We start from the raw sequence: 72,089 nt of genomic DNA on the forward strand, positions 1-72,089 counted from the left end.
ATTATTTTGCGATTTTCATGTTACGGATCAATTTAGTGAATATTTTCCTCCTCTATGTCTAAATGTCTTTCATGCCGATCAGAAATATCAAAATGAAATACGACGGTATTGACAACTCTCGACGTATAGTCAATTGGTGGCGCTCTAAAGTCCGAAGTCACGCTGTAGTTGTATTTATTTTTATTGGGTAAAATGTTTTGTATTTTGGAAAAGGTAGACGTGTTTAAACATCTACCGTTTTATAGTCGGCTAGTGAATAAAGTTGGGGCGGTTCGACCTATTCGCTGAACTGACGACACAGCATGCAGCACTCAATAATACGCCCTGCTTTACTCGAGTTGCTTTCATTCTGGTGGGTGGATGGAGGGAGGGAGGGAGGGAGGTAGGTAGGTGTGTGTGTGTGTGTGTGTGTGTGTGTGTGTGTGTGTGTGTGTGTCAAAAACCGCCGGGCTCATTGGTATTTGGTAGGGATATTTCTTTCAGCATCTAGGAAAATCTTGTATCACCAGGAGATTTAAACTAAATGCCTTCCGTAAGGGCATGCAAGGCATAGCTATCATAGATGATATTCAAATAGGGGTACATATACAGGGGTGCATTACGTATGATAGCTGTAGGTCAGTTTACAACTGATTTGGTGATAAAATATCACCTCAGTAACTTTACTCAACTTTGAAATCTAGTAAAAAAAAAGCCCTTCTACACTTGACATGTGTTCAGCAAATTTTGGAGTTTCCTGCAAGGGTTAATAGGATAACCTTCAGTGATGACATCATTTGTATCCCAATTTCCTTGTCTAGACAGTCTTTGAAATTGTCAAGAAAGGCAGAAATAAGTCTTTAGCTTCTGAAATAGGGAAACCAATATTAACCCAAACATATGGCATTCAAGTACTTTGGCACTGTACATCAATGTACTCTATTTAAATTGGCGTCTTTAGTTGTTTCACAAGTTAATGAAGCTACGTCTGTTTAAAGTCACTTGGTGGTGATCGATAGCCATAAAACATGTATTGACAGATTATTGTTTCAAATTATCTTTCAGAAATGTTTGAGCCAAAAGACAAATAAGCTCATAATTTGACAAGGTACATAATATCAATGCAAATATTACAAACAAGCAGAGACATTTCGAAAATTATTCAGTGATGGTGTATTTATTTCTTACCATTAGAAAAAGTACACCTGTATATAATGTAACGATCATCGCCATTTCCGAAGGTAGAGTATGTCGTTAAGGCACTTTCGATAAAACTGCCCCGAGGGATCGGTGTAATTCTCACCAATCTCCAATCTTTATTTCGTAATTGTGGTTTTCTTTATACCTGACTCCAATAGAACAAAGATCCTTATGTACACTATGACAAATAGAGTCGAAGTTCTTGGGATCACAAAAAGTAAGCTTACTGCTTACTTACTACTTACTACACTAAGTGTTCATATCAAAATATATCAAATACATTTCATCAAACTATGTTAGAGGTTAACTGACATGTGTGTATACACCGTTTGTTTGGTAGACTTTTAAGCCATTAAGCATGACAAAATAGACGCAGCCTGAGTGATTTTGTGTGTTAATTATTTTTAGACGCCACCTGAGCAATTTTGGCTGTAATTATTGTAAATCAATGAGTTTCATAATTGAGTGATGTAGTTCTTGCTATAATGAAGGCACCGCTTCTCGAAGTCCGTAGGCTATGAATCGTTGTACACTGTTTTTGTAAACGATTGCTCATAACCACGGCCATAAAATCAGTGAGTGAGTGAGTGAGTGAGTGAGTGAGTGAGTGAACGATACTTTAGATTAAAGTGATGCTAAACATCAAAGAGAATATCTCTTACTACCAAACTAGAATGCCTATCGAGTTTCCGTAGGCGGCACGATGTCTTTTTTACATCTCACATAAGGTTTTGTAGACAAATTACACAAAAACAAAATAAAGACGCTGATAGCGCGTAAGCATAAACAATGACACAGTTTATCAAACTGTCAACATAAATCAACATCACTGTCAGAGGAAACAAGGAAAACTGAAACACAGTGAACAGAAATACACGTGACATCTAATTTGCGTGCGCGCTATCACTGTGTATATTTTGTTTGTGTAATTCGTAATAAAAAGGTTGTGCCAGATGTAAAAAAATACAACAAACAAACAAACAAACAAAATGTGCCTTCGATTTGAAAGTCTATAGTCTCTAGGGTTTCATAGTAAAATATACATTCAAATATAAATAATAAACTTCACTTATTACAAGTAATTTATCTCTATACCGTTAATATGTTAATAAAGTTCGTATACCCTAAAACAGAGCTGTAGTCAAACTAAGCTTATATTAAACATTGCACATATTAGCAGCTTGAAAAACAAACAAAGTTAACATTTTACTGTGAAAGTCAAGTATGCTATTTGGAATCTGATTGCACTTATATTGTGGTAAATAGTAAAAACCCGATGACGTAATTTGTATACGCAATACAAAATATCGAGGAAATTCCGAATATACAATCAACTGTTCTAACAAAAGGCAGAAAACAATTGTAATATCATTGAAGGCAAACATTACACCAGATAAGTTTAATCGATGTTTTAGCTAAGTAATTTCACTTAAAATCTTATAAACCCAACCCGTGTCATTTACTAGGTTTATACCGTCGTAAGACAGTTTAATTATTCTTTTTGACTTCGCCAACATTGCACTTTTCACGTTTAGCTTTTCTTATCAAACGATATAGTTTGTCATCATAAACTTTTTCATATCAAGACTTGGTTTTCTTTGAAAATAAAAAGTGCCTGATATATTCTGGGTTATATCAACAATCATATTTCAAGAATTATGATATCTAACATTCGATCTTAGTCACACCAGAGAAAACTGAGTTTACATTCAGTAAATTCTTTTTTTGCTTTCTGTCAAATTCATCTTTGTGTTGTTAAGGTTTCATCTTCTTACATAGTAAATATGCTATCTCCTTCGTTTAAGACATGGTTCCTTTAACCAGTGATGAAAACATGCTGTCCTTTTTACTAAGTAGATTCTGTGGTGTATCATATTCTGCAACTCTACCATCACTTAACACCAGTACCATGTCAGAATCCATTATGGTTGTTATACGATGCTGTTATATAAAGAGATGAAGAAAGAAAGAAAGAAAGAAAGAAAGAAAGAAAGAAAGAAAGAAAGAAAGAAAGAAAGAAAGAAAGAAAGAAAGAAAGAAAGAAAGAAAGAAAGAAAGAAAGAAAGAAAGAAAGAAAGAAAGAAAGAAAAGTGAACGTGTTACCTGAAAAATGTTGTGACACTACAGGCACATGCATGAGGCTGGCCAATTCTATAAGTAAAATTGACTTTTTTGCAATAAAATTGTTACCTAAAATCCAACTTGGGAAAGAAGACTAACTGTTTACATAACTGTGTGTTGCTGTAAACTGGACGCCGGCATTTCTTCAAGTTGCAGTAATTAAATGCTTATAAATATCTTCAATACGGTAATTAAAATGAACGTGTACAAGCAATGAATGATTCTGGTAGTGGATAAGAATCTCCGGCGTGCTTCTGTATATAGTCAATCAAATGTACATGAAGATATGACTTTGAATTGATGTATTCTATATAATGTACTTCAGGCAAATTAATATCTAATCATGTAATTATACTTACGGCGATGGTAATCACTGTGGTGCCTGCAAATGCCGTCTGTATGACTGTCTTAAGAATACCGTCCTGTATGACAAAATTAAATATTTTCTAATTATGTCAATCATAACACATGCCAAATCAGTACACGTGACAAACAACACATCACACATGGCGTATGCTTCCAAGGAAGCTGAGGAAGTCAGATAATGTGTAAATAAAAAGGTCGTCCTGTCACTAGAGGTCCGTGCCAGGGGTTATAATCGAAAGTTGAACAACTTGTGGGATAGCGCCGTATAAAAGAATAACATTATTATTATTATTGTTATTATTATTTTCACATCACTTGTCCAAACACATTAATAGTTCAACACGTTATTTGTCATAGCATGTTTATGGCATCTGTCGCATTATAATTATCTCAAAGTAAAGATATCAAAAGATATCAATAAATAACCATAGCAATGCTTCAATCAGAATATTACGTAATGGTGTGTCCAAGCTGTTACTGTGGGTAAGAAAATGTAATTTCCGACAACATTACTGCAGGCTACGTATTATCCAAAAACTATCGTACCGTTTTCATGTCAATTGATGCCGTGGCTTCATCCATAATAAGAATTCTAGTATTTCTTAAGAACGCCCTAGCCAAACAAAATAACTGTCTTTGTCCAACACTGAAGTTGTCACCTTCTTCAGAAACTTGTGCATCTTTAAAACAAAGAGAGAATGATTTAAAATGAAGTATTGGAAGAAGCCGTTATATTGCAGGTATAACTGATAAAGGTAGTGACCAGCATAACTGCATTTGAAAACCATATTTATCGAAGAATGCATTTATAATTATTTTAGTTTATAGTACAACACAGTTGTATCGCAATATGCCTTGTAAGCTTATGTCATAGCTAAATGGCCATAAATTCTGCAAAAATTACACTATATCGTTATTCAAAAGCGAGGTTGAATCACTAATGAGTGACATGTCATCTTTCTTGAATATGACTATCATGAAAATGAAATTAAGAAGCCTTAGCAATTGAACATTTTCAGCATGCACATCTTATTCGACTGATGAGTGATTTCAGTGACAAAAAGATGGACACCTTCAGTTTTCCTCTTAAAAAACACACAAGGCACAACATCGTTTACACACTGCAGACACTAGTATATTTTATGATTATTGAATTCCGAGAATAAACTGTTCTTTGAGATTACATACCTAACTGTCCGTTCAGATCAAATACAGTTGTTTTCATTTGAGCGATTTCCAATGCTTCCCACAATTCGTCATCAGTTCGTACTCCATATGGGTCCAGATTGTATCTAGTATAAGTGTTACAATTAATAGAAACAGGATTAACATTATAGAAAATATGCTGGAAATACAGATATGTTATTTATGACTGTAAACGACGACTTAGTTACAAGGTACAAAAGTAAACTTTCTCATTAAACGTTAGCTGTTTTCAAAAACACGATACTACATATATGGACTGAAATGTAGATTTTGGGGTTTGCAATTGCACATTCAAAGCAAAGAAACGTCCTGTATATATTGAATCAGAGACCACTGTAATAGTTCTGGTAAGCCAGAGTATAATTATTCTACTGTGAAGGTGCGAAGGGTATGTCTCTTAAGCGCCGCCGTAAATAGGCTAGTGGTTTTACGACGATGACTGTAGTGTTCTAAGATGGAATATAAGAATTGGAAATGAACTTCTTAATCTTAATTTATCGGCTACTTAAATGTAAGGGGTATCGTTAACCGTACTCTATTGAACACGTCTCACAACACGCTGTGTAGTACAATGTAGTCGTACCTTATAGTACCCCTGAAAAGTACTGGATCTTGTGGTATTATTGAAAGTCGATTTCGAACCTTTAGCAAAGGTATATGGGCTATGTTGATGTCGTCAATATAAATAGAACCTGCAAATGGATAATTATTGTAACAATATGATAATAGCCGTCGTGAAGCACCACAGAATTTTGCAATCACACTTTCGAATTTAGCATTTCAAAATGGAATCCCAACTAACAGGTGTAAGCTTACTTTCAAAGATAAAAAGTATCGTAACTTAGTGAAAGCTAAAGCAAATGTTCCATGCTGTATAATACAATTCAAGGCACAAAGGTACACTGTAATTACCACATTTGCCCTTTATAGAAATACCATTAATGTACGAGGTTCTGAGATGATAAATGTGTGAGATTATGAAGTTGTGTACGAAATGTTTGTACACTATCCTTCCATATCTTAATGATAACCTTCCATGGAAATATCTGCAGCCACCAATTGCCGATTCATTGCTCTTCTAAAACATACAGTACATATACACATAATATATACCTTTATATGTATCAATCATCCTGAACACAGCGAGGGTAAGCGAGGATTTACCACTTCCGGTTCGTCCGCAAATCCCAATCTGAAAACAATATTGCATTTTTACCCAACTTATTAAGAGAATTTATGTGAAGGATAAATACTTAATCAATATTTCAGAATGAGGTTACACTGCAGTGTAGCCAGCTTTATGATTTATTAATTATCTTTCCTCACTGGAAAAAACACGGTTTGGTTTTTTTCTGTTGTGTTATTAAAAGTAAAATCAATTACATCAAGGAAGCATCATCGTACCGAAGATCCTCATTCAAAAAAGAGTTAGTTTGATCTTGTAACCTGGTGTTTGAAATGGCATCACATTCAATTTGAAGCAAACGGCTATACGACAAAAGACTTCACATAATTTTATCAGGCTCGCTAAGAGACGGCGAGTAACAATATAAGACTTAAGTTAGCCTTCACGCCATTTAGTTGACTGATGACATATCTCATAACTGTTACTATAATAGGGATACACGGTTAAATCTACAATTCCTACGACACTATGCGATCCTAATGCACTACACAATCGCACCTTATGTATTGTATGCTGCTGAAGAAAGAAATCGTAGTCTCACTATCCACTTCCAAATATGGGCATATTGGTATGACAGAACGAAACCTCTGCCAAATAAAGGCATATTGGACTGGAAATAAATTTCTGCCAAATAAGGAAATATCTGTACGAGAAAGAAATCTTTGCCAAATAAGGACATATTTATACGAGAGGGACAAACCATTATTTTACCAATATATACCTTGTCAGAGTTATATACATCTGCAGAACAAAGTCTGAATGATAACCAAAATAACATGCTTACCTTCTGTCCACCTTGGAAATGGATATTGATATCTTGAAGAACTGGATCTAAATCTTCAGCGTATCGTACTGAGATATTTTCTATTTTAATGTCACCTTCATTTGGCCAGTCTGATGGTGGTGTATATGTTCCTGACAAAGTAATCGAAATGAAGTCCATTAATCTTATCATAAGTATTATCTTTTATCATTCTTCAAATTGGTATCATTTCTTGAAAAGAATTGAAAAAAAACTTAACATAACTATGCAACCATATATTACGCTATACAAGTTCTGAAACCTATTTTGTGATGTATTGTTATGTTTGTCCTACGACAAAAAGTTTTATGTTGGCAATACTTGACCATAGAACGTTTTCGCGATCACGACACCAAGGAAAGGTACACACAGGAATGGTGTGTATACTGTTGAAGATATATCTATTCATGGCATATCAAATTTATCTTGAGGTATAACAATACTTTTGTTGTGATTCATACCTCGATATTCTTCACCCTCCACCTGAGTATAGTATTCAACACGTTCTACAGCATTCATTTGTATCTCCATCTCACCAAGTTGTACAACTAAAGTTGCCATGTAACCATACATCTGGATTACAAAAGTGGAATGCAACGATTAATCAAAAACAAACTTTCAAAACACATACATTTGTAGAATCATTCATGTTGATTTTCCTCACGTCGAATACAAATTCAGTCCTACATCCAAACTTCACATTTCTAATGGTTTTATGTTTTGTCACATTCACCACAATTACATTTTAAACGTACTGATATCAATTTTCATCGAGCATGATTTTATGTATATTACTAGTCTACATCATATATGTATATATTATTAATAGTAAATTCACAACTCTACTTACGGAGTATGCATAGGTCAGGGCGAGGCCAACTAAACTCGGTTCAATGTCACTGAGTACAAGGGTCAGAAGACTTGTTAATCCTGATATGAACACTATCACTCCACCAATGAAATGCTGTGAGGTAAGAACAGTCAAGTATATATGAATAAATTATGCTAATGAATATGATGTCGTTGATAAAAAGTACTAATATACGTCAATTCTGTTGCCAGGATGTACACTAATACTCCAGTGGTCGAAATCAAGTTGTTATGTAATTTTAATTTATATTTATCTTTAATTTATATTTATCAAACCACTATAATAATACAACAGCATCAAAAAATGAATACTGTATAAAGATAATATTACAAAAAATTACCTTAAAATCAATCGGTTAAAATCCTTGTGCAAGGTTTACTTTTTCTAACTACATTGGGTTTAATTAATGTGTTATATGATCACACAAATTGCACACATTGAACACATTAAAGTATTTTTGCCCAGTCCCCTCAATGATTTTTATCATTTCATAATTGTTTTTAATACATGTCGCTATGACGTGTCGAATAGGCATAAAATTCTGTAGCATATTGGGAGATTTTTATTCTATCACTTACCAGACGAACCTGCAACCACTTGTTACTAGTATGTATGTATACCTGAGATAAGTTGTTGACGTCAAGTCGATGAAGTAAACTCTTTTTGAATCTGTTTTCATCTCTGCTGCAATTTTGTGAACTGACACAGGATATTGAATTCTTAATCTAAAATACTAGTAAAGAAATTCTACATTGTTATTCTACATCATTGTAGCTATATTGTAGTAATATTGATATTATAATTCTTGCTTAACTTCTGAAAGAGAATTTCCAACTAACTAACCTGTATGCTCTGATGGTTGACAGTCCTCCAAGAGTTTCCGAAAAATGGGCGAAAACCGGTGAAGCAGCTATGCTGTCAAGACGTTTCAATTCTCTTCAATGACAAATAAAGGACTTTAGTATTAGAAAACATTCATGTTACAGTGAACCTGTCCATTGTCATGTACCTGAGAAATCTATTTTTTGACTGGATATTTTCCTCCCTAACTAGTGGAATAGTATTATACAGTAACCTAACAATTATAATTGAATAGTTGTTGTTTTTTTCGAGAGAGAAGCAAAGGTGCAATCGATAGCGCTATCTACATTTATTTTGGTATTTCCTGTATCCTAAGACTTGATGTCTTGTTACTGACACTTACCTTGAAGTGGATATGAAATATTTCATCACTGCGAAATAAGAAACCACAGCGGGGGCAACCACTGCAAGAAATATTGGTGTGACAACTGCATTGACGACTAAAGCCGTGAGACTTTGAAACGTGCAGTTCATTATCGTATTCATTGTCAACCATAACCTCTGAAAAAAAATTATGTACACAATCTGCATTAGTTTGGTCCAGAAGTTTAAGCTCCTTTTATACGGTAAAGAAACAAGCATAGTGTACCCATTTGATTCATTACACCATGTACAAAAAGTATGGAATATCTACTCTGGTCGTTTTACGCGTCTTTGTCACCACAACTGGTGTCTACGTCATTGGTTTTGCTGTTTTCTAAATCTGAGTCAGAATGCTCAAAATTGAGAGTACGTTCCCCAGTTCTTTTTATATTAATGGTGATGGTATAATTATATTATTCCACAATATTTTTCTTCATTCAGCCGAAAAATACGAGTGACCTATGGATTGACAAGGGCCCCTTAGGTCACTCGTATTTTGCCTGGCTGAACTAAGAAAACTATTGGGTAATAATATCTAATTACTACACATTTGTCAGTGACGAACGTTATAGAAAGTTTGAGACTGTCAGTTTGTCACATAAACTTAGAAAGCAAAATTGGCTAGTTCAAAAGGTAAGCTTGTTTCATTCAAATATCAATTAGAGAACTCAATTTCCTCTTTGAAATTATTCCCAATATTTTTTGACGTGACTATTAACGTATATCATGAGTTGCGGTAGAGTAGTGGTTCAAAGCACTTCAAAATGAACTAACCTGATCGATAATCTGTGTGTCATTCGATAATCGGTTCAGAACACGACCAATTGGTGTTGTGTCGAAGAATCTCATTGGAGCGTGGATTATATTACGTAGCAATGACATATGAAGACGTTTGGCAGCGAGTATGAAAAATATAATCTGACAAGTTGTAGCAACAATTGCTATGGCAACATAACTAAATGATAGTGCCGCATAACCTCGCAGGTAATAATCGAGTTCGTCGTCTTGTTCCTCCTATAAAGTTAACAAAGAAATAAAGTGATGAGTTTGTATGAAGTAGTTTCCCAACCAATCTTGTCCCCACTGAATTACACCAAACCTCAAAATTTACGCCTCCCTCAGTTGTAAGATCTTCATTCGGTATCTCACTATGGACTCCCGTCTGCCATAGAAAGATTTCTCGACTATAACTTATGTAAGCTTATTAATAAAGCAAGCACGTGACTTGTTGGCTACGCGTGTCCTTTCATGTTTGCTATACAGCTCACGTGACTATGACGAGGTATCCGATAGCAAAGTACACCGTGGTATGACATATCTATGACGAAAATACGGATGAAGACGTGTGTTCAGAATGCAGTCGATAACTTGTCAGTGGACAGACTGTGTAGTTACATGCGTGATGACCAGTATTCGAAATCACATACCAAGTCTTGTTACAGGCATGACTGCTTGAAGATGTTTCTGTCTGAGGGCTACTTGAAAGTTACTATATTACATCAAACCAGCTGTATCGTTCCAAACAGGTAGCTGAAATGATTCCCTTACATGTCATAATAGATTCTATAAAGACTACACTTTGGAAGAACCAGTGGATATACAATGTTGTCCAGAAAGCCCAAGCCATTATTATCTAATAATTTTATGTTGACTATAATAACGTTTACCAACTTACCTGAGTTGCATTACCAACATTCATACCAGTTTCCGACCACACGGACAACCAGAAATTGGTAAAGATATGAACAGTTCCCTGCACGATGAATATTACCAACAGCAGAAGAACCAATGGCAGCTTTATTGCCTTGCCGTAGGCGAGATAAACCCTCCAAGAAACAGACCCTTTCTCACGTTCTTCTCTCCGAATCAATTTACCGGTAGCGGCTGAGGATGCAAAACAAACGTTGCTGCACACTATAACACATTATGCAAACACAAATGGGGCCAGAAAGCCATGTCATACTAAAGGAATCAATTCATTCAGGTGTATATTGCACATGGGCAATTTTGTATGTATGATTCTGTATTAGCTGCGAAGATGTCCATGTGCTAAATAAACATTATGAACTTACCATTCTTCATTTTCTTTTCCTCTTTTTCTATATTTTTCACTTGTTTGATGAGACTTTGACGTTGCATTTCCAGTGTCTTGTCTTCGTCTGATTCACTGTCTATCTCCGATGCACTCAATTCTATCTTTTTCTTCAAGTCTGAGTATCCCGATGGATCTTGTTTCTGGATTTCCTGAAGATCTCCTTGAGAATAGATTCTACCATTGTCCATTACAATTACCTGAAAGATCAATCACTAAGTACTTGGGTATGCATTTTATTTGTATTTCACAGTTTGAACTGTTAGCTATACACTGTATAGTAGCAAAGTGCTGGAAGCAATCACATAGTTGCATAGTTGGTCTGACTCAAGTCTGTGAGTATATTCATTATGAATCTCACAAATGGACTTTAAATTACACACACACACACACACACACACACACACACACACACACACACATACACACACACACACACTGATAACTGTAAAAAAAACCATAATAAATGGTACATGACAGTGTGTGTGTGTGTGTGTGTGTGTGTGTGTGTGTGTGTGTGTGTTAATACATAATAAGACAAAGTGATAACAAAGAAACATTCATTACATAGATGCAACATACTATATAGAAATGATTCCTACCTTATCTGCATAGTCTAAATACTGTATTTGGTGCGTTACAAGTACTACTGTCCTGTTTTCCTTCTTCAAAAAATCCATTATTCCTTGTTCTAGAAGATGTGACCCTACATGGACATCCAGGGCTGATAAGGGGTCATCCTAGATAAAGAATACAATTCATAAAGTATCAATATAATAATGTCCAATGTACATGCAATGTATTTGTACAAAGCATCTGCTTGGTGTTTGGTTATTCAAAATTTGATGTGTAACATTTACAAGAGTCCGATTGTAAACATGCACAAAACTATATTTCCGAGACAGATCTCAAACACCGGACATAGAATTCTATCTCTGGTTGTAGGTGGCACTTTCATTTGAATGATTTTTGCCAAAAAATGCATTTCATGCTACCACTTACCATTAAAACAATATCTGCTTTACTGTACAAAGCCCTGGCAACACTGACTCGTTGTTTCTGTCCTCCACTGAGGTTGATACCCTTCTCACCAATCTCTGTCATGTCACCAGCTGGTAAGATATCAATGTCAGGTTGTAAAGCACATGCTTCTATCACTGTCTGGTACCTACACGTGCAAGAAATACGATTACTGTATATTGGCATTGTCGGTCAACAGCCAAGCTTTGCAAAGTTTACCATTTATACATAGCGTTCAAAGCTCTGCGGGTAGAGGAATTTTCATTCACAAGGCAACTGGATGGCAACGACGTATAAACCACCGCGAAGTAAGCATTTCTTCAGAAGAGGTGTACATCTGAGAAGTTTGACATTCACTGATCACTTGAATAAAGACCTCAAAGTAACGCAGGTAAGATGGAACAAGAACGAATTTTACTATACCTCGTCAGTTCAAATTCTTTGCCAAAAATAATGTTTTCTTTGAACCTTGCATTCTGTAGCCATGGTTTCTGGGGTACATAGGCTACTGAGCTTTTATTCCTGTTCACCAATGAAACAAATATATCAAGCAATCACACTGTATGATAAGTAATGCTATAACTGGTTAATATACCATTATAGCAACGGGCTGTATCAAGTCATCGAACTAAAGGGAAATTTCAAAATAACACGTTCATATAAACATTGTTAATGTTACAGTAAGAAAGTCGGTATTTTGGTTTAGGAAAGAAGACATTTTAGTCTCAGAGCTGTAAAATTAAAATGGCTATCTGTAAGACAGATGCCCGATGAACAGAACCAATGTCGCCATATATTTCATAGGTGAGTACATGTTTAATTTGGCATAATAATCATATTGTGGTGTGTTAATATGTTGTGATCAATTATCGACCTTGTAACGCGATTTAGTGTAGGCATAGTGGGAAGCGTGGAGTGTTCATGTATTGTATTGGAAGTACGTTTCAATCCCTTACCTATTAAACTGCAGAGTACCAGATATGATCGCCATTTCCCCTAATATCGCCGACATCAAAGACGACTTTCCACTTCCCACTAAACCAACTACCATGGTCAATTTTCCTTTGAAAGACAAAAGATGACAATCAATACATAGATCTACCGTAGATGATACTAGTATATATAATAGAATTCCAGCACGTTTCAAAGATATTAGCTAAACGTGACAAGCTTTATTATTATGATATATTATGTTATTCAGTCGGGGAAGAGTTTGCTGTTGTCAATCAAGCCTTCAAAGTAACATGCTGTCTCTCCAAACAATGTTGTCGCACTTTTTTAAAACTCTTGAAGATTGTATAAGGATTCGAGTTTCTTTCCATTCATGATTATGTATGATAAAACCATCGTCATGTATAATTATGAAAATACCCCAAAATTGGGAACTCCAATGAATTTACAGTTGGTGGAAATTAATACGGTTGTCATAAAACTGATCATGTGCTCTATTCTGTAGTTATATAGAATAAAGAGGGTGATAAATATGTTATTACCTGCCAAGATGTCTACGGTGATATCAGTCAATATAGGCACGGGTACATCAATATCCCATGAACAGTTACAGTCAACAATCTATGATAGCAAAGATATCGCACGACTTTATCGTCTGGCTCAACAAATATCTCGGTTGGTAATATTTTTGTTGAACCAGACAATAAAATGTTACACTGTTGGTGAGATGTTTTTAGACAATAAAATGTAGATGAGTTAGTAAGATTTTTGTCAATCCAGACGATGTCTTGTTTCAGGTCTCGTGATTTTAATTGTACTAACATTTTGAACATCTCCCAAAATTATTCACAGTCAATGATATTTCAGTATCATATTACAATCCTACAAATTATATATCATATTGTGAAGAAATTATGTGGTGTATGTTGCCAAGGTGATCGTGCATTTCATGAATGAAACTAGATAACTTCGATTCTCAAACGTAGTCTAAAATTACGAATATAAGTTAAACATTACAAGGCCCAACGTATGCCAAACATCTCCTGTAAATGTATAGGGGCTTTTACCCTTGTTTCAAGTGAATGGCTGTATGTTGATGAATGGAGAACGGGTAATGAGAAATATGGTAACTTGTTTATATGTACTATTAGCTAGCTGTAGTAGTCCAGGTGGCTTTTATGTTCATCTTTTTACTGTATGTTTAAACAAACACGAGGAACAAGTCATACTAATTGATCTTAAACATACATGACGTGGGTGTATTCGCTTCAAATACAGAAAGTTGTTCAAAGTACCTTCACAGCTACGTCATCCGGGATATGTGGAACATTTGACGATGACGTCATCAGTGAGCTTTCTACTTCATTATTAAACGTTCCATAACGATGATCTTTACGGTCTGGTATCAATCTATCAGTGTTTTTACTGGTCAAGTGACCGTACTCATCTTCATCATCTATCTATAGTACGGAGAGAATAACCAATATCAGAAATTATGTGAGCCCTTTGCTAGGTGCAAATTCAAGTCGGTCAGTAACATATTCCAATATTTATTCAAATATGCCATCGGTAGTTCGCTCTTTAGCATATTGAACACATATTGCCTGGCCTATATTCGGGCTATATATCACTCGTTCATTACCCCCTCGTGACTGTGAGATACCAGAATCACATGCTATTTCCCGAGGCCGAAGGCCGAGGGAAATAGCATGTGATTCTGGTATCTCACAGTCACGAGGGGGTAATGAACGAGTGATATATAGCCCGAATATAGGCCAGGCAATATGTGTTTTATAATATACCTCATGCTGTGAACTGGCGGTGGCAGACGACATCATCAGAAGCTGCCATTTTGACCTGCTGTGAACTCACGGTGGTCATGTGACCATGTAATAGTTGATGGAACTATTTCCCTAGGGAAATAGTCATTCTATTTTCCTATCACGTGACTGATTCTAGCGAATCATGGCACAGCATTATCACTAGGTACATAATGTATATTATATCCAAAATATTTATCCGAATCATAAATGCTTTAAACTAGGCACCCACTGGTTCCATGTCCAATAGGAAATCCATTTTGTACCAGCATGATGTACTATTACTCACGTTCTAAGGTTTTAGTCAAAAAATAACTCTTGATGGATCATTATCCACTGTATACAACTAATGATACTAACTGCTTCGTGGAACTAGGTTTGATAAAAAGAAGTCAACAAATCTCTTAGTCTGCTTTTCAAAACTTTATTTCATCAACGTTTCGACTACACAGGGTCTACAAGCATTAAAATGAACAAAATAGTCTGAGAATGAGTGATATTGTTCACAGTTCGTGTTGTTAGTCGAATGTAAATGTGACGTTAACAATTACTAAATTTACATAGTATATAGTACTGTCTTTGAGTACATTTCAAGGGAAATTGAAAATCTTCCCTATTACTGGTAACTTTCATACTTACCTCCATATCGTCGCCGTGGTCAGCATCGTCACCATAATTGTCTCCTTGTAAATCGTGAAATCCTTTACTAGGTGCAGGTCTTCCGTTGTCTAATACCTCTAACTCACCAGCAGCAAAGAATTTTTCGAGTCTATTGGTGGAAACTAGTGCGTTCACGAAAGCTGACGCGAACAGTGGTACCATGAACAAGGGCCAGTTGGTAAGTTGGGCGAACAGAGCTAGCGATGCAAATACCACGTCTGGAGTCAGAGGTGTGTCACTGGTTTTTGAATACACTGCAAAGGACTAGAGAAGGGAAAAAACGAACGTGTAAATGTACAAGTGATGTCATTCCATCCCTCCACCCACAAGTGATAACATTCCATCCCTCCACCCACCCCACTCACCCACCCACCCTACGATATATTAATATGAATTCGTACTTACAATAAACGTAACGATAACTGGCAGGGCTTGTGTTAACAAAACTGGAAGGAATCGAAAAGAAAACTTAATATTAATACGATTTGCAAAGTTTGCTAACATTAGGTTATAACATGGATATATATATCCATGTATATATATATACAGTCATGTATATATACAGATTGATACTCACCGAGTTATATATATATATATATATATATATATATATATATATATATATATATATATATATATATATATATATATATATATATATATATATAACTCGGTGAGTATCAATCTGCTAAGACAGTGCTCTATACCGCAGTGGCAGAGCGCAATAGTACAATATATATATATATATATATATATATATATATATATATATATATATATATATATATATATATATATATATATATATATATATATATATATTCAAACATTTATCAGTCACTTGGGGTAATAAGCACTATGTTAAGATGTTACTTACTTGTACATATAGTATGCGCACTGACTTTAAGGAGCTGTGTGATCTCATTGGCACGTACAACTTCTATAGCTGAACAGAACATTTCTTCCCAACCTTGTAATTTTAGTAATTTCATACCTTGTAATAATTCATTGGATTTTTTAAGACGTTCGTCAGAAAACCTCTGAAATTGAACAAAATTGCGTTTACCATTACTTAACTCATTAAAGAGTTTGTAAAATACTTGCTTTCGGACCAAAACCAAATATTTTACGAAAGTACAACGATACATCATTTGTTTCACAAGATACAAACACGATCGACAACGTTGTGTGTTATACTTCATACAGTAAATATATGTTTCATGTGATTATTCGTCTATATGTCAAATCTTTGTTGCGGTCTTTACTTTGTAACCCCTACTACCATCTTGTGTCTTTCAGTCCGTCGGAGGCGAACACTCAAACTCGTAAATCATATAGCCAAGTAAAAGCATGATTACAGAACTTCAAACTTTACCATTTCAAATATGGCATCTTTCTCCTCTAAATCTGTGAGATCTAACAGAATAATGAACATAGAGAAATTCCGACTCACCATTACACGCCTCTGTACCTTGGCCATGCTTTTAATGATCCGATATTGTATTGGTGTAGCAACTAGAAATATGGCACAACCAATAATTCCAGCCACGCCGAGTTCAAAATACAGTAATATTATAAGTACCACTATCTGTCAAAGACAAGTTATTGGGAATAACGATTACGTCATCATTATTACATCATCATTGATGATAATAAGAAACAGTGCACATGACTGTATAATTGATATAGAAGAATCAGTATGTTCTGAGTTTATATGCACAAAACTAACCGTACCCCCCCCCCCTTACACCCCAAAGAATATTATCCTTACCAGAAAGGTCAAAAGGAAATTGTTGTTGTTGAATAGATACATTTCACAAACAGATAAGGTCGATATTCAATGGCTGGTATTTGTCGCCATGGTGATGGGTGGTGACGTGGAGGCGGGGGAGTAAGTCTGTAACTTTGTATATTTTTTTTCAACATTTTCATGCCATTTCATGAAATTTTCAAACTTCATGAAAACGTTTAGGGGGGAGGGGTGGTACGGAAAAGCTGCGCAGGGTCGTGTTATAGGAACTTACACAATTACTATTTCTATTACTCTTTATTATTATAGGTTAATTCAGGTTTTGGAACTTTGATAATTGTTCCCATCTCATCACAGAGCTTAATCCTGTTATTCCCTATTTCTAGTTTTTGTATATAATAAATAGCCCCCTACCACCACCACCACCACCACCCCCCCACCACCACCCCCCCCCCCGTTAGAAAGAGGATTAAAATACAGTCTAAATTGTTTAGAAACGCATCAAAACAAGTTCAATATTTGACAAATTTTGCCAAGTCAATAACACCTTATGTTTCGACCTACCTGATATGGCATCGACAGGACAGATACAACCAGCATTGTGAACGTTTGTACAGATATTACATCTACCGACATATGATTAGTTATTTGTCCTATTGTCATCTGTCCGCTGGATAAACTCCACGATGAAAGATTTAACGACTTCTCATAGGTAAATGTCTGCAACACAAATAGTAATAAATGTCACATGACATAAAAAACATCAAATTTATATTATTATGAAGACGCATAAAAAGAAGTCACAGTAGGTGACAAGACTCCACTATCGAAGTGTTCAGCGGCACAAAGAAACCAAATGATTTATATCTTTTTATATAAAACTAACAATAACTGAAACGAAATGGCGTCAGACATTTTTTGTAAATATTGATTAAATATTGAAAAAAAAAACGGTCATCATATATTTCCTTTTCTGTTAAACTCTAACAAAGAGTTCGATATATTGCTACGTATATATTGTTTTTTCAACTATAGGCGCCAAATACTACCAAACCAGAGTGACTATAGAGTTTCAAATAGGTGGTACAATGTTGTTTGCGTCTCAAACAATTTTTGTTACAAATTACAAATAATAAAATACAGACACTGACAGCGCGCCAGCATATATAATGATACATTTTATCTCACTGTGAACATAAATCAATAGCACTAGTGCACTGTGGGATGTGTTCGCAAAATCAGTGCCTGTATATTGTTTGTATATTAACAAAAATGTCGTCTGGGATGTAAAAGACGTCGTGCCGCTTAATCGAAACTCTATAGTCTTTCTTGTTTGGTAGTATTTTGACAGTGCTGATAAACAAATGAGAGGAAATCATGAAATAAGAATACACCCAATCATCGCAGTTTCAACTACCCGTGTGTACCTATATATATATATATATATATATATATATATATATATATATATATATATATATATATATATATATATATATATATATATATATATATATATATATATATACCAATCCGTTCACCCACCTGTAAAGCTGCACGAAGTTGAACTGATTTCATCGTGGTAATATATGCACCTAAATTATAAATACACCGTTGTAGAAGAATGGTTATAAAGATAACAACCAGTAGCACGAAACCATTACTGAAGAACTCGAATACTGTAACCATTGGAGTCTCCTAAACATGCAGAAATAGATGGTATGGATAGATATTTATGGTGTAATCAAATCACCAACATACACGATTAAAGTCACACTACCACTAATCTAAACTCTATTATGGACTGAAATGCGCTTTTAAAAATAAATTCTAAAATATAAATAGGAAGACCGCATGTGACAGAGAAGGTCTAACTGGTTTTAGACACAATATCACATCAATTGCACTTTACTACCGAAAGGGTCCAAATTTAAGATTTGCCCTCCTTCTGTCATTATATTTTCTATGTATTCATTCATAGCTAAGTTGCAACATTGTCGTCCACGCTGAGCAAACTTCCCCAAATTTTCGAAAGTGCTGTGACCTTCTTCCTCTGTGGGTCCCCTGCTCTCACCGCCCATCAGCATATCCTGGACTAACAATATAAAAACGTAAGTGAGAGCGGTGGACCTACGGAAAAACATGAGAAATTTGCTCAGCGTGAACACATCAAGAATTTGTTCATATACCAGTGTAGAAACTTACATAGTCTTCACTGAGATAGCCATAGTAATAGTTAGTGGCGTAGGATACCGTCCAGCCTATGGACAGTGCTGGAATGAATCCAAACGTTGCACTAATAACACCCAAGACAGCTGCTAACAAAAGACTACATCCGTATGTAGCTTTATAGGTTCTCCACAAAGATACCTTGGTATTTCGTTCATCAGCTCGTTCCTATCGACAGTATGCAAATAAACAAATGAGAACAGAAGCAGACGAATCATCGACAATTATAATGATTATGCTAGGATGACGTAATGTTGTAGATTACATATGATACAATTTTGTACAATACAACACAGTGATTTGTTGTAATAATATGAAAAGTGCAATACGATACAATGATACAATTTACTACACTACAATATTTAACATGTCACTAGCTATATAGAATGATACAATACATTATTTTATGTTGCATTACATTACATTACATTACATTACATTACATTACATTACATTACATTACATTACATTACATTACATTACACCACATTATATTATTATACCCTATACTGACGATGCATCATATCATGTTTCAAAGTAAATATGTTGAAAGATCTCTTGATTTTATTACTAAATTTTCATAATTTTTATAAGGTTTTAACTTCGCCTATGTTTTATTTCTTGTAAACACTTAAAGCAAGCACCAGCCTTGTTTATTCAAACACAGTTTAATGGTTTATTGATCTGCAGTCCAGAACGTTTTTATGTGGAGGGAAACAGATGTGTTACAATATGTTATGCTGGATATAATTAGAATATCGTTGTAAATTTTATCAACATGGTAGATCGACACAGTCTATTTTTGACAAATCGTTAAATATGTAAGGGTATGTATTGTGGTTAATACAAACTACGATAAAAATCACATCATCTGAAAAAAGTGAGTTAGTCTAGCTCGTCCAAAATATTACTAACATTGCCACAGATGGGCGTCTCGCTTGACAAAGATCGTAACTAACATTTCGACATTTGATCGTTTGACTTGATTTTAAAGATGTTCCTAATATTTCGATAATTCATCGTCCTACTTGACAAAAAGTACATTTTCTTTGTGTGAGCTACCATTATCTTAGCTGAATGCTATAATATAAATTATTTGGTGATCTCACAACATAATTTCCCACAATACCGTTCGTATTCTTCAGATTTTTTTGAAATGTAGCTCAAGTTTGTGAAATTTCGAGACGGATGACGCTTTGTTTCAGGCGGTATGGTTATGATTGTGTAAGTGAGGCAAATAAATATGTTTAAGTTTTGGTTGTTGTAATGAAATATAGATTAACTCTACCATTCTCAGAGGGCCAGTCTGAGGGCATACTTCTCCACCATCACCCAACGAAAAATAATACAACGCCGCTTGTATAGTTGCCGTAAAAAGGTCTTTAGTTTTTTGCGACGATGAATCTCTACCTCAATCTTACCTTTTCTTTTTGATATGAAATTTGGAATTTTTTGTACTGAAATTTTGATTCAAACTCCTCTGGTAGGCAACCTAGGTCTGATATTTCTAACGGTCGTCTGTATCCCATGGCAAATAACCAGTTCATACACCAGTAAAATGTTTGAGATAACAGGTTAGTATATGCAAACATATAATGCATATTTTTCTTTTTGAGATCACATGGGTAAGGCTGTTCTTGGTACATACAACCAAACACCTACAGAAAGAATAAAACATACTTTGTGAATTATACAAATTAAATTGAAAAATCGTCATCTTTCATTTCTAAGTTCATTTCTTTCCAAAACTAGCGCGTACTTGACGGATTGGAACTGAAATGCCTAAAATAATGAAAAAAAAACTTCGCTTGCTGTCTGGAAATAGCGTATTTGCATTTGGAATAGGAGAGAACAATATTACATTAAATCATTTTTCATTTTTTACACACGGTATTTTAAAAGGCAAGCTACAGCATACTAGATAACGTATTATTTTGTACACATGATATTGCGTCAGTTTATTTCGTTATCGTATGTGCCATAATAAGGACATAGGCCTACCCGTTTACATCAGAATATCGTACAATTATACTATGCGCTTTACCTCAGACCACTATGGAGTATTTACAGATAGTGGACAGACAAACAGACAGACAGACAGACAGACAGACGTACATACGTACGTACAGACAGACAGACAGACAGACAGACAGACAGACAGACAGACAGACAGACAGACAGACAGACAGACAGACAGACAGACAGACAGACAGACAGACAGACAGACAGACAGGCAGAGTATGGGTCAGACGGTTACAATAATTGGGTGACCGGTTTGATTAAAGATATAGATCAGCTGTGATTTGTCAATGGTACCATTTATCATTATTTCTTTCGTGAAAAACTCAGTAAAGGTGTTATGTTGTGTCACTATCGGATGAGCAACCATTGACAACTATAACAATGGTGGGCAGTCCCAAATTGACTCAACTCCGATCGAAGTCTACGAGTTCGTGTTGGACCTTGGATAGGTTATTGAACAGAAAAGGTATTTAATGTTGATTGTGTTGCGATATGTGTCCCCAAAATTGTGTCACGATCGTTTAAACAAATCTGACCTGTCTGACCTGACGTGTTTAGTACACAACATAGGATGGTAGTTGGACGAATAGGTGAAGATAACAAGAGAACATATATGTCACCAATTGTCAGCTTTTAATTGTACGCCGCCACGTTTGCATAATTTTTATGTTCTTTTCGTATAACATTTTTGGATTAGGAAGCTCCTAAATTTAGGTGTGAAAATGTATGACAGAGCTTTAGAAACAAGTTGATCCAGGACAAAAGAATGATCCTATGTAATCGCATGATTTCACTGATAAGATAACACTAAGCTTATGCGAGAACCTAGGATTGAAGCCTTGGCCTTCAATACAAATTGGCAGATGAACAAAGCTGTAGGGTATCATTCAAAAAACTTACCTTGGTTCGTATCACATTGATTTCAATCACCAGACATAATCCATACAGTGCAATACTGACCATAATAATACCAAATCGTAGAATGTTTATATCAAATCCTATTTGTTCAATTAAAACTACAAGTCTTAAACTTTCTGTAGTAATGGATGACATCCAGCATAGAAATAACAACCACGACATTCCAGGTTTGTTCCAATATTCCATATGATGGTAATATACTAAACACATTATACCATTTGTGATGGCAAGTGTTTGGGGGATATATTGGTGGGGTTGTGTCACTGTGTTTCTGGATAGGTCTGTCATTATCCCCTCCCCAACGGCACACAGTAGTACTAGCCATAGTAGCATTGACAATATCCATTTACTGTAGTGACCCGGGAAGTGTATTATACTGTTGGAGTGGTAGCTACGTACACTCGTACAACATCCGAGGACAGCGAGTACGAATGAAGCCAGTATCAGAAAGACTCCATGAACGCACACACTGAGAGCATCGGCTTTGCATATACTCAGCTGATCGTAGTCCGATGAATTGTCTCCACAAAACCAATTCAGGTGGACGACTGACAAGTTCGCCATTATACGTATTACAGTAGACGAACAGTGTAATTTTTACCGTCTCTGATGTGGACGCCCAGCTAGGCTGCGGCTGTTGTTGTGACGAAGCATGTGATTTAAATTAAGGTCACTCTCACAAAACAAAACCTTTAACCTTCGAACCTTGAAACAGTGAAGCCATCTGCTGGATTCAGATTGAAATTCAGTTCCATAATTCAAATTTACTGGGTGGCACTGAATGTTCCACGAGTATAGCTGTTTCCTATAAGGGAATAGTATTATATACATAACCTTAAGCCTATTTGTTTACAGTACAAACCTACAAAACCATCGTTAAAACCGTCGACCATCAGCCATTTTTTTCTTCAATTTGTGTATTTATTATACTGATACTGAAAAACGACACGATTCGTAGATTTGTTGACGGGTCTTCCCGTGTGTTTCCCCGTAGACCCTCCACCGTGAAAGGTATATGATCCCCCCTCCCCAACAAAGTCAACATTTACAACGATCAGGAACGCAACATTCAAGATCCTCACTCCCTACAACTTATAGATACAGCAAAGACATTGAGACATTGGTAGTATTGTTATGTTTTATAACTCTGTGTTTTGTTTTCCAACACCTAGTCTGAAATATCCAGTCCCTTGTCCCTTGGTTGGAGCATATTACAGCAGAAGCAACGTCTGGATCTTGTACAATTAACTTACTGCCCGCCATGCAGGCGTAGTTGAAGGCACTGGGATGATATTAGGCACATATAGGTATGAGGCCATATATACACATATATATACTGTCGGTGTGATATGTAGTTTACATTTCATTTCACCAAGTTTAAACTGGTCACTATCTAGTGCATGCGATTTATAAGTAGCTGCCCCTCTGTCACATTTCAATGTCACATTTCAATCAACAAATTTGTAAGGTAATTCAGTCCCCGCTTTCTTTTATTTCATTCAATTCAACTGTTTCGATTGTTTAATTTCGAAAATACGGTGAAAGATATGAGAAATACAGTCTAGAATACGGCGGCGGCGGCGGCGGTGGCGGCGACGACGACGACGACGACGACGACGACGACGACGACGACGAAAGTTTTAACAATAACAACACTAATATAACAACGGGTCAATCGGCGAGTATAAACGCTTTCCCGATCTTTATCCCTAACCAACGCTAAGCTTAACTCCTTAGCTTCATATGAATTTGTCGATTGTGCATCCCACTGTTCAAATGTTCTACGTCATTGCAAGAAGAAAATAACCACATACAGACAGTAAAGTATACATGACTTCTATTGTAACTACAATGCCAGTAATAAAACATGAATTTTTCAGTTAGTGATTTCTCACTTTCGATTACCCTGATATTTTATAGTCTTTTTCTCAAATACTACACAACTGGTTTAGTGTAAAAAAAATGTTACACAGAATGTAAATGTCCCAAAAATTATCTCCAAAGTGTTACAATCAAAAGACAAAAATGTCTTATCAAAGTTGTAAATTGTATTGAATCAGGATATTGTGCGTTTAAGAAATCACCGGAAGTACAAACGTAAAATTAGCTCGCAATATATCCAAAACGTCCATGACATTATATTTATTATGTAATTACCAGTCATAACTATCAACACACCACGTGTTGATATGCAAAATGGTAGGCTGGAATAACGCGCGAGTCTCCCTGAACGGATTATCCCGGATGTATTGAGAATTACAAGACCCCGAATTTGTTTAAAATTAGAAGTCTTGGAAAATATACAAGACTACGCATTAGTCTGTAGGATATTGAAAGACGTCCCAGTTTTAATTTTGGAAATTGCTTGATTGCACCTCGAGTAAATCGCACAATGAAAAGAAAAGAAAAATAATTGCGCTTATATTTCATGCGTATTGTTTTCCAAATAGTAATCTGTATGACTGGCAAGGGTCTGGCTTTATCAATAAACTTACTGTTCTGTGCAAATGATTAGTTTCATGTACGTTACATTTGATCATATTAGTCAAAAACTTGGTTTAAAAAGGGTATAAAAGTAACATCTGTATTAAGTAAAGGTTACAAATATTTTAAACTTAAATGAAATTATTAATAGTACTAGAGAATTTTCTGTTCGCCACAATCACACAATTGTAGTCGACTATTCTCGCAAACAAGAGCTGTTATTTCTTCCGCGAAACTACCAGTCTTGGGGGTGCGTCTTGGATGGTGCCGTAAAAGAGGCTATGGTTTACGACAATGTCGTCGACCAAATTATGCAGCAATTTAAGATATTCTTTGAGTAGTTGCGAATGCAAAATAGTTTCTTCCTTTAAGACATGGTTCCTTTAACCAGTGATGAAAACATGCTGTCCTTTTTACTAAGTAGATTCTGTGGTGTATCATATTCTGCAACTCTACCATCACTTAACACCAGTACCATGTCAGAATCCATTATGGTTGTTATACGATGCTGTCATATAAAGATAAGATTGAAAGGTAAGCAAAGACTGTATATCAGAAAACAATCTAACAAAGTTGATCGTACAGTGTTAGCAACAGTTACAACGATTTCTGAAGTAGAAAAATATAAATAATGTGTATTAATATTATCATTTTATTCCTTTAACTTATAATCCACATTTCTATAGACTTTGTTTAGTTCATTGGACCAGCTTTTTCGTTTGTATTTTTCACACCCATGCCAGTGATTGGCAGTCTAAATGTATTCTCAGTTTGGTACAGTCTAACGCCTGAAAATGCGTCCAACGGTCTTATATATAAAAAAAATACATCATTACACTTACTGCAACTGTAATCACTGTAGTACCAGGGAATGCTGTCTGTATAACTGTCTTTAAAATACTGTCCTGCAAATGGAGTCACAAAAAGTTTGTTTTATATCGTATCACACTAAATTTTGTACTCAACATTGCATCCACCCACTATATATACATACATACAAACACATACACCGATATGCAGTCACTATGCACATCGTACCGTTTTCATGTCAATTGATGCCGTGGCTTCATCCATAATAAGAATTCTAGTATTTCTTAAGAACGCCCTAGCCAGACAAAATAACTGTCTTTGTCCAACACTGAAGTTGTCACCTTCTTCAGATACCTGAGCATCTGTAGAACAAAGGAATATGAGAAGAAATCAACGTATGTGTCACTATAAACTGAATGATACATGAAATGTTGGAATAAGTACAGTTGCTTTACACTTTACCAGAAGTTTTGAATACTTCTTCAAGTCTAAGACCTATTTATTTTCATTTGTATGCGTTCTAAAACATTATCAATTGATGCATACGAGGTTGGTACAGTGCATTTAAACGACCGAAAGAAAACGATAAGGCACATACTTATACCTATAACAGTTACTATCGGATAGTAGTTTTAATGTACTACAGTAATAAACGAAGTTGCAAACAGAGGATACCAAATTCTTTGAAGAAACATTTTTAGTATTCCTTAGTATCAGGTATATAACATTGTATATCTCCCCTTATCATAATATCATACAATATTATCGTTAAATCACAGGATGAATACATACCTAGTTGTCCGTTTAGATCAAGTACAGTGGTTTTCAACTGAGCTATTTCCAATGCTTCCCATAACTCGTCGTCACTCCGTACTCCTTCTGGGTCCATGTTGTACCTAGTGTATAAAGTACCAACCTGATTGAGAGGCGCTCACATTCAGAACAACAAAAATCGAAAACAAATGACAATATATGCAGAAAATGGCAGTAAATAAATCAGATTGATAAATTACACGACGTTGTTTTTACTAGATTGATATCGATATCAGCTTCACAGTACGATGTATATACTTTATCGATGTATAATAGATTGTTTTTATTGTATATTGACAAAGATTCTTTTCTGAAAAAATTAAAACATTACTTGGCCCTTTTCCGATTTACACGATATAAATGAAAAGGTTAAGATTTCGCAGAGTAAATGTCGACAAGTTATATTTAAACACTGAAGTTATTTATTGAATGTATTTCTCTTTTACATACGAGGATTCTTGGCATTCCTATGACCCTTTAACTTTGAACTTTTAAAGTGTTTAATTAATGATATTCACAGGTCAAAACGACTCTTGATATATATCGCATCCGCTAAAATCAAGTCTTACCTTATAGTTCCCCTGAAAAGTACAGGGTCCTGTGGTATGATTGATAGTCGACTACGAAGTTTAAGTAATGGGACATGAGCTATATTGACATTGTCAATATGAATATAACCTGCAAATGTAAAAAAAAAAATCCAAGCATAAGTTCTTTACTTCACATTTATGTAATATGATCTACCCATTTCCAAAGTCCTAGACGTATCAAATTATTGTAATGAAACTCCAGACATTGCGAAAACTGATTGGCCAAAAATGAAAAACTGATTTACAATAGATAGTATATATTCATTTTTCGCATATCATATATGTGTAAAGTATGTGATGGTTTGTCCTTCAGTGATTTTTAAGGTCAATCAATGTTGTGATAGTTTCATAGATATCCTTCCACGTGCCATCAACTTATTACAGACATGTAACACAACTTATACCTTTATAAGTGTCTATCATCCTAAACATTGCTAGAGTAAGTGACGATTTACCACTTCCAGTCCTTCCACAAATCCCAATCTGAAATTCAAACCAAATGAAAAAGAAGAGAAATTCTGACTTAAGCTATAAGTTTAAGTAGTATATGTGACTAGTGTATATGTGACTAGCAAATACACAATCATTTCACCGGTATCATCTTCAGCGAACCTAGAGTCTGTTTTAAGTCACTTCAATAGATCTGATATAAAATGCACCAAACGTTACAAATGATCAGAACATAACGCCAAACTATTCTTTTATGTTTAGTTTGACACCAACAAAACAATAAAGCAGAGCAAAATTTGTATAGCACAGTAACAATCTATAGCATACATACCCTTTGTCCACCTTGGAAATGAATGTTGATATCTTGAAGAACTGGATCTAAATCTTCAGCGTATCGTACTGAGATATTTTCTATCTTAATGTCACCTTCATTTGGCCAGTCTGATGGGGGTGTGTATGTTCCTTGAAAAGTAACAAGACATTTCTTTAGCAAAGGCTATATTTTGAAAATCCCCAATTCAAATAAAGCTAATTTATACATTATCATAAATAATAATAAATTTATCATCTTCATCATACACGTATCACTTTCTCAACTAATCTTTCTAAAGAGGCCGCTCGTAAGAATGGAGTGAAAACTCGAGATCCCCACCAAGCAATTGTACGTAGAAAATATTGGTACCCGTTCCTATATAGACTCCTTCGATACCCAGCATGCCACCTTTGTGTAGCTGCAAGACCGGCATTTATTGCAAATATATCCCCTATGTCATGATTGTTACTTTGAGCTTTAGCAAAATAGCTTACAACTTATAGCTTTTAGTATTGTCAAATAGAATTATCTTTGACCAATTGTGTAGTATGACACATACCTCGATACTCCTCACCCTCCACCTGAGTATAGTATTCAACACGTTCTACAGCATTCATTTGTATCTCCATCTCACCGAGTTGCATTACTAAAGTCGCCATATAACCATACATCTGGATTGGATAAGAATTCACAAATAATGAATTCCGTTATTAAATAATCACGTTGGCTTTTGGGTTCTTTCTAAAAAAAGTTCATCTTTGAATGTTTCCCAGCGTCAGTGATTAACATGAAAGTTTTAAAGGGTGGTTATAATCTTCATAATACAAATTAAGTTGCCAAGTCCTGTCTTTCTGTAGACCAAATGTTACCATATAAAGGGTGAAACTGCTGTAATACACAATTAAGTGAGCGTATGTTAAGAACAACGATAGTCTAATATATTACTTTTTTAATCCATGTCTGACTTCAAATGTATATACAAACACGATTCTATCTTTTATGTTGCAATAAGGTATGTATTACTATGATGGCGTTGGGAGATCTATAAAGGACAAATAGTACAAGTACAGTTGGCAATAACTTACTGAAAACGCATAGGTCAGTGACAGACCAACAAGGCTTGGTTCAATACCACTGAGTACTAGACTAAGAAGACTCGATAGTCCAGAAATTAATACTATCACTGCACCAATGAAATGCTGTGAAGAAAGAAAAGTGGCGTAAGGTGTATAAATAGCATACGAATAATCATGAACAAATATAGAGACCATTCCCACCTTTGTCAAGTAACGCCGTTTTCAACAATTGAAAACTTTATCTGTGATTTTAATACTGTGTTTACAATGAACTGGTTGAATGTGTTAACTGTAGTAGACATCAAAAGGCCAGTCATATATTGTTAATTAAACTTACCAGACGACATTGCAACCATTTGTTACTTGTATGTACGTATAACTGTGTTAGGTGATTACCATTCAGTCTTTCTAATATGATCTTCTTGAATCTGTTTTCATCCCTGTTTAGTAAAACGGAATCCAGTAATGAAATTTAATTTTAAATAGGTACAGAGATAAAGTCTTTTTTTAGTTATTACGTCATGTAATGTGCTTCACTGTACCACTTAGATGTAGACATTTGTATGACTATAAATAATGGAGCCGCTATTCCAAACCAACACCGTTTTGTATTAGACAAATCCAACAACATTCATAATATTGACAAGGCCTTATAGTCTAATTAGAGTTATTACTCGCCAATATGTTTCTTCTTTTGTTATCCCAAGAAAACTAACAAGTGACATATGAGGACTTGTCACTACGAGTCGATGACGAGTAGTACTATACCCCCTATGTCATACGTATTTTCAGTATGACGCAAGATATTGGTAATTTAGCATAAATCATACATATGCATGTCTCCTTTCAGAAATAATGGTGAAATATAATGGTAATTATGAAGGTTTCGACTCATATTTCGAGCACCACAGAACCAATGGTGTAGACGCTCTTTGTTATGATGTAGAAAGATCGGGAAGAAATCCTGCATTTTCTCTTCGAAGGCGTACAATTTTGGTAAAATGGTATTTCCAAATGTTATTTCAATATAGAATTGCAACTAACCTGTATGCTCGTATTGTTGATAGTCCTCCGAGAGTTTCCGAAAAATGAGCAAAGACTGGTGAAGCAGAAATACTATCGAGACGTTTCAATTCTCTGCAATGTAAATATAACGAATACATAAAATGAATAAATAGAATGAAAACAAATACAGCATTTGTCGTGTACAAACGAATTTTGGAATTCATTTGCAGAGGCCTATGCAGCCTATGTGATCATTTTGTGCGTTGGGCACATTCATATCATTCTGTTTTTGGGGCAACGGTAGCACCGAACCTGCGTCGAAGAAATACGTCTTCACTATTTGTCATTTGTGTATCTCCAGTAATTCTGCCACCAACTCGAGCAAATAACTTCTGTGATCATACAAAACAAATACACATTTAAATGACGATTGAAAAGTCAATTGTGCTAGCCTAAGGCCTAACAAAATCTAGACTCAAACTTTATAGTGACTTTAGTAGATCACGTGGAATTGGTACAACATTGTTGTCACGCTATAGTACAACATACCTTGTAATGTCAAAAGTGCTAGATCTAACATTATTCAAGACTTAGCTTATTTTGTAGTAAAATAAGTAGTGACTTGTACTGGTATAACCAAGTTTGTAGAACAAGTTACCTTGAAGTGGCTATGAAATATTTCATGACGAGGAAGAAGGCTGCCAGTGCAGGAGCAACCACAGCTAGGAATATAGGAGTTACAATAGCATTGACGACTAAAGCTGTCAAACTTTGGAGTGTACAATTCATCAACGTGTTTATGGTCATCCATAACCTCTGTTGGAAAATAGATGTTCATTAGAAGGGTTTGTATAATGGAAATTGCATTTCAACTTTGCAGAAAAGATTGTAGAATATGACACATGCTTTAAATATGACATAAGTAATATATAACAGACAATTTAGAGAAATCAATAGAAACCCCCATGAAAGAAATATGGATGCCAAATGCGATTACCTAACTATCCATAGAGAAACGGAGATAACCAATTCACAGCATGTTAATTGTACAAAGGGTCATTGCTAGCTTTCTGAACATGGTGTCTTACCTTCCTAGCTTTCTAAACTGGCCGTCTAACCTTGCTAGCTTTTCAAACTGGCTACTGTATCTTAAATCTGTCTTTCTAGCCTTCCTTGATATGTTTAGCTTACAATGTTTCAATGCGAGAGTTGGAGTGTAGGAAAACGAACGTACCTGGTCGATAATCTGTGTGTCATTCGATAATCTGTTCAGAACACGACCAATCGGTGTTGTGTCGAAGAATCTCATTGGAGCGTGCACAATATTACGTAGCAATGAGATATGAAGACGTTTGGCGGCGAATATAAAAAATATTATCTGACACGTTGTGGCGATAATTGCAATAAGAACGTAACTGAAAGACCAGGCTGCATAACCTCGAAGGTTATAATCAAGTTCATCATCTAATTCTTCCTGTAGATATAACAAAAATACAACACAGGAAAGGTAAACTTTTAGGACAACCTGGTAGGAATACATTTTTGCTTTAAATTACTATAAGTTGAGTGGCACTTTGGAGTTGGTGCGGAAATTGTAATTGGACGAGAGTCGAAGACTTAAATAAAAAAGTAAATAACTGACTGATACATCAATGTACATTGCTGACGAAGTGAGGAAATGTCAGCTTGTCGACCCCCTGTATGATTTATATTGTTGAATGAATAGTATAAAGCACACAACTGCACTGTCGATAAGTTCTCCCGTGCACAGAACTATGAAAGGTGACGTCACAGTTACTAGTATGAGTATTAGCCATAAGTCAAAGATCAACTTTTAAAACTGGAATACGTTTCCTCATGGTGGTGAATCACTGCCTCTTTTACGACACTGTCCACGACTCACCGTCATTTTTCTCGATTTCCCATGTGTCACAGACAAAATTAAGGTATGGTTTAAATTTGCTCAAATGGCATTTGCTCTACAACATAGTATAACGTAACTACCTTTAACAGAATTTCATTATTACAACTACTTATCATATCATAGAGAAAGTTACTTACCTGAGTTTTATTTTCAGTGTCCATACCAGCTTCAGACCACTGAGACAACCAGAAATTGGTAAAGATATGAATAGTACCTTGGACAAGGAACATAACCAACATCAAGAAAACCAAAGGGAGCTTCATTGCCTTGCCATAGGCAAGATAAACTCGCCAGGAAACGGAACCTCTCTCACGTTCTTCTCGTTTAATCAAGGTACCAGTTTCAGCTGAAAATGTGAAATATAAATATGCCAGATAATCAGTGATTCAAGGTCAAAGTTCATTGCGTGGTTAACATCATCTAAAAAACGATGAGCATTTCACATTTGATGAATACATAACTGTATATTTTATTGCATTTCTACACACAGGTAAGTATATCTCTTGGTGTAAAAGAAATACTAAAAAAACACAATATTAGGAAAGTATTTTACAGTGTTAAAGTTGTACCAATTCATCCCTTTACTTTACCAACATTCAGCTTGAGCTGGCATGTTATAAAAACTTACCATTCTTCATTTTCTTTTCCTCTTTTTCTATATTTTTCACTTGTTTGATGAGACTTTGACGTTGCATTTCCAGTGTCTTGTCTTCGTCTGATTCACTGTCTATCTCCGATGCACTCAATTCTATCTTTTTCTTCAAGTCTGAGTATCCCGATGGATCTTGTTTCTGGATTTCCTGAAGATCTCCTTGAGAACAGATTCTACCATTGTCCATTACAACAACCTTCAAGGGTAATATTAACATGGTTAGGAACTTGCATTGGTTAGGTTTACCAAACTCATGTTTGGAACAAATATGCAGGCATCGCATTTACTATACACTGCAGTAACTCTCCAGAGTCAGGAAATTGGTTTGGTATAACATGATTGTCGATGTATGAACAAAAAGACAGACAATGCATTTACAAAACGTACCCTTACCTTATTTGCATAGTCTAAATATTGTATTTGATGAGTTACAAGAACTACTGTCCTGTTTTCCTTCTTCAAGAAGTCCGCTATTCCTTGCTCCAGAAGATGTGAACCTACATGGACATCCAGGGCTGATAAAGGGTCATCCTAGATTGTTTTTAAAAATATGGATAAAGTTAGATAAGTGTGGTCATATCCATGACAATAATGCTGTTTGGACGCGGTTGCTTTAATCAAATCAGTCAACAATACTATTTAAAGACACGCGGACGCACACACGATCGGACGCATGCGTGCACGCACGTACGTACGTACGTACGTACGTACGGACGGACGGACAGACGGACAGATGGACGGACGGACGGACGGGACTCGATGCATAGGCCCCCTCAGACTTCGCCCATTGGGTGCTAAGAAAAAGAGTAGAACTTACTAACAGAACAATATCTGCTTTACTGTACAAAGCCCTGGCTACGCTGACTCGTTGTTTCTGTCCTCCACTGAGGTTGATACCCTTCTCACCAATCTCTGTCATGTCACCAGCTGGTAAGATATCAATGTCAGGTTGTAAAGCACATGCTTCTATCACTGTCTGGTACCTGTGTGCAAAAAGATACGAAATTACTTTTAAAAAATGATCTAGTTTATTCACATGTTATTATTAGCATAACGCTTGTGTGTTTCAAGTTATCCTGCCCGTCTGCAAGAAAAACTACTGGGATGTGAGGTACCTTCTGGTTGCATTTTTATAAAGAACTCCCTCACTACATCACTGCAATCATAGTTTTATAGACTGTCAGTTTCATAAACTAAAGATCCTTCATACTTATATTATATATTTATGATTTATAAATACACAGTTTTACTATAATACCTTGTGAGTTCAAAGTCTTTGCCAAAGATGACGTTTTCCTTTAATGTTGCGTTCTGTAACCATGGTTTCTGGGGTACATAGCAAATGGAGCTTCTATTCCTATGAGGAAATAAACAAGAACATGACAAGAATTTTTCAAGATTGAGAAATAAATAACCCGAGTTGGAGTGAGTCAAGTACTGGAATTCTTTGACAAGTCTGAATGTCATCATTTTTATGGGAAAATAAATCACAAAAAATGGCATTGACCTTGTTAACTATTTTGAGAATCGAGAGTAAAAATGTGGTCAACATTAAAATCACCAATATTCTGAGACTTGGTGCCTCCACCGAAGTACACTTTATAGATACGAAAACACACGGCATCTACAACACATATCAGCTTATATCTACTAGTTACATACACTCTTTGTCATAAAAGCTTAGCATTATTATGACAAAGAGTGTAATAAGTTGTTAGAATCTCTTCAAGTTTATTTTGGCACAATGCTTCACTTCGGAAAGTAATATTTTTATGAGAGTATACACTTAACTCATTTGATTTCTATAAATATTATTCCTTATAAAATGTTTATCTTACAAATTACGAACTTTGAAACCCTTACCTATTGAAATAGATCGAACCAGAGATGATTGTCATTTCACCCAATATGGCGGACAACAAAGACGACTTTCCACTTCCCACTATTCCAACTACCATTGTTAACTCTCCTTTGAAAAAAAGAAGGTAAACAGAACGATAGTCTTTGGAAAACGTAAAACTGAGTATTTACCTACTGTTATGATTAAACAATAAGATAGTATAACTATTCACACTTATGAAAATAAGAAAATAACAAAAGCGCACTCCGAAATCAAGTATCTGAGGGAATGCTTGCAAAATGACAACTTGAGGTTGTGTCACGGATGACAGAATACAAGTCAATATCATTTGCATTGAATTAAGGCGACGGCAATACTTCCGTTTTAGTCATTTATGGTGCTGATTACTTTATCACCCAATCATTTGAGTATTGTATATTTTATGTTTATAATGGAATAATAAAAGGATGGATTCAGTCTTTGGAAGAGACGGTCTGAGGCTAGGAGCTTCGATCTGCTCCGTGGCCACTTCCAAATGATCCAGGTTAACCATGAACATTGTGTGTAGTCTGAGCTAATTCCCTAAAAGTCCAAGTCGATCCCGTGTACAGAGTGGCGAGAGAGAGAGTAACATTGAAGGAGGGTTACGTTAACAGTAGAGGTAACACCCCATAATTTGTTACAGTTGCAATTAACATAATGGAAAAATCATATTTCTAATTTTATAGAAGTGAAACACACTTTTCCTTCATCAATGTACAAGATGATGTCTTTCATTAGTGCATGCCTCTAACTATTGATAAGATACATCTAAGTGTCATCATTGCACGTAAAGGACAAAAAGTACGATTTGAGCAGGTCTTGTGGTCACCCCATATCCAAACAGCATCATAATGGTCGCATATATTATTGCTTGGAAGAATTTAAAATAACGATAACTTTGTATCATTTTACCTGCCAGGATGTCCACATTGATGTCAGATAATGTAGGAATAGGTACATCTATATCCCAGGTACAGTTACAGTCTGTGATCTGAAACAGTGGTAAGAACGAATTAAAAGATACAATGTGAAATATGCTGCTGTACGGCAAAGACTCTACATGTTTATAATTTCCAAAGTGAATGTAAGGTATATAAGTTATTTTTAGAGGACACATGACATGATTCCAATTATACACGCCTTTATGTGTAACATCTACAATCGTAACCCACTTAGAGATTTAGTCAAAGACGTATATTCGAAAGTGATTGATACAATACGCTGCTTGTGAAGAGTTGGCAAACAAGCAGACTGTCAAATATCAAGAATCATCATTTGTACAGAGTTCATTTTCTAAATGTTATCATTCTTAGAAAGATATATTGCGACCCCCACCCCCACCCCACCGCCGTAACTAACTAACGTGTCAATCAACTGTGCTAAACTATTGTCTATCTATTCCATAACCCAAAACAACTGTTTGTTCTACCTTGACCGCTATGTCGTCCGGGATATCTGGGACATTGGTAGATGACGTTACAGTGTTGACAAATGAATTTTCTTCATCATTATTAAACGTTCCATAACGGTGATCTTTACGGTCTGGTATCAATCTATCAGTGTCTTTACTGTTCAATTCATGGTGCTCATCTTCAATGTCATCTATCTGAAAAAATTAAAATTTTTGGTTTTTATTCAGTCAATCAAAAATACAAAGAAACTATCTACAAAAATCAAAAGTAATAAGATAATATTAGGCGAGAAACTGTAACTCGTCCCCCCCCCCCATCGCATTCTTTGTCTTACTCTTTCTGTACAAGACTGTAATGACGTCATCGGTCTTGGCTTATCCGCCTCCCCAAATAAGGACATGGACCGTGCCCACAACGGCTGGTCTGTCAGTCTATTTCTACAAATGATACACGGTCAGGACCTCTGTTCTTTGACCTCTCACCTCGTCATCACCCCGGTTACCATCACCATGATAATCTTCCTGCACACAATTAAAACCTCTACTTGATGCAGGCCTTCCGTTTTGTAACTCTGCCAACTCGCTGGCAGCAAAGAAATGTTGAAGTCGCTTGGTTGAAACAAGTGCATTTACTAACGCTGACACAGCCGGAGGTACCATTAACAGAGGCTGGTTGGCGAGTTGTGTATACAGGGCTAGTGATGCAAAGACGATGTCTGGAGTCAGCGGTGTCTCACTGATCTTGGAATACACAGCAAACGACTAGGGAATAGAGAATATATAAAAGAGTGAACATTTAAAATCATAAAAATTAAGAAAAATAAATTTTACATTTGCATATTTTAGAGTTGTTCTTAAAATTCGTCATGTATATTTCCCATTGTAGTGCCTATATGTTATTTGCTCTGATACGATTACTATTTGGTACAACTGGTATAGACCGTTCGTCATGCAAGTAAAAAGCAGCTAGCCATCAAACAATAAGAATTTGTATTTCCTGGCCAATTTCAACTTTTTAGAAGAGTTGAGAAACAAATTTTGAGAAATTTGAAAAGTTCGTTAGAGACAACAATATGACATTGAACTTTCTGTTCATATATGGATGATTACAGAAAATTGGAAAATGCTAGTGGTGTAGAGAACCATGGAGACATACAAGGCCGAATACATAGACATACAGACGGAATGACTGATATGTTAGGATTTTAACTTACGATAAAAGTAACAATTACTGGCGTAGCTTGCGCCAACAAAGCTAGAAGAAAACGGGAGAGGGAATAAATAGTTATATATTAATAACAATACCATGTCAAAGGTCTTCGTTTAAAAAAAAAATTAAATTGAGGTATTCCCTGTGCTCGAGGGTAAAAAGTGCAAAAATACAAAATTCACAAAACTTCACATATAAAAAAGACAAAAGACAAAAAAAAATACAAAACATTAATGATGTGTGGTCTGTAAATCATTACAAAAATTCTCAAGATCTTTCCATTTACTTGAAAACGTATGTACTGAATTGTTATCATCATTGTGAAAGGTCATTTGGATGATGGGTTAATTATCATCAAAGATTACCTCCACAGAATGTAGAATTACAAATTCGAGATCGTTTTCGGTTTTCTTGAGACTATATATAGCTTGGCCTTTATATTTGATTTAGCCTGATGGAAGTACTAGTGTGCATGCATCGAAACGTCGCTCTATAAATTTTGAATTTGAGGTTGAAACTTTACATCCGTCAGTTCAAACATTGTATTCGTCATATGTATCCATTTAAAATTTATATCTATATTTTATTTCATATATATGTTGACATATTCTCAAGACATTAGACTTACTTGTACATATGGTATGCGCACTGACTTTAAGGAGCTGTGAGATCTCCTTGGCACGTACAACTTCTATAGCTGAACAGAACATTTCTTCCCAACCTTGTAATTTTAGTAATTTCATACCTTGTAATAATTCATTAGATTTCTTAAGACGTTCGTCAGAAAACCCCTGAAACAAAACAAAACAAAACAATCTAATTAAAGACTGTTAATCGTAGTATCTCACAGCTATTTCAAATATGACATCATGAACCTCCAATATTAACAATTTGGTCATGCTTTCGAAATCTTGCACCAAAAATTGAATTTTCGTTCTAACTTGCCGACATATTATATTAACTAAATTCAAAACACAATCGAGATTTTCTAAACGGTTAAATCTGATACAATCAAAAAGCAGTAACAGGCAGAAGTATTTTGAGAGATAAGGGTATGAGCTTCAGCCAGACTTTATCACCATACGTTTTTTTTTCACAAAATATGGAAGTTCTATCTCTTTTGTCAAATTGTGTCACAGTGACACATAATTCCATAAAGCTCTTTGCTTTGAAATCATTTTTCTTTATTGTCTACATAGTTCAACTCACCATTACACGTCTCTGTTCTTTTGACATGTGTTTGATAACTTTATATTGCACAGGTGTTGCTACTACGAACAAAGTACATCCAATAAGTGCAGCTACTCCAAGTTGAAAGTACAGTAATATTATGATTACTACGATCTGTAAGAAAGTAAGTATATTATTGTTCAGTATACCATAGGTGCTAATTGATAACACTCTCTGTAAAGTCTATCTCTTTCTGTCTGTCCATCTCTCTGTATCTGCCTTTGTCTGTCTGTCTTTGTCTATGACTCTGTCTGTCTGTCTGTGTGTGTGTCTGTCTGTCTGTGTCTGTGTCCGTCCCTCCCTCCCTCCCTCCCTCTTTCTCTCTCTCTCTCTCTCTCTCTCTCTCTCTCTCTCTCTCTCTCTCTCTCTCTCTCTCTCTCTCTCTCTCTCTCTCTCTCTCTCTCTCTCTCTCTCTCTCTCTCTCTCTCTCTCTCTCTCTCTCTCTCTCTCTCTCTCTCTCTCTCTCTCTCTCTGACACACACACACACTAACATTTACCTACCTGGTAAGGTATTGACACGATAGATGTAGTTAGCATTGTGAAGGTTTGTACAGCAATGGCGTCGACTGACATGTGGTTAGCAATCTGTCCAACTGTCATCTGCCCACTCGATAAACTCCAAGATGAAAGATGTAACGACTTTTCATACGTAAATGACTGAAAGATAGAAAGAAACAATTAATGGTGATTGCTTTATCTTGTATCATAAATTGCAAGTGTATCGAAACAAGTGATACAGGAGAAATGAAGTTGGCTTGGTGTTTCACTCATGAAAGTGTTTACATACAGCGACTACTCCAAATGCAAAAGAAACAATTATAGGGGTAGGGTGTAGAAGTAGACAAGTTACTCTGTTGATTCTCTGTGAGAAAGTAAACAATTGAAACCATGAATCACCAAGTCCATGTGTAATTCTAATATCAACAGAAGCCTGTTTCTACTGCACTGTAGATGAATAGCAATGTGTTCTCACTTTTCAATGTGATTAAAGTAAAGGAACCTGCTGTGTGTGTTTTGTCTCTGTGATTGTCTAGAATTCAATCAATTGCGCCTATATTTGTGTAAAAAAGGCATCATCTGATGATTGAAACCCCAAGGCAACTTCATTTTTCCTGTAACTGTATTACACTAAAAATGAACTCACCTGTAAAGCTGAACGGACTTGAATTGATTTCATTGTGGCAATATATGCACCAAAGTTATATGAAAACCGTTGTAGAATGATGGTGATAAAAATAACACCCAGTAGTACGAAACCATTATTGAAGAACTCGGTGACTGTTACCAGTGGAGTGTCCTAAAATACACGGGGAAAATATAGCAGTAAACATATCATTATGGTGTATGAAAACAAACAAAATAGAAATTTCTTGGACAAAATATCTTGTACATTAGTTACCATGTTAATGCTTGTTAACACTTACTTCTTCCTTTTCGCGAATCGTTATCCCAATGTTCCCAACCACTTACTCTGTCATTGATCCGTATTTACCAAATATGGCGCTACACATTCGACACACATTAGCCCAAGTTACAAAATATCAAATCTACTTACATAGACTTGGATAAACCCATAATAGTAGTCAGTGGCGTATGAGACAGTCCATCCAATAGCCAGGGCTGGAATGAATCCGAACGTAGCACTAAGATAGGCTAACACAGATCCTATCAGAATAGCACATCCGTACGTCGCTCTATAGGTCCTCCATAAAGATGCCTTTGTATTTTTGGCATCGGTTCGTTCCTGTTCGTACAATATAATGGTTAAACCAAATCAATGGTACTGATGCGACAAATATGAAATATATCATCGGAATATTATACGAACGTTGGACGTTTATGCATACCAATAACAGAATATTTAACCGTTGACGAGTGGTATGTATGCAAAGTTACCAGTATCGTATCTGTAATACTGTGGCTAGTATGATAGTTGTACTAAAGCTCAACCAACTACCTCAATGATAATTACAGAGCAGAATTAACAGTCATAACTTTTACATTCCATACTACTATAAAATCGAGACTTGTTAAAGCACGGATTGCGTTATCCCAGATAGATTTATAGTTTTCAAAAACTTTTATTCGCAAAGGCAATTTTCTAAAGCTTAGTCTGATTCATTGTAAATTCCACTTTTGTCTTACAAGTTATACTTGAATACTGCAGTATATGAGGGTGTTAGTATAAAGCTTAACATCCGTACAAGAAAATCAAGTACGTTCACTTCATGACACGCCCTCGTGATAAGTTAACATTTGCTAACCTTCTTTTGAGGTGAACACTTGGGTCATGGGTCAACAGGTAAATAAACTGAAGGTTTATTGTGTCAAATCAATGTTTTAATAGAAACAAACTGTCGCTTGTAATAAGGGTTCCACTCTGTATAGATCTATAAATAACGCAATACCTATATACTATCATGGTACCGTCCAGTCAAGGGTCTCCAAGAGGTTACGGTAGAACTACGAGATGGTGTTTCTCGGTTGAGTTACACAGTACAAAAAAATATACAAACCCTTTGAGAACGTAAATGCTTTTGATGTACGGTAGCTGTCTCGTTTAAACGTGTTATGGATTTACGGTCTGACACCAATAATAAAAGTACGATCTACCAGATGCAACGTGTTACGTACGTTGTGACATTTTTTCTAACATAGCAGTTGGTCCCTTGTGAGGCGTACGATCCGAGGTGTGGCAGGCATATATATAACTTTACTAAAAAAGACACTTTCTTCACAAATATACACCGAGATGATAATGTAGTCATCGTGTGAATAATATGGAAATCCTAATTCTGATACCAGTGAAGCGAATTGGGAATATCTTTGTTGGTAGATTACGGGAATGAAGGTTCATGGACACTGGGTTCATACTTACTAATGATGAGTCAAAATATTTCTATGAAGCAAATATCAAATTTGACAGCATACTTAGTGTATCTTGGCAATAACAAACAACCACTAAAAGTGCAAATGCGAGTGACTATGCATTGACTAAAATTAACCATGTTTTTTTATCTTCTTACACTTTTTAAAAATATTTTGCTGATACAAATGCGAAAACCTTGAATAGGTTATTGTTTTGCAGTATTTTCACTTGTGAAGTGTAAGTTTTTAAAGAAATCATCTAACCAAAACTTGAAGTTTATGATGTAACAACACTATATCCCCGTTTGCTGAGAAAATATCAACCAAAATAGATCAGAAAGTGTAAAATTCTGAACGTCTATTTAAGTTTCTTTGTTACCTTTTCTTTTCGATATGCTCGTTGGAAATTTTTATATTGGTACCGCGACTCAAACTCCTCAGGTAGGCACCCCAGGTCGGATATTTCTAGTGGACGTCTAAATCCCATGGCGAATAACCAGTTTAGTGACCAGTATACGATCTGAGATAACATATTTGTATATGCATGCACATAATGCATATTTTTCTTCTTCAGGTCACGTGGGTAGGGCTTGTCATGATACAAGCAACCGAATACCTGCAGTGATAAATATATGTATTGAAATAAGGCTTATACATTATAAATGTATCTATGAAAATATATGATCGTATTTGAACTACTGGAGTTTTTATATTAACGTCGACGTCTGTCATTGTCTTTGCAGTACAAGAAAGACAAATGTAAGCAAAGATTAAGACACGCACACATGCAGGTAGGCAGGCACACAGGCAGGTACACAGACAGACAGACAGACAGACAGACAGACAGACAGACAGACAGACAGACAGACAGACAGACAGACAGACAGACAGACAGACAGACAGACAGACAGACAGACAGACAGACAGACACATACATATATATATATATACAGACAGACACATAGACAGACAGACACAGACACAGACACAGACACAGACAGAAAGAAAGAAAGAAAGACAGACAGACAGACAGACAGACACAGACACAGACACAGACACAGACACAGACACAGACACAGATACAGATACAGATACAGATACAGATACAGATACAGATACAGATATAGATAGACACAGACACAGCCACAGACATGATTGTGGGCGACTCAAAGGGCAATACTAGATCAGTAGATGCGGTAAATATCATGATTGTTTACGCGGAGTCCACATGCACAGGTGCGTGGTGATCACATGTCATCAGTACTATCAAATGTGGATGTCAATATATAAAGTAGTTTTATTACGAAACATTTTAGCAGGTAAAACTCTTGCAAAAGGACCCTACTTGTTTAATAACAAATAAAAACTTACTTTGGTTCGTATCACATTGATTTCAATCACCAGACATAATCCATACAGTGCAATACTGACCATAATAATACCAAATCGTAGAATGTTTATATCAAATCCTATTTGTTCAATTAAAACTACAAGTCTTAAACTTTCTGTAGTAATGGATGACATCCAGTATAGAAATAACAACCACGACATTCCAGGTTTGTTCCAATATTCCATATGATGATAATATACTAAACACATTATACCATTTGTGATGGCAAGTGTTTGAGGGATATATTGGTGGGGTTGTGTCACAGTGTTTCTGGATAGGTCTGTGATTATCCCCTCCCCGACGGCACACAGTAGTACTAGCCATAGTAGCATTGACAATATCCATTTACAATAGTGACCTGGGAAGTGTATTATACTGCTGGAGTGATAGCTACGTACACTCGTACAACATCCAAGGACAGCGAGTACGACTGAAGCCAGTATCAGAAAGACACCATGAACGCACACACTAAGAGCATCGGCTTTGCATATACTCAGCTGATCGTAGTCCGATGAATTGTCTCCACAAAACCAATTCAGGTGGACGACTGACAAGTTCGCCATTATGACGAATGGCTTGACCTCGGCGCGTTGACGTTATTTTGGCAGTCCTCTGTTGTTTGTCTCCGGGGTAGGCCGGTGACAGTGTCACCACCTCAGCGGTGTGTAAAGTTTAACCCATGCCCAAAACCTTTGAACTCATGTACATAAACGTCATTTTAGCATTGCTATATTCAGAACGAGATTCGGTTATCAATTCATATTTACGCAATCACCGTACCATATGCATGATATGAATGATCGAGGTGCACTCCTATGGTCTACTACTGCAAAAAGATCTCACAGAAATACACTTTTATATTAAGCTTAAACGCGTTTTGAAAGTTAGAGAACGAGCTAGATTTTGAAAGTATCCCATGAATATCGATGTTTATTGACATTAATAATTTTACATTTTCACATGTTCATGGAATCAAGAAATTTTGTTTTTTCCAGTCCACCACTGAGGCAATAAATATTTGGTGCCCCTCCCCCAAAGCAAAATGTCGTGCCCTTTCCCTAATTTCTCCTCCATCCTTCCTTCTCACATGCCGTTCCCTTTATAGCCATTCTATCAAAATTCTTGTTTTCACAGAAACCCTATCAACACTTTGAAATGAAATGAAATATGACAGAAATGAACAACGAAAATATCACATCAATTAAATGTTAATTTCAACGTTTTCTTTGCAAAAAAGAATTGCAATACATTTTCTAATGAGTACAAATAGTGACGTTAAAATGTAAACATTTTAGTAAATGTAAATACAAACCAGCGAATGAGTAGTCCATGAGACATGCAGAAAAAAATTACCCCCCCCCCCCCCTGAACTGTTGGCCGTTTCTGCCGTTTCTGGAGGAAATAATTACCGTACAATCTTATATTATTTTCAACATGGCGGCGCCCGATGTTGCTCACGTGCAAGCAAGGTTTTTCACAAAACAAGCTCAGTAAGTTAATTATGTGAATTATTTTCACGTATAGAAGTGTTGTTATTAAGTATTAGTTCATTGTGAATCGTAAAAGCCGAAATGAGTTTATATTTACGAAACATCACGGGTATTTTGTGCCACAATATTATACTGCTTTCGTGGGAAGGACTGACAGACACAGTTCCAGTCCACAGGCATTTGTTTCCCGAGTTATGGCTCAGAATATTTCTATCAGAATACAATAAAATGACGATAATATCGTTAATATTGACATATTAAACCAACACTATATGAAAGGAGTAAAATTACACTTGTTTCTGTGATCGCGCAGTTTCACTAAATGCGAAGGAAGACACAAGGTATGAAAGGCAGCCACCATTACCGTACGTAAACATGAACGTTCAACCGGCCGTTGTACTGGGCAAACATTTCGAAGATTTTACCTTCCATCACTTCCTGCTCCCCAAATTTAATAATCTTCCGATAAATCGCGTCGTTGTTACAATCGGACCACGCTTACCAAAGATATCAACGGATTTCTAACGCCATGTAGGGGAATTGGAGCTGATAAATTTTTTCTAACTACCTATTTTGCATATTGTCCTAGCCCTTTATGTAACAGCAGCACATGTTACGGCCGATAACGGTTCTCCATTTAACATGTAAACATCGATATCCAATCACGTTCTCGGAAGGTAGTTAGAAAAAATTTATCTGCTCCAATTCCCCTACATGGCGTCAGAAATCCGTTGATATCTTTGGTAAGTGTGGTCCGATTGTAACAACGACGCGATTTATCGGAAGATTATTAAATTTGGGGAGCAGGAAGTGATGGAAGGTAAAATCTTCGAAATGTTTGCCCAGTACAACGGCCGGTTGAACGTTCATGTTTACGTACGGTAATGGTGGCTGCCTTTCATACCTTGTGTCTTCCTTCGCATTTAGTGAAACTGCGCGGTCACAGAAACAAGTGTAATTTTACCCCTTTCATATAGTGTTGGTTTAATATGTCAATATTAACGATATTATCGTCATTTTATTGTATTCTGATAGAAATATTCTGAGCCATAACTCGGGAAACAAATGCCTGTGTTCCAGTCGACCAGACGTAAACATAATCTAGCTATCAGAGGACGTTTTCAGTTCTTAGGGCTTCAGCAGCTTCATCCAGTAAATTCTAACTAGCGGTACTCACACATTCGAAAAGTCAAATGTAACCGCTTTAAACGGGATTATGTTCTCAACTACATAATGCCTCACAAGTAATAGACACAGTAAACGTAGACTGTCTGTGATACAAATCATTATATTAGTTATGTAACACAGGCACTTGGATCAATGTATGTGTGTGTATATATATATATTATTTATACTGCAACAAGAAATGATAATTTTATATATAGTCTGATTCAAGTGCCTGTGGTGTGTACCAATGAATAATGACAAACTTTATTTCAGGCCAGCGGTCCATACAAAGTATAAATTAAAAAAAAGAAAGAGGAAACACTAAAATGTAACACTGAAGTGAAAACCCCCCATAAATTAAAGTCTAAAAAGTACAAAGAGCACTAGTAAAGAACCGACCTAGAGTGAAAATGTCTACCATAATATTTGAAAAGAAACTTGTATTTTTGAGTTGAATTGGTCAAATGTACTTAAGAAGTAGTAGACTGGTAAGTGTGATCCATGTCATCAACACACTCTCAATCTATATGTTTGTTTGAAGCTGTCTAAGCTGAAGCTATTGTTAATAATATCAAGTAAATGTTTATTTTCTTTTCCCAATTAATTTACATTTACATCCACAGGTATGCTGTGTCAGAGTCTCCGTTTTCAGTACCAGCCAACGTAGTTATCAGTGATCTCAGTTCACTTATTAACAAGTTACTCAATGCAGGTCAGTTAGACTTTCACTTGTATCTATTGCATCACTGTGTTTGCTAAGGTTAGGAAATCCACAAATAGCAGAAAGGGGCAAAGATGTAAAAGTTGAAGAGCTTCCCATGCAATAGTATCTACCATAATTTTGTTTGGGGAACCAGTGTAGATTTTACCTACACACAAAGGTATGCCTTTGAATAAGTACTTAGTAAAAGGTTCCTCAAATGTATAAAAGTATATTGTCAATTAGCATTTTTCCTTCTTTTCTGTTTTTTTGGGGGGAATTTCAAGTCACTTTCAGTATATTTTGCAAAAATCTAATAAGACAAGAAAGCATGACTGCATTAATAGTGCATTCAATTCTTTTATCATATTTTCTTTTGTATGTATGTATGTATGTATGTATGTATGTACGTACGTACGTACGTACGTACGTATGTACGTACGTACGTACGAACGTACAGACAGACAGACAGACAGACATACATACATACATACATACATACATACATACATACATACATACATACATACATACATACATACATACATACATAAGATTTGTTTACACTTTTGAAAATGTTTTGCATGACTATATGTTGCTAACTGTAACTGTATATGCACCAAATTATAAGTATTATCAGCCTTTATTTATCTCCAAAATTCCACAAGTTTCTCAAAAAAATTCAAACTATATAATATAAGAAAGTGTAAGAGAATATGCTTTCCAATCTGTGGTACTTTTCAATGAATTGGCCCGTACTATAAGTCACATTTCATAAATATAGTATATTTATGAAATGTGACTTGTAGCACAAGCCAATTCATTGAACAGTACCACAGATTGGAAAGCATATTCACTGACACTTTCTTATTATCATTTTATGAATTATTAATTATTGATAATTTACAAGCAACAGATGTAATTTTTGCTATTGTTTTTTGTAGCCAATCAGAACAATCTATCGAAAGGAAAAAGTTTCATGTTAGACCTGAAGAATATTTGACTAGTAAGGAAGAGGTCAAAGGTCATTTCATAATTATTATGATAGCATTGAATGCTGTGAATATGTATATGTCAACTTCTTGCGAACATGATTCTTAAAGTGTATTTCATTTTTTTGTACAGATAAACCAGAAGATGAAACAGAGAGTGTCAATTTTGACTTTCTCATTGAGGGAGAATTTATCCGAGTTAACCTTGGGAAGCATATGGAAGAAAGGAATATATCAACAGAAACAGTTGTAGAAATTGAATATTTAGAAAAACACCCAGCACCAAAACCTGTAGGGAGCATACTTCATGATGATTGGGTTAGCAGTCTACAGGGCTGTGTTGATTGGTGAGTATTTTATCCAATAAGATGTACTGTTACTTTATGATGATTGGGTTAGTAGTCTACAGGGGTGTGTTGATTGGTGAGTATTTCATCCAGTGAGATATAATGTTACTTTGTTGTCAAGTTCTTACAGCAAGGATGGGTATCAGGGTACCATACGAGACCAAAAACCCAAGAAATATTTTTAACTAATACGCAAGTTTACATTGTTAAAATTTTACAGATCTAGTCATATTTCTTGAAAAACGTCAGTACTCTGTTTTCACATCACAATTTTGTTTCTCTCTTTCTCAGTATTGTTAGCGGTTCCTATGACAACTCAGTCAAAGTGTGGAATCTTTCAGGGGAAAACTTAACCACAATGAACTATCACACAGATCCAGTGAAGACAGTGGCATGGATAAATAAAGGTAACTAGGCAATAATGAAATGAATGATGGTGTACTAGAATGGTATGTTGATAATACCATTTGCAGGCATTCAAACAGTTGATGGGTTCATTGTCATCACTTCAAGGCAAAGACACATTGATGGTGATACATACAGTCTCCTGAAAACAATTTAAATCATGGATGTTCAGTGTACAGATTTTAGGTTTATACCTAGCGTGGAATGGGTTTATACAGCACATGTATTTAGATGTTTTATTCACGGTATGTTTCCATTTAAACACATCTCTGAGTCTTACCTACATTGTAAAGGGAGGATTCTTTCATATCATGTAAAAAGTAAAACATTTTGAATTCAACAGTTTATTAACTTGTGATTGTTTCTTCCAAATTTCGCAATATTGATACCATTTCTTACTCCGTTCATAGGTAACCCAGTCAGTCACATAGTCAGTGGGTCACATGACCAGACACTGCTGATTTGGGAGTGGAATTCAGAGACCAATGATGTTACATGTCTGTACAGTTGTAGAGGTCATGCCAGGAGTGTAGACTGTGTAGCAGTGGACTCTACACATACAAGGGTAGGGATCATATATCTCTCTATTTGGTACACGGTAACCAGCAAGGGTACAAGTCATATATAAAGTGTATCTTTAGCATGTGTAATTGAAGTAGACCATCTTAAAATCAACATTGGTAACTTACAAATTATTTCAACACATGGAGGTGATGATGATTGTGCGAGGTATTTCCAACCAAATATCTAATCCATATCTGCTCATACTGTTTATAAGTTGTAAACTTGTTGTTTCATTCATTCATTTATTTATTTATTTATTTCATTTGATCACTGACACTAAGAAATCTCGAATTTAATCCATTTTCATATTCTTCTCTTTCAGTTTTGTAGCGGTTCTTTTGACAAGATGCTTAAAATCTGGTCAGCAAGTAAGTCAGAAGACTTAATTATTCAGGAACACTTTCATTTTATGGTTGAATATTGTTTAATTTAAATGAATTATGCATTTGATTCTCATACCTTGTAAATTTCTTTCATTTACTTCTGTTGCCACTTGTATAACAAAGTTAGTTCAGTTGACATACAAGTATGTGTACCTTTATTCAGTCTTTGAGTAGCTCAACAAACACATCAAAGTACACACACACACACACACACAAAATATCACTCGAGCTTAGAGTGGCCCCCTCAATGCTGTTGGTTTCCACAACTCAAATCCACCAACAACAAAACATTTATCTTAGCAAGCACCCTCAACCCACTGACCTGGAGAATGTTTGTTTTCTTTTAGATTTTTCACACATGGCTACATAACTTATTTCACAATCCCTAGCTTTAAGGGTAAATAATACGTTCTCTCCATACACAGCTAAAAATCCACATGCCTGTGACAGGATTGACCTGCATGCAACAGGTTTGCCACAGGTCTGATGAAACTGGCATGCCACAGGCCTGAAAAGACAGGTCTGACTGGTAGGGCCTGCCACAGGTCTGTTTCAGACCTGATACTAGTAAATTTCTGTTGTGTACATACCTTATTTATAGATTGTTGAATATCATTTGTGACACCAGCACAGTTTGTAGCACCTTACAAACCTGTATTTTTGTTGTGGTTGACAGGTCTAGAGGATGTAAGTGATGATGTAGAAGAAACAGAAAGTAAATCTAGGAAAAGACAAAGAACAGATCAGTGGAAACCTATTACAAGAGTGAGTCAAATTAAAGTTTCTTTTCTGGGTCACAGTTGTCATTACTGTCTAATTTAACGCTGTCTGTTTGTTTGTTTATTTGTGAAAGACTATTTCTTAAATACAGAACCACTGTTATTGTTCTATACAAGCATTTGATCAACAAGAAAATAAAGCATTAGATTTGAATTATCATCTAGCTAGTAAGTCCTTGCAATGTATGAGTGAAAATCAGCATTCATTCACTCTTTGACAGTCATGAGAGGCCTAGAAAAATTTAACTTTTGAGAAGTTGTGGAAGCTGGTATTTTATGATTGATCGGCCAAGAAATGTTCAAAATTGCCAAAACATATGAAGTAATCTCCCAGTCACTCTAAGCTAATGCAATTCTGTAGATAAGATATACTGTTAATATCCATGGAATTGGAGTGACATTGGTTGACCCCTATACATAATAAAAGGACTAACAAAATAGAGTCATATCTGTTTACATTTAGACTCCATTAATGACACTAGAGGGCCACAAAGAAGCTATCTCATCAGTTCTATGGTCAGACCACAATGAAGTGTGCAGTGCATCATGGGATCACACAATAAAATTATGGGATATTGAAGAAGGCATGCATAAGAGGACATTGGTAAGTGACATCACAGGGTTTCATAAACCAAACATAGGTTTTGTCATATTACATCAAATTAACTATTCAATTATGTCCCAGATACTTTTGGCGGAAAAACATGTCTGATAAACAAACAGACATTTCTTTATGTTTGAGGAGGAGTGCTTGAGTGTAGCAGCAGGAATGAAACCAGTAATGCAAGAATTGCAAGTCAGCTACTCTAAACTACCTGACTATTAAACGTAAACATAGCTCATTTCATCTAATAAACCGAATGTGATTTGTTTTCACACAGACTGGTACTAAGACAATTCTAAGTATATCCTATTCACCCATGTCTAAGCTGATTGTATCAGGGAGTGTCGACAGACACGTCAGACTTTGGGATCCAAGAATAGAAGGTAACTATGGCAACCATCTCATACCCTACAGTAAATTTCAGCCATGGTAATGCACACCACTGAACATCTTCTTAGTACCTGTAATAGCATTTTACTGCATGCTAAGGGGTCAAAATAGAGCAAGAAGGTTGACTTATTCTCAGTACATGTAATGACGTTTTACCTCATGCTAGGGGGTCAAAATAGAACAAGAATGTTGACTTATTCTGAATAGCACATATAGTACTACTTGTCAGTGTAGCATGTGGAATGAAAATCATGGTGCCACCCAAGAAATTGAATTGTTATTTCTATGGCATGCCAAGATGGTAAAATTCCATTTCAGATACAGGTGAGAGACCTAAACTGCAAATATTAAAAGTAATATTTGTTAGTTGTCTGCAATTTCTATCAAGAGAGTATTCACCAACTAATTTCATTGACACCTTCAATGATTAATTCTTAAGTTTTTAACTCACCACTCCAAATAGGTGCTAACCATAAAGTCCGTAAAATGTTTTTTTTGACCAGTTTAAGGATAAAATTGCAATAAATTGAAATCCCAATTTCTATTTTATACATTTGAAATATACAAACATAAAAACATCTCTTTTGTGTCTATTGTCTATTTCAATGTAAAGTATTGATTTCTGTGTACTGTCTATTTCAGATGGTGCCGTCGTCAAATGTTCATTAACCAATCACCAAGGCTGGGTGACGTCTGTTGCCTGGTCACCTGTCAATCAATATCAACTGATTTCAGGATCATATGACAAATCATTAAAATTATGGGATACAAGGAGGTAAAGATTGCAACTACTTTATGTCATCACTTGTCTTTCATTTGATATTTTCTGTCTCCAAAAAAATGAAACTCTGAAAACATTGTGATGTCATATCCCCACTTTCCAAACTAAGGCAAAAAAAAAGAGAATTATTTCTGATCAGTGCACGCATCACTTAAATACCCCTGTGTCAGTCTTTTTTTCTCTCCCTGTTTGTCCAGCCCATGCAGTCTGCAGATCCAGGGGAAAACACAAAAATAACCCTCCCTGCAATAATTGCTGCTTCAGTGAAGACAACTGCAAAGCCAATCATGAACAAGCAAATGACATCTGCCCCACATACACACTTGGTCTAAAGTACTAAATAAAAAGAACAGTAACTGTCATAAACAGTAGACTGAGTGACAGGTTTGTTGAGAGAAAACATATATGCGTCATCACACCACTTTAGACAAAATGTCTTGACCAGAATGATCTCCATGTGATCCCCATTTGCAAACACTCAGATCAGATGTTACTTCATAATGACATGCCTTGTCATTTTTTGGGGAAACCAACCAACTTATCCATTTTGACAGTTTTCTGAAGAGAAACAAAATGATACCCATACTGGGATATCTCTTTTCTAAACCATAAATAGACAATAGATTTGATGATATAATTACTTGTGTTTGATTTGTTTTCCATTTCTAATGTTTTTATATGCCACTTATTCTTGCAGTCCCAAGGCACCATTGTACAGTATGGCAGGGTTTGATGAGAGAGTGCTGACAGTTGATTGGTCAATACCAGAGGTATGTGTGTTGCAAATGACACCACTGATATGCAAACAAGATCACAGATGTGCAAATGACATCACATGACGCCACAGAAATGCAAATAACATCGCATCATATCACAAAAAAATGCTTCATAATATATATGCAAATTATAACACATATGTAAATGACATCACAGACGTGCAAATTAAACCACACATATTCAAATGAACTATGTGACAGTCTTTAGACTTTGCAACCCTCACAACATAAATGTTTCACTGAAATGACATACCCAGTAAATTCATTGGTTGATGACTTTAACACGTGATTAATGTGTACTTCAAAGACAGAGTGTGAACAAATGAGGGCCGTGTACAACTAAACTAACATTGGGAAAACACGGCATGTACTGAACACACTATTCACGACATGTTGAAAGCATGGTTTATCTGACAACAGACGTTATGCCAATTTACTTAAGCTCTGAAAGTCAACGTCACTTTGTATTAAATCAAGTCATTTTCTCTGTTGTCAGTGGAGGATACATTTCAACATTTCCAAAAAGGCTTAACTTTTATACTCCAGCAGACTTTCTATGCTACTCAGTCTAGTTGATATATACATTTCCTAATTTGAAATCTTACCATTTCAATCTGTGATTTACTTTCCAGGTACTACTATGCGGTGGTGCTGATAACTGTATCCATGCATTCCAAGCAGCAAACATAGAACCAATCAAAGAAGTGAGCTGAATATCAAGTTCAAAGCTGTTCACCTATCTCATAGTTTAATTTAAAATATAACTGTTTCTTAGGAAATAAACCATTTTATCTAACAGAAAGTAGGTGTCGTGTATTGTTTCTGTTAGCTGGGTGTGTTCATCTTGGAGCGTAAAGTTGTAGAACTTTGATAAATGCAAATACAACTCTTTTTATAGTTCCTGAAAAATTAGATGTTGAGGGCGCTCTTCTCACCCCTTTCCAAAAGGGACTGAAGGGGAAGTGTGATTGCTGTTCTGCAACATAATGATTTTGCTTCCATCATATGACATCACTCCATTCCAGTTTATTGACAGGTACATCCTCCATGTTCATGGTTACTGATCACAATCAACTATTTATATATGAGTGCCATAAATAGAATACATATTAACACAGGCCAACAGTAGTAACATATTTACATAAATTGAAAGTCTTGTGGCAACAGTAGACAGGATTCCTTTGTTTTGATTTCTACTGTCTTATCAGTGCATCTACAGTCGTTAAGGGAGGTGTGATAAGATGTGATAATGACACTCCTGGTGATGTATTTTACTGGCGAATGTTCAGGTAGAATACTTTTATAAGTGGAGACCTGGAAAGATCAACACTGCTCTTGCGAAGGATGCAACCCAATGCAAATTTTTGGAAACAGCAGGGCCTATGCTACCCATGGAGTTAAGGAAGTACAAAGGGCTGTTGTGCCATTCTAGGTCCATGCCAGGGGGTAATTAAAAGTACAGCGTTTTGAGCAGATGGTAAAAGCACTATATGAAAAGTTGGATTTGCATCAATATACTTACAACACAGTTCACAAATACGATGTTTTTTTAATGAAATCATCTTTTAATTCTTTGTAAGTTTTTTCCCTCTGTCTATACAACAAATAAATGATTATACATCTGCAGAAAAAAAAGACAGAGCTTCATAGAAAATAAATGCTCACCTCCATTACAACCAGTAGTTAACCCTCTCTTCCCCAAAATTTTCAATATAAATACAGATTTACACAAAAAAATAAACATGTCAGGGTCTAGTGACAAAAAACAACTGAAAATGTAAAATCCTTTTGCAGACCTGACAAAAGAGGCACAGTCTGTAACTGAAGTTGGGAGAAAATAAATACACAAAATACACAAAGCTGAAACACACACTAAATATTACTTGGACGCCAATTTGTATCAAGACCACACAATAGAGGTGTGAAAACATGAACAAGAGGCTTGGATATCCACCCTAAAGTGTTTTTTTTTAAAAATATTTTGTATTAAACCAAAAAATTATGGCATTCTTAAAAGGACCATATGATATAACAGTGGCAATCAAGGTTTCAATATAACATGTTGATATCTTAGTCGAAAACCCACACTTTAAAATTATTTTTTATTGTTATTTACTCTTTTAAAGTGTTTTTACCTTTGTTGAGACAATGTTTCTGCACTACTGGTTTTTTTTTGTTTCTCAGCCATATTTTTAATTTTTCCTTTGTGCAGTACTTTTTATTTTATTTTATTTTAATATTTTTATTGTATTTTTTTCTTCTGTGAAGCACCTATGAGCACTGTTGTGGATATACTGCACTATCTTAAATGTTTTATGGTTATTATTATATTATCAGCTCTTACTGTTGATTTCATTGTACTTGCAGTATGGCGGACTCTCTTGAAGTGTACATTTTATTGACTGCCAGGGTTAACATAGTCTTGATTACAACAGGGTGATTATATCCATGTAACTGCGGCACTACTATTACCTACTAGCGTAATCTATCACAATGAACAACTAGAGTTTTAGTTTGTGTCTACCTTAGAGAACCGAAACCTCGGTTGCCACTGCAATAACTAGATACCTGGTGAGAGCTGTATGAAATTCTAGACAGATTTCAATATGTTTTAATGGTTGCAATAATACAACATGTTTCAAAATGTAACAAAAGTAACCACCCAAATCAATAAAGTTACAGACTGTGCTCACTTTACAGTGAATGTGGTCCCATTATCACAAATACATTGACATGAGTACTTAATGTAGAAATAACAGATGCAAATTAACACTAAACTTACTTTCAACAGTGAAGTAACAAAAACTACAGGCATAAATGTACATGAATAAATAATACCTACAACAAAGCAGTGATTCTACTCATTGCACTTTTTAAAAAAAAAAGAATTTGTCCATTAATTTATAAGTTAATTAAAACTATAGTCGTCATGATTAAATAGTAACACAAGTGTGCAAGGTGAAAACAAGTCTTGTTATTGGTTTTTGATTATCATAGTAAAGGAGACAATTGGGACACCTTGCCTGTTTTTAATAACTTCTACAACCCAATGCAAGTTAGTGTTGACTAGCTCTGTCGATACAACCACACAAAAACTGGACATGCTACACTTTTAAGATAGCAAGATTGAATGAATACAGTTTCTTGCTACTTTTGTCTAAATGAAATGACCTAAAATCCCACTAATGCGAACATCAAAACTTTTGGCATCAGTATGTCTGTGTCTAGTTGCAGTATGTTTAAATGGTTTTACTTCATTCCAACTAAACGTAGCAAGAAATTAAGACCTTGCTATCTTGAAATGTAGAATGTGCAGATTTTTTATGCATGGTTTTAGTAAACAAAGCCAGTAAACACTAACTTGCAATGGGCTGTACATTAAACATACCAAATGAAATATTATAACACTACGCAAATTAAAAATTAAAAATCACTGATACATATTATCATACACTGGGACCACATTCACATTTTATAGAAAGAGACTGCATACATAAGACCACTGTATTTTGAATACTATATTCTTTGATCATTGTCTGGAAACACTGTCCATATTAAAATTGTCAATTCAAAAGGCAAATCTTAAAAACTGTTTATAATCCAGGTTAGTCTGAAAACATAATTACATGACTGTATAAGTCTTTCTATTTAAAAAAAAAAAAGGGTGAGTAATCGTACCCTTTTAATATTACACGCTAAACTCAACAAAATATGTTTTTGCCATACTCACAAATGTTTTATATGATACGCATTGATAATTGTGACCTTACAAATGGTCTGCATCATACAACAAAAATCTCTTGGGGAGAAAAAAAAGTATCTAGTGTTCTGAGATGCAAGGTTCTTGTTTACTGCAGGACATCAAAATATAATATTTTTGGACAACTGTAAATCTTCTCATTTTCGTTTTGCCAGGGACTTCGGAATTTCAAATGCATCGTACATGTAACTATTTTTCTTGAAGTTATGAAAAAAATACCATTGACAACATACAAATTTATTGAAATTTATACTGGTTTTTAACCCATGAAATTAAAATGGATCGTGCTGAGAAGATATTTAGATTTGATAAGTTTTTACTGAGGCTTCTTATTGGTACACATCTATTGCTATTAGGAAGAAAACACGGTGAAAAATGTTTGGCAAGCCTTGTTATATATGCGTGACTTGTTAGGGTTATAATGTATAGCGCCACCTAGAGGCAAGAGTGAAATTTAACACCACAACGTTTTTGTGGGTAGAAAAATATTGGCTGTGTACGAATACCCTCTCTGTATTACCTGGCATCCAAATAAAAGGTTTTAATCTGATCCAAGGTTCACTTTTAAAATTTTCTCTGTTTCCAGCATAATTGGAAATAAACCTAGAATGCAATAATTCTATAAGAAATACATGACATAGTGATTTACTATTTGTACTTGTAGACATTTCATTTTTTACGTTGCTTTTCAGTACAACAGACATGATGGCAAAAGAGAAAATACATCAACTTCTTCACAACACTGGTGATCTAAACTAAGTACAACACTAAGGTTAGAACTGTGACAACCATGCTGGCTCAGTTTGGAGATGAAATACAACGTTTACTCAGCTAAAATTAGCAAGCACCATAGAACTTGGAGCTGAGACGTTCAAATCCAGGGTCTATGGCAAAATGCTTAAAAATGCTGCAACTACTAATGCTATTGTTTTTGAAGTGTAAATACCATGTTTTACCGGTGTAAAATAAACTCGTTTTGAACGACTCAATGAATGCCACAATTTCAATTGATTTCTGGCAAGGAAAAAAAACACTGCAAACTTTGAGGTGAGTACAGTGACACCAAGGAGAAATGAATCTGGAATGATCGTAAACTTAGGGAGAGATTCGCAAGTGGAAAGACAGACTTATGGGTTCAGTCTGGCATATGTCATGCAATTTTCCCATTGTGGCTGTGTTATCACTCTTGGGTCAAAGGTCACATACAAACCATGGTACTGGGTCAAAGGTCACAGAGTTGCCACCAGTATTTCCAAAGCAATTTCAGTTGACTACAAGTGAATTTCCTAACATAAGGAGAACATTTTCTATGTACCATCGCATTATATGAATTACACTACTGCAGTATTTGCCACAAAAAAACAATATTTGGAGAGAAAAAAGAAGAAGTTTGATACATTTCAGTGTTGCCTGGTTTTAGCTCTCAATATTGAATTGTATAGTCAATGTATTTTGGGTGACCTGCACCATATCACAATGTTTAAGAAGTCTCAAGTTCATTGGTTGAAAAGTTGCAAGTTGCTACATACTGTCACTACTCAGCCAATTAGATCATATGTATTGGACAAGCTTTAATAGTTAGTTCATAAATCCAGAAACATTTCTCCTTGGGTGTACTAAAATGAGGTAAGGAAATTATCACCCACAGCCATAATAAGGTTTCTACTCCTGGATAAAATTGTATATAATAGGAGAGATAGATTGTATTAGTATATCTAATTAGTAAAATAACAGATAACTATTTATATACAACTAATGCTACATTTCCTAATTTTTGTTTTCACCCTTAGAATGCCATGCTTTGTCACACTGTATACACTATCATAATATAGTAGTAAGTGCCCTAGAACTCTTAGAATGCCATGCTTTGTGTACATACACCATCATGGCAGTCAGTGCTCTGAAGCCGCACAAATCTGCAATAAGGGATTTTACATCTTCTTGCAGATATCAAGACTGTTGTCAGACGTGATCACAGTCAAGCTTTCGCCATGGCCATGTGTGATGACATTGAGAACAATAGTATTGCTAAGTGTTTGACACTTTCAACTTGAGCACCCTCACCTGGCTGCAAAGGACAAAATGGCTCATGCAGGAACTCGTGAGATCTGCTACGAGACAAGAAACAGCTTATTATCCACATTCTGTACATCTGATCTCTCATACATGTTTGTGTATTCCTGCCATTGTTTCCCACAAGAAGTCAAACATAAAATGTAATTTTTTGCATGACTCAACAAATTGTGAACTTCATTTTTTTTAAAGTCTGAATGGATTTTATATGCCTTAAGTCTATAAACGGGGGGGGGGGGGGGGGGGGATATAATGAGGGGTCATATAACCATACAGTACATGGCATTCTAAGGGTACAGGTATAATGTACATGTACATGATTTCTGTATTGTTGCTATTGTAAATTATCTCATTAACGATGCATTTTACCAAGATATGAATTACTTTTCAAAAAGGCAAAAGTCTGCAACTGAATTCCTGGTGAGAGTTCCTCTGTTCACTAGACATGACTCAACACATTTGTGTTGTTGGAAAAGGAATTGTCATATAAAATAAACGTAACCATCAAGACCAATACAGCTGCAGACTATGACCCTTTAAGCCAAGAATTTGAAAATCAAGTTAAGTTTGTTTTCACAGCATTCTAAATCTTCAGAAACAAGCTCCGAATAGGAAGTGCTTGTGAGCAATGCTAAATGCTCTAGATAATGCAAATGCAGTTTTTAATGAGAAATTTGACAGTACAACTTAAAGTAGCAAGCACCTCAGAAATACAAATCTTGCAAATTTGCTTGTTACTTTGGTCAAGAAAACTCAAACCCATCTCAGTTACAGTCAAGCATATAAACCTGGCATCACCATACAAATTTTTTAAACAGCAGTCAAAATGATATCAAAATTTTAGAATCCAATATGGCCGCCAAATCCAATATGGCCGCCGAATACTGTCAAAATGAAAGATTGTCAATTTCCTCAAAATTAAGACAGCGAACCCCAAATTTCTTTTAATATTTTAAAAGGACCAGGATCAAGTTTTCATAAGCCAAAGTTTAGTGCGATTTTTAAGAACTTTAATGTTTAGGGAAATTGGAACCCCGAGGTGCATTCTACTTTACTAAACATATAATGTTTTCTACTAGAGTGGATTTTCACGACACTTGATCACAGACTAAATTTTGTAAATTTAGGATAAAACTAGTCATACTAATAAGAAAAATATAGTTCTCTTTTTTTCCTCTACTTTTACCATGCAGAGATAAATTTTATTCTATTAATAATCAATCAGTTTTAGTATCTCACAAAAGTTGACATAATAGTCCCCGACATCAATTTCAACAACAAAAAAAGTTAATTCTAAAAAAAGACAAGAAAAAATTCCCACCAAAGATATATACAGAGTAACCATCATTTTGTGTCATTTCAAAATTGAAAAGTTTGGCAGCTTGCATGTGTTACATAAAGTTACAGGTAAAAGACACACATTTTCAGTTTTAAAATGTTCTTTGTTTTTTTTTCTTCGTTTCTTACAACAGGTGTCATTGTCAACAGTTGAGTAAAATAAAGTCTGTGTAGTTTTTGAACTTACAAAGGGTGTTCTGTTCACCCTATTTTCATTACAAGTGGACTGATCCAACTGAAGAGACAATAGGAGTGTACCATTTTTAAGGCAACATAGGGTAGATATTTCTAAAAGAGAGGAATGTGTTAGAATGATTATAAGTTGGGAAACATTTTAAGGCCTCCATTGGAGACACATCTGTTCTGTACAACACCAGCAGTTCTCTGGTTGTTTGAATGCGTCTTTCTTTGCACAGTGACTTTCGTTGTCATGTCTTGATGGCTGTTTTTTTGTTTCTTTATTTCATTTTTCTTTGAAGTGTACTGAGTCTGCAGACTGTTATTCCAACTAGATTAATGTCTCAGTACAAATGCTATGTAATACTGTACATGTCACTGTAATACAACTAACACGTAGGGGTATGTGAACTAAGAAATATGCTCTCTCTTGTATATATATATATAGTCAAACTGGCAATGTTGACTGGAAGCCTTCTATTCTGTCTTCCCAAATGTAATTCTGTGTCTTGATGCAGAGTTTCCAATACTGGGTATACCATACATAAAACAGTACTCTGATGCTGGGTGTATGTGACATCACAGATCTCGTCTAGGCTTTTGTGACATCACAGATCTTGTCTAAGTGTAGATGACATCATAGATTGTATCTAGGTGTATGTGACGTTACAGTCCTCGTCTTCATATAGGTGAATATCACAGATGTCGTCCAGGCATGTGTGATGACACAGATCTTGTCTACATGTGTGTGACATCACAGATTTTATCTAGGCATTTGTGACATCACAGATTTCGTCTAGATGCAAGTGACATCACAGATTTGGTCTAGATGCATGTGACATCACAGGTTTTTGTCTAGGCATATTCAACATCACTGTTCTAGTCTTGGTATCCGTGGTGTTAACTGCTCTTATTCTGGGAAGATATGGTTGAGTTCCAGCAGTATAAATTCTACTATCTGGTTCTGATATACCATATTAATTGCAATATTACCAGTTTCTATTTCAGGCCATAGAAGAGTAGGACCAAACACAATAGCTATACTCTGTGCATTCATTCTATTGTAGCTTTCATGCTGTATTACTCTGTTAGTAAGAAGAAGAAGAAAAGAAACATGTTGGTAAGACACTACAGAAAGCACTATCAAAATAACATGAATACATTCAAAATTTTGTCACTGTGAGAGGCTCTACTTATTATTACTTTCCTCACACAGGACAGAACAGTGTCCACCAACTGGAGATGATACAAACCAGGTTTAAGCTAGGGAGTCAACACTACCCAATTCATATCCTTAACACAAACCTACATGTAAGCCAAACTCCCTAGTTTGAATACAAATGTGTATGTAGTGTATATTCAATCCACTGTTCTACATTTTATCCTAACTTCCTAGCTTAAATACAAAATGTGTATCTATTGTACATTTGGTCCACTGTACTACATTCTACCCTATAACTCCCTAACACCTGTATCAGTTGTGTGTAACAAAACTTCTTAACTCCGAAATGTTGACCAAAAGTGTATACTACCTATAGTATGTGATCTTACCTTTGTAGATGATAAAATAAAATCCTCATAGTCTCATAGTTAGGTCTTGGTAAAACACTAATCAGTCCCTTGAAGGCTTTTAGTCTACCTTTCCTATCTCTCATTTCTGTCGACAAATAAAAACACAACCAGTCAATCAATGGTGGCTCACTTTTTGTCAATTTTAACAACTCTTGATAAAGAACATACAGTGGTATATGTGGAGAAAGTTGTTCACCAACGTAATGATGTTTTTGTTGACATAAAAGTTGTCAACACATATGGATGGTAGAATATTGATGTATGTACATGTAGGTGTGTTTTGTCTGTAGCACTCTCATCCAGTTGCTGAATAGGCTTTAATGAGAATTAGTTTAAAAGTAGAAGTAGATCTAGAGCGAACGGTAAGCTTGCACGCACTGTAAGTACGTAGATGACATTATGGCATTGATCAAAATGCCTACGCTACACAAAAAATTCACTTAATTCATATCTGACATCAGCTTTTAAACGCGATATATTTCGCTTACTCATAGTTTCCAGAGATTGCATGGATGAATAATAAACTTCAAATTAAAATATAAAACAACAAACAGTTATTGACATATATAGCTAAAATGATGTAGGATTGGTGTTTCACTCATGGGACATTACGGTTTTGACACAGAGCTAGACATATTTCAACTCTAGACTAACAATAACAGAGACACAATAAACACAGAAGGATCTTTGCCCAATCACATTGAACAGTGATAAAATAAGCATTGCTATTTTTTCACAGAACATTAGAAACAGGCTTCTAATGAAAACACTACACATGGATTTGATGATTTTAATGGCTGCAATTGTGTATTTCCTAACTGATAATCAACATTTCAACTTGACTACTTCTACATTCCCACTGTGAACGGCACCTATGTAATTGTTTTGCATTTGAAATTGTCTGAGGGTGCGTGTAAAAAATGTCATGTTACATGAGTGAAACACCAAACCTACATCATTTTAGCTGTAATATGGTATGTACATGTACTTACTTATTGCATATACAAACTTGTCAAAAAATTTAAAAGGAAATAAAGGCTCTTTGAGTTCTCTGAAGAATAACTTAAGACAACCAGCGATGACATGAATATCATCCCACTTAGGATCATTCAGATTTAATGGTTGTTCTGAAATGAGAAAAGTTAAAGTATATTAAAAACAGGAGAAATGTCACTTTTGTCATTTTCCTGTATTTACCCTTCCAGGTATTAATTAAGTGTGCTGGTGTAATGTTTGAGAATCCAATAACATAGATGGGATTCAATACAAAGTACTACTGATCACCTACAAGGCACTCAATAACACTACTCCTGGTTACGTCGCTGACTTGATTAACAGTAAACCCGCAACTTGTTCACTTCACTCAAATAACAGAAGTCTATTTTATGTACCCCGTTGTAATACAAAAGTCATATGGTGAGTGTGCATTCTCACAAGCAGTGCCCCTCTTATGGAACAGTATACCACTTGAACTTCGTTCATTATCCACTGTCAATAAATTCAAGAAGGATATCAGGACGCATCTGTTTGCAAGAACTTTCAAACTGTTACAACAATCTACTGTTGTTCCTGTTCAGCACCATAGAACATTACATCATATTGCATTTGTGCACTTGTGCAAATACACACTCCAGTCTGGCACTTTTGTGTAATGAGGTTCTGTCATATTACTAGTATTGCAGAATATCTTACCTTGATCTACGATAACTCGGAGTTTCTGTATTTGTGACATGTTACCACTAACTCTATAGATACCATCAACCTGTAGACCTCTTTTGTCTATACATGCTATACACATGATAACAAATTTGGGAACAGAGCTTCTTTCCTTCTCACATAACTGTACAAGGTGACTGCCGAATACACGGTCTGTCAATAAAAATAAATCACATTCATCAATGGTTATAATTTTACTAAAGATTTCTTTCTGCTTGAAAGATACACTGCATGAATGCAGATATTGCTTTAAAGAATCACTTTTATAAGCCTAAGTTTATTTTGCAAGAATGAATGATGGCCTCTGGGTTCATACTTAGTAATGACATTTCTACTCACAGAATCCCACATTTTCACCCTGGTCAGCATTATCAGGGGTGTATTACAATGGACAATGTTGACAAGACGTTGACGAAAATTTGGGATTTGCTTCCACGAAATATTTTCACTCTGAGTAGAAATTTCATTACTTTGTTTTCTTACGACATTTGCTACAGAATTGTCATCATTACACGATAGAAAGACAGAGAGACTTGTTAAAAAACGTGTGTAATCTTATTAAAGAAGGAATAGATGTCAATAAAAGGAAGTCAATCCAGGATACAATGAGTTGATAGCTATCCCCCTATTAAAGTAGTACATGCAAAGCTTACTTCATAAACAGCATATGTGGTGCTGTATCAATGAAGATTTTCACAGAACACATTTTTGTAAACACATCTACCACTGTGACTGTAACAGCACAACAAACAAGAACAACAAAAGGTGATACATATATCTCAGTTGCCTGACAACATGTACTTAGTTGTGTACAAACAAATACCCCCTAGGGAGATAGAGATTTATAGTCTTCAGAACATTGTTCATTGAATCCTAGTTAAAGAGATCATACCTTGAATTATTCCTTTCTTTTCCAGGGTTTCCTTCTTAGGTCTCCTACTTAGTAATCTCTTGAGTTTACCACCAGTTCTAGCCTGTCTGTCATACTTTCCTGAATCACCTACAAAAAACACAATTTAACACAGGATATGGTCAGTGACCAATATCAGCAAATGAATATTACACATTAAACACTCTTAACACTGTTGGATTATATGACAGAGCATCTATTGGTAGAAGTTGGGGAGGTTGACTGCCACACCCATAGTAACAGCCAATTGATGGTGTGCATTGCAATGATAACAACAGGAATTAATAGTTAAGTGGATAAACATTCAAAAGGTGAATGTACATATTCCTAGCAACAAAACCATGCCCATAGCAACAGTGAAATGGAGGATGTATATTGCAAAAATAACAACATGGATGGTTAGGCAAATGGATAAACTTTCAAAAAAAATTTGAGATAATTGACCCAGCAACTAAGATACTGTCCATACCAACAGTAACATTATGGTGTATATACATGTAAATATTTTTTTTTTAAATAACATAAAATATATAGTTGTGCTATAACACCACTGGCGCTATTTTTTTGAAATGCAATAACACTACCCATGAGAGCAAAATCATTCTAAAAATGTTGCGGAAAAGAATTGTTCAACATCTGCCGTATACTTTCCTGAAATTATCTACAACTTGTTTTACTTACAAGGGTACATGATTGCCATGTTATTACAGTAAACTCAATAGTTGAGGTAGGAGACAGCAATATATACCATACAATAGATAACATTATCAAGATTTAACAAAGGGTAACATGCCATTTGTAATAGACAGTAGAAGGCATTCATAATGATTGGTAGTAACCGTGGTAACACTCCGTAGCAGGTCAATCAATGATGATGGACAAACAGAACAATCAGAATCTACATGTACACTCAGAATCATGCAACATTACACTGGTGGCAGTTGTCAGGGACTTGAACCCATGAGGTCAAAATGTCATCAATCAGTGTTGTCATAGCGATAGAATAACAGATGGAAATTTGTATGTGTTTTATTCAAATCTGTCAATGTCATGGTTCTAGTTATAAGTCTACCTATAATAAGCTGACAACAGTGACAGTCTGTCTATTCCATACACATTGAGTACATCCACCAAATTTAGTAATGTGGATACGTACAATCCAATGAGCATATATGCATGTATGTAGAGATGTCCCCAGATGAAAGTAAAAACAACTTTAATAAAAAACAACTCACTTCTTCCTGGAATTCCAACATCATTGTCATCGTCTTCATCTGAGATATCCACACTTGTTGTCAGTCGTCTATTAGGAACAGGACTCTGTAATACAAGTAGTCATGTCATTCACAAACAGTCCACCATACTTATTCACAGTAGCATGTCCAATGTTGTTGAGTCTTACAACTTGGTTCTGGATTACATGAAACATTCCTTTGAAAAACTTTTGCTACTAAATAGCGCCCTCAAGTGGGCATTCTAGGTATAGTCATTTTTGTGCATGGATTTACTTTACGTGTAAGTTATAATTCTCTGTTGTAAAATAAGGAATTTCGAAAATAATGGGTATTATATTATAGAGAGAAAAAGTTATCGATATAATTGTTATCATCTGATTTTCCTTCATATTGCTCTAAATAAGCCCCTTCTCACACAAAAGTTGTCAAGTCACAAATCATATATCTCAAAGTCAATTTATCTCTACGCCCCTCAACGATTGATTTTACAGTTCCTATTGCAATTTATCCAATCTCACTATAACTCTGTGTGTATCTATGTGTGTGTGTGTGTGTGTGTGTGTGTGTGTGTGTGTGTGCGCGCGGATGTGTATGTCTGTATGTGTGTCTCTGTGTGTGTGTGTGTGTGTGTGTGTGTGTGTGTGTGTGTGTGTGTGTGTGTGTGTGTGTGTGTGTGTGCAATACTTACAAGTCTACTGACAACTATATTCAGACATTCATACCACTGTTGTGATACCATAGCATTGTCACACTGTATAAGGATTTCTACACCTCCCAGGGTACTCAACTGAAATCAAGATAACAAATAAACATCATCGCAAATGTCCTCTCTCACAAATGTGTTGTACAAATATGTGATAAAGTATTTTAAAACAAGAACCTTGACTTATTTTCATGTGCGCCTATAGTAAATGCATGTGAAGTGCGTGAGGTGGAAGTTATGGTGTCGACCACGAAATCGAAGGTTCATTATTTTTATGATGCACCTAGGCAGTAATATTCTATTTCAGGTACTGAGAACTGCAATATTGCCTACATAGTACTGTAGGTACTCTGTGCAATATTTTCCCAACTCACAAGCTGTGTGCTCAGTTTTGGAACTATGCAATGACACAAAATCTGAAGAACTGGCATAATTTCATGCATATCAGTCATGATCAAGAGCCTTAGTAAAACGATTATAGTATACAGGTAGAGTTTACCATGTAAACAGTGTTTAATGAAAGTACTGAGAAATCACCAGATATGTATATTAGAAAATGTCAACATTTATTTGGCATGTTGTGCAACATTTGCAAGTCATAACTTTGACATTGAATAGAGAATAGGAACATGTGTCTGAGCCCGCAAAACCACATACTGTGTGACTTTGTCTTGTGGACATCACAGCAGTGGGTGAAATCGCTCAGTTTACTCTATGATAGCCTAAAATCCAACATGTATGACTAGAACAGTTCGAGGAACAAAACTATCAACACGTTATATCTAAGATTGGTTTTATTTTTCATTGAATGTGTGCATATTTTGTCAGCCCAGTAAAATTGACATGGTTAGGCAAAATATTGAAATGGTGTTAGAAGTGAAACCAAACTGTTTTACATCTATGACCTGCAGATTGAAACAAGTCATTGAGAATGACATAGTCCCCGCTATGATTGGGTTTTAAGGAATTATCACTACTCTGATCACACTTGTGAACCTAAATCAAACAGATTTAGATATGTTGGGTCTGCTTGTTGGACATGGAACATGCCTACAACAATAAAGGATGGGTCGGGTATGGGGGATTGTATCACGACGAAAATGGATATGCACATGTATGTCATAGAACACTGCCCTAATACCAACTTTGAATGAGATCTGTTCAAGCATGTCTGAGTTATGGCTTTAGACAGGGAAAATTTGCAAACAAAATGGCTGCTCGGCGGACATATTGGATCGTATCATGAAACAAATTGACGTGCATGTGTATGCCATTGTATGTTGCCCCTGTACCAAGTTTGAAAAAAATCGGTCCGGGCATCTTCAAGAAACAGCTGTGGACGGACGGACGGACAGACGGAACCCAATCCATAAGTTCCCGTTCCGGACTTCGTCCGGCGGGGACTAACAACACAAAACAGCTTGTTATAACACATCGACATCACTCAACGTTTTAACCAATCAAAGGCAAATATTAAACTTCAACATTTTTTTTTAATCTTGAATGGTCGAAGTAAGCAATTAGTATACAGAATCCATGTACAACCATTACTGTTTGCATCTATCTGGACAGCAGCTTACCAGTTTCAAGCTTTTGAAATGGTTGACAGAGCTGATTTCAAATACATTTTGTAAGTAGAGAAGTTGTCTCATTAAAGAACAAGGCCTGCCACTGGTAAACTGTTGAACAAATACAAGCAAACAGAAATTCTGAACTGCAATCATGGTTGTATAAGTTACAATCTAATAGGAAAACTCACTTGGAAGACAAATTTTTTGCTAGACTTTTCTTTGGTCCACTCAACGAGGGCTCCCTTCAGGTGGATATTCATTTCTGGAGAGCCAGATTTCTGTCAAGACAAAAAAACAAAATTCAACCCTTACATCAATGACATCCCGAGTCGTGTAGGAAGACTTCAGATCTGTGTTAGGATGACAGTACCTCTAGTGTGTGCAGCTCAGGCAAGCTATGGACTTTGGCACAATATGACCTGTGGTCACTTAAAAATTTGGCAGGTTTGCCAGAGGGTCAAGCTGGTTGACTAATGTTATATCCCCTTGAAGTAATTGAAACCATGAATACAGATAAACTAAGATAACATTTGAAATATGATGATTGTATTCTGATATCATGTCCTGCAACATATTTTCTCTACATTTTTAAACCCCTCATCCCTCACCACAACAACCATTTTAATGAAACATCTACAGTCTAATTTTGGCATTTCTCTACAGTTCCTCCTCTTTATTCTTCTATAATCAAAACCTCCCAATTTCCAAACGTTAATTGGCATCCCACAGTGGTCAGTCTGTCCTGGTATCTGGCAGGAAGCCTTAGACACTATTACATTAAATCTGAACAGTTTCTGAGTCTGTCAGTCATACTCACTCTTTGAAGAAATAACACTGTCAGTCATACTCACCAAATTTGCTGACTTTTGATCTTTATAGAAGAGTAGATGAGGTGGAGACAAGACAAGATAAGATGTACACCAATTCTTCTTGATCTTCTTACCATTCTCAAATATCTTGGCTTTATTGACCAAGCCTTGCTTCTCCGTAGGAATGTTATCCCTATCATGGACAGCTAAGTCGGATAAACTACGCTGAATTCCCTGATGAGAGGGAGTGACAAGCTTTGTATCATAAATCATGTATAGCATGGGATGTTGTGTAAGTAGTATGACATACACCTCACATCATTTACCTCAACTGCATAGCTGTGGTACAGTGGACTACAGAAATCTGTGACACAAATTTAGTTTGCTGAAGAGTTTAATTCTACTATTCTATCATTATTTCACCAAGGTGACCTCAGTTGACTTGTACACAGTACATTCATTAAAGAGGGAATAGGTTTTGCCTACCCCTACAAGAAACACTGGAAATGATGAGATGTTTCACAGAACACTGCCCTCAGTGGCAGCAGCAATAAATGCTTTTGTTTAGTCAGAGCAGTTATTGATCTTATCAAAACAATGCTATTGCTCTACTCACCCCACCACTGTTATCAGAAGGTATCCCAGATATGGATAGATTGCCCGGCAGTGTAGCACTCTTCCTTGCTGTTGAAGGACTAATATTAGCTATCATGGACTGTGTTCTAGAATCTCTGAGTTCAGTACTTGTTTTGATTTGATTTCTCATTCTCCAGCCTTCTTCTAATGATATATTGGTATCTGTCTGACTTCTTGGCATAGGATCAGTCTGATACAAATAACAAAACAACGACATATTCAATTATTTCTAAGTTGACAAATTGATGCATGCCACCATTTCTTCCTTAGATACCTGATTGGAGTTGTAACACATGAAGGTAGTACAAAACTTTCATCCAAATATCACAATGTGAGAGTTTTGATTTCAAAGTGAGTCATCCCCAATAACACTAAAACACTACAGCATCAGGTGAACCTCCATCCCCATCATATCCCTACTCTACAAGTGATCGCATAACCACTATATGGTATTAAACAAAACTGAAGGCATCTGAATGATTTGATAGTGTGTTTTGTTCAGGTTTAAGAACCTGGTAACAGAAAGGGGAAAACTCAGATAGAATGATATATTGCTTAGTTTCCAATATTTTACACTATATATTTTTGATAAAAGCTCATCTGTGCAAGTCAAACAGGCATTGATGAAGCCATGGTGGATATCTGGCAAAAGATTTGAAGAACTACTACTACCGAGATAATATTTCTTAGTGCAAAATGAAGTTCATTTTATGACCATAGTCTGAACATATTTTTGGTAGGGAACCCTGGTAAAATGACTTGGAAACACAATACCAGTTCAACTACAAAACATGTACTTAATACTTCACTGTCTGTACTACCCTAAAACATACTCTCCAACCAGTTATCTTAACCTCTTACTCTTACAATGTCTAACACTTATATCAAGGATAAAATATAGGGGTGTGTACATGTATGATGAAGGTACTTCCTCGTTAACTTTACCAGTACATTTAAATCTGAAAACGAAGTTTTACACTATTATCAAATTGTTAAGTGCATTGGAAGGTAGGATGTTCAAATTCAAAATGTTAACTGAAAAATAATGGGGTGCTACCAAAACACAATGATGACCTTTGTTAAGGTATCAACTCTAAAGTTAAAGACTTTTTTTAAGGCTCAGTTTTGCTTAAAATGTAGGTGTGAAAAAAGTTTGGCCAGAACAAAAGAATGATCCTATGTAATCCTTATGCCTTCCCACTGATAAGATAACACTACTGTGGGAACCTGAGATTGAGTTATGGGCCTTTAACAGCTTATAATAGCCAGGATAATTAAATAATGGTTGTCAAATTCATGTACTTCTATATACTCAGGATAAGTAAGATATTACGCTGTATAATATCTCCAAAATGGAACTTAATAGTAGTAATCCGTCAATTCACTCTCAATGATATCAATTATCATAACAATTTTCTAACACATCAACAACATATGGGAAATGAACTCTGGACATGTGATAACCGTAAACTGCCAAGAAGAATGGTTTCATATGATAAAAAATCATAAATACATCAATATTAGCTTGTACGATGCATTTAAAGATCTTAGCAACAGCTAGTGTAACATAGATTACATGAATGTATATATAGTATAAAGGTCAGCTGATACAGCCACTGAGGTCAAAGGTCAAATTATCTCAGTATGTCATAGTTGAAAACAGCATGTAATAAAGGTATGGGAATGAACAGGGTTAGTACCCCCAGCTATACTTCAATTAGATAAACTATGCAAAAATTCAAACCTGCAGTATGCTGTGGCTAGCAAAATATTACAATGGAACTTGTGAACGAGCTGTCACCTCTTAGTCACTCACACAGTGTGTTGAGAGTAAATTATGATGGAATGCCCGCAATGACGAATATTTTTTAGTCTAGCTCAGTTTATGAAGTGAGACATGTTGTGATATAAATCATTATTTAGTGAGTATTTCAGTAATGTATGAAATGAATGGTAGTTTATGATGATGAATGGTTAGAATCTTAATACATTAGACAAAAAGTGACAGCACAGTATTGGACATATTATGATGAATGTGAGAAATGATAATTATTATTTCTGATTACAATTTACATCTGTTAAACCAACAACATTCAAAAACATTGGACTTTTGAATTCTGAAAACGAACCTTAGGGTACATATAAGGGTAACTTTGCCGTTTCAAATGCTGTGAAGATAGAGATTCAATGGTTAAAAATATACAATATACCATCATAACTCTTAGACTTTTAAAACTACATACAAACGACAAAAAAAAAACAAAGAAAAAAAATTTCCTCAATAACCCGATAAAACATCAAATCCAAAAACTTATTAGTTTGTTTATTTACATGTCCATTAACCAGCACAGCTTGTTCCCATTCATTCACCTTTGCACAACCCAATATATTATTATTTTATCTATTCCATGTTTGATAGAGGTAAAACCAGGCCATGACACCAAAGTTTAATATGGGGCATTACATATATATATTGTAGACCTTCACACACTTGATCTGATAGTCAACTTTGTTTGGTATAGTCCCAGGATATATCATATAGTCTGTAAGGTGCGGGGTACCCTCACACGTCGGTCAACCCCTCTCAGAGAGAGGAAGTCAATGACTCAGTGAGGGTGGAATGACAAAACATATCTGGCAGTCTATCCCTGGATAATGTTATACTGTTACCATACAACACACATACTATACCCTTGTTTTGGTAAAACCTTTCTCCTGTTATTATGCAGTCCGTGATTACAGACCGACAGGTTTTACCCAGGATGACATTGGAGCTGAGATAAGCCATAAAGCTTCTATTTGCTGTAGTGTAATTTATCATTATACAAATGTACAGAACTTTATTTGGACTGATACTGACAAAGTTGACTGCTATTCAAATCATAGTATATGAAGATCTTTTAGCTATACGCAGGGTGGGGTGGGAATGGCATGGCAGATTTTAACAATGAAGTTATTTATACATGTAATATTATACAACAGGACTTGGACTTTGAAGAACAAACAAACCTGGGGATACACATAAAGACAACGCTGCACTGCCAAAGGCTGTAAAAACAGAGGGTTAAATTAGAGGAGATTGTAGCAAGTTTGTCAGATGCATGCATTATCAGCATTAGCTATGGTTATTTACTTTGACTGTCTTGGAATTTTCCCTACATCAGCGAAAAAAGTCATACAAATGACCATTTGGAAAATAACAAATTACTATATATGATGACAACAGCAAAGAATTAGCCAAAAGAATGGCTGGTTTGCAAAAATTGACAAAATTGCCTAAGAATGTTTTCTTGAAATGTAGTAATCACTTGATTAATTTTAGAAAGAAATTCTGACAAATTACCACCAACTATGAACTGTATAAAACGGTTGTCATTAGTTACTTTGATTCCTGTTTTCCTCATACATTTCTTGTTATGGAAAGTTTCTTGTAATAATGATTTTGTGTTCTTTGGTAACAATATACAAGATATTACAAAGAGAATTTGAAAATTCCAATTTTCACTAATGGTAGTTTACTTTGAAAGAACTGCTGATTTAGGAATCTCAAGTCAGTATTAGGTGTATATAGATAGAAATAGTCAAATCAGATTGATAGCATGTAGAAATATCAACACATACACAAAGTTCTGAATTTCAGCACATCAAACCAAGCTAAAATTTCATGTACAACAGGAGCTCAAAA

At 35.5% G+C, this 72,089-nt stretch overlaps 4 protein-coding genes across 5 annotated transcripts in view; 1 reads left to right on the forward strand and 3 right to left on the reverse strand.

Annotated features, from left to right (window-relative positions):
• Nucleotides 1-2,410: 2,410 nt before the first annotated feature.
• LOC144433541 (ATP-binding cassette sub-family C member 9-like) lies at nt 2,411-23,216 on the reverse strand. The gene is made up of 30 exons (XM_078121851.1): nt 22,400-23,216; nt 20,899-21,135; nt 19,454-19,645; nt 18,794-18,946; nt 17,813-17,968; nt 16,952-17,086; nt 16,376-16,538; nt 15,904-15,944; nt 15,478-15,762; nt 14,314-14,478; nt 13,561-13,639; nt 13,024-13,129; nt 12,491-12,589; nt 12,050-12,215; nt 11,650-11,787; nt 11,028-11,247; nt 10,631-10,839; nt 9,730-9,969; nt 8,936-9,093; nt 8,575-8,667; nt 8,310-8,412; nt 7,711-7,824; nt 7,322-7,433; nt 6,843-6,973; nt 5,986-6,064; nt 5,456-5,564; nt 4,855-4,958; nt 4,213-4,346; nt 3,660-3,722; nt 2,411-3,120 (listed from the first exon to the last, which is right to left on the reverse strand). The coding sequence occupies exons 1-30, from the start codon at nt 22,979-22,981 to the stop codon at nt 2,980-2,982; spliced, it is 4,707 nt and encodes a 1,568-aa protein (XP_077977977.1). The 5' UTR covers nt 22,982-23,216; the 3' UTR covers nt 2,411-2,979.
• A 1,790-nt stretch (nt 23,217-25,006) lies between these two features.
• LOC144433704 (ATP-binding cassette sub-family C member 9-like) lies at nt 25,007-43,089 on the reverse strand. The gene is made up of 30 exons (XM_078122057.1): nt 42,508-43,089; nt 41,516-41,752; nt 39,824-40,012; nt 39,413-39,565; nt 38,770-38,925; nt 38,247-38,381; nt 37,666-37,828; nt 37,042-37,082; nt 36,311-36,589; nt 35,846-36,022; nt 35,329-35,407; nt 34,398-34,503; nt 33,793-33,891; nt 33,352-33,517; nt 32,928-33,065; nt 32,511-32,730; nt 32,020-32,228; nt 31,193-31,432; nt 30,617-30,774; nt 29,998-30,090; nt 29,291-29,393; nt 28,963-29,076; nt 28,437-28,548; nt 27,896-28,026; nt 27,519-27,597; nt 27,094-27,202; nt 26,504-26,607; nt 25,940-26,073; nt 25,744-25,806; nt 25,007-25,409 (listed from the first exon to the last, which is right to left on the reverse strand). The coding sequence occupies exons 1-30, from the start codon at nt 43,087-43,089 to the stop codon at nt 25,269-25,271; spliced, it is 4,710 nt and encodes a 1,569-aa protein (XP_077978183.1). The 3' UTR covers nt 25,007-25,268.
• An 871-nt stretch (nt 43,090-43,960) lies between these two features.
• LOC144434508 (ribosome biogenesis protein WDR12-like) lies at nt 43,961-52,643 on the forward strand. Its single transcript, XM_078122968.1, has 12 exons — nt 43,961-44,016; nt 45,807-45,895; nt 47,009-47,222; nt 47,514-47,629; nt 48,038-48,192; nt 48,514-48,559; nt 49,251-49,339; nt 49,817-49,957; nt 50,235-50,340; nt 50,990-51,122; nt 51,826-51,898; nt 52,537-52,643. The coding sequence occupies exons 1-12, from the start codon at nt 43,961-43,963 to the stop codon at nt 52,615-52,617; spliced, it is 1,299 nt and encodes a 432-aa protein (XP_077979094.1). The 3' UTR covers nt 52,618-52,643.
• A 5,357-nt stretch (nt 52,644-58,000) lies between these two features.
• Nucleotides 58,001-72,089, reverse strand: part of LOC144434631 (rho GTPase-activating protein 15-like) — an 83,161-nt gene continuing 69,072 nt past the window's right edge. Inside the window, exons 5-15 of one of the 2 annotated variants that reach the window (XM_078123120.1) lie at nt 70,534-70,572; nt 68,385-68,594; nt 67,811-68,002; nt 67,148-67,237; nt 65,374-65,472; nt 64,686-64,770; nt 63,433-63,540; nt 62,517-62,693; nt 61,817-61,951; nt 60,804-60,909; nt 58,001-60,337 (exon numbers count right to left, since the gene is read on the reverse strand). In XM_078123120.1, coding sequence (XP_077979246.1) covers nt 60,163-60,337; nt 60,804-60,909; nt 61,817-61,951; nt 62,517-62,693; nt 63,433-63,540; nt 64,686-64,770; nt 65,374-65,472; nt 67,148-67,237; nt 67,811-68,002; nt 68,385-68,594; nt 70,534-70,572 — 1,416 coding nt within the window. In that variant the 3' untranslated portion in view covers nt 58,001-60,162. The remainder of the gene's footprint in view (nt 60,338-60,803; nt 60,910-61,816; nt 61,952-62,516; nt 62,694-63,432; nt 63,541-64,685; nt 64,771-65,373; nt 65,473-67,147; nt 67,238-67,810; nt 68,003-68,384; nt 68,595-70,533; nt 70,573-72,089) is intronic. The other variant, XM_078123121.1, reaches the window with a different exon arrangement.

The sequence above is a fragment of the Glandiceps talaboti genome, chromosome 4 (assembly GCF_964340395.1).
Source record: "Glandiceps talaboti chromosome 4, keGlaTala1.1, whole genome shotgun sequence".
Classification (NCBI taxonomy): domain Eukaryota; kingdom Metazoa; phylum Hemichordata; class Enteropneusta; family Spengelidae; genus Glandiceps; species Glandiceps talaboti.

What these genes read in the sequence shown, in the direction of transcription:
- LOC144433541 (XM_078121851.1), bottom strand. Translation starts at nt 22,981, where the DNA reads ATGGCGAACTTGTCAGTCGTCCACCTGAATTGGTTTTGTGGAGACAAT. An exon ending in TCAACCATCAGAGCATACAG is followed by an intron (nt 8,413 to 8,574) that starts GTTAGTTAGTTG and finishes AAATTGCAGCAG; the next exon opens with AGATGAAAACAGATTCAAAA. An exon ending in ATTTCCAAGGTGGACAGAAG is followed by an intron (nt 6,065 to 6,842) that starts GTAAGCATGTTA and finishes TATTGTTTTCAG; the next exon opens with ATTGGGATTTGCGGACGAAC.
- LOC144433704 (XM_078122057.1), bottom strand. Translation starts at nt 43,089, where the DNA reads ATGGCGAACTTGTCAGTCGTCCACCTGAATTGGTTTTGTGGAGACAAT. An exon ending in AAAGACTTTGAACTCACAAG is followed by an intron (nt 33,518 to 33,792) that starts GTATTATAGTAA and finishes TTTTGCACACAG; the next exon opens with GTACCAGACAGTGATAGAAG. An exon ending in TCAACAATACGAGCATACAG is followed by an intron (nt 29,394 to 29,997) that starts GTTAGTTGCAAT and finishes TTTACTAAACAG; the next exon opens with GGATGAAAACAGATTCAAGA.
- LOC144434508 (XM_078122968.1), top strand. Translation starts at nt 43,961, where the DNA reads ATGGCGGCGCCCGATGTTGCTCACGTGCAAGCAAGGTTTTTCACAAAA. An exon ending in TTTTTCACAAAACAAGCTCA is followed by an intron (nt 44,017 to 45,806) that starts GTAAGTTAATTA and finishes TTACATCCACAG; the next exon opens with GTATGCTGTGTCAGAGTCTC. An exon ending in GCATGCATAAGAGGACATTG is followed by an intron (nt 49,958 to 50,234) that starts GTAAGTGACATC and finishes GTTTTCACACAG; the next exon opens with ACTGGTACTAAGACAATTCT.